Consider the following 71,500-nt stretch of genomic DNA (forward strand, 5'->3'; position numbering starts at 1 on the left):
CAGTTGTAACAACTTCTTTGTAAATGTCTGAAGTGCACTTATTTTGTTCACTTCTGGGGGCCATGAGCACTACTCCAACACAAACATGGACAAGCAGAAGATAAGAATATGACCTAAGTATGAGAGAAATCTGCTTCTCACTGGCCCAACACACCCAATGCTGCCAGCTGGCTTGTGTGTGTCCTATTCAAATGGCTGCTGCATCTAGCACCAGGCTGAGGTTACTAAGCATAGTAACTGAGAAGGAGCCCTCACTGACTGGCATCTATCGTACTCCCTTACCTCATTTCTACATATCCAGTTACTTTCAAAAGCATGTTTTTATTTTCCAAAGCAAAGGATACATGTTTAGACTATGATTCTTATAAGCAGGCTGAAAGACCGCACTTCAGCCTCAAACTATTCCTTCAGCTCTGAAAATTCAGCTTCAGGGATGAACCTCCATGAAGCTTGTGCCTGTATCACACATGTGACCTGACATCTGTGTTCCTGAGAGCCACATATGTCTGTTGGAAACCAAGTGCATTTAAAAGAATTCCAATGTCCTGAAGTCTCCCACAGGGAAACCTGTAACCCTACATAGAAAAGACAGAGGGGTAAGGACACCAGCCATGATCTGATGATTTAATAGTGTTTAGCAATCAGGCTACTACATTGCACCTAATAATATTTCATCAAGAGGGATAGCTTCATGTGAAAAAAAAAAAAAAAGAGCACAACAATGAAAACTGTCATTTATGGTCTCATATATACTTTGGTTCCACTGGGATTAGTGTTCTGCATGAATCATAGTGGGACACTGATGGTTTGGCCAATGCTCAGACAGCACATCAGGGAAGGGAATTGCATATAATAATGTAACATCCTGTTTGGAGGCTTAAGAGGCAAAAATCCACCAGTAATCACTTTCAAGGGTAGTAACTCAGTTCTTATTGCCTTCTTAACGACTCAACAGTTATTCAGTCAATGAAAATGGAGTCTGATATTGAGCATGAAGAAGATAAATTAACAGTAAAATGAGTCTTACACATCCACCACCTACTTCAGCAGAGGTCTGCAAAAACACTGCATGTACTCATAAAGTGTGTTGCCCTCCTCTGGTAGGTGCTGAGATGGCTGACAGGGAGGCTGGAGCAAACCTTTTCTTTACTGAATACTGTGAGAGGAAAGCAAAAGCTGTTAAAATTTAGTAAGCAAATTTTTCATTGGAATTAATGAACAGTTCATATCATAAAGGCCTTTTGGTTGACCCTTCATTTTGGCTGAAAGCAAAAACACAACGAAATTGTTTTATGAGCTTCTGATTTGGCAATAACAATATGCATGAAGCGCCAAATGCCAGGAGGTTGGCCTTATTTATTTTTGTATAAGACCCACTATTCCAGACAAAACAACTATAGTCTAATTAATTAAAAGCAAACAAACAAATAAAACTTCCAAAATTGACATAAACCATACCAGTCAAACCCAGGCAAATTTAATCTTGTTTAATATAAGCTTCCTTCCTGCCTCTCTCCCCAGCTCCAGGCAGTTCTCTTTTGTGTCTTAAGTCATGCTGGAAATAACTTACAAAACAAACTCTTGGCTGAGGACCCCAAATGTCTTATGGTCAATGAATACATCCCCTGAAGGCTTTTCTTACATCCAAAATGGAATACAAAGGATTCTACAACTATAGCAGCTTAAAAAAAAAATCCACCCCTAATAAATCAGGGAGTTATCATCAAGCTGGATATAAGACAATGAACAAAAGCTAATGAACAGAAGACTCACTGTGTCATGTCTAAAATTAGACTGCATTGACAGTTGCACTGTCACAGGTTTGTAGAATATTCAAAGACATATTATTGTTGTAAGCATCATATATATCTTTATCAGTTTGATAATTACAGCCAGTTCAGTATATTGCTAGTTCACTGGGTAAGTGACAGCATAATTTCATACAGGAACAAATGATGAAGTTGGTATTAAGAAGAACAATTAGTGCAAATTGCAACACTGAAAAAAAAAATGCGAAGAGCAAGTTTTCTGAAGTTCCTGAAAGGAACAAACGGAAGGGACAGCATTACCTCTGTCATTGCCTCCCAACACAGGTGCTCAGTCCTGAAGCCAACTCCCTCAGTCACCTGTGCAGCCAAAACCAGCCTTGCTGTCAGTACAAGACACAGAAGAGTGCCAGCAAAGGAAAAGAGAACATGGAGCTGGGAGTGGAAGGAGATGGTGGGAGAAGTGGGTATTTAGATCATCCGACATTGACATAGAATCATGCCTTAAACTGCTTAAAATAATCGGGGTCATTTTGAGAAAAATTAGTCAAAGAATGATCATATGAGTAGCAATCCTGGCAGGCTTGAGAACATTGCATCCTGTTTAAAACAGGGATGAGGAGGCAGGACCAGCTGTGGAAGACAGAAAGCTTCTTCCAAGTTGGGCCTGGCTAGAGTTTCCACCATGCCTGATGTAGCACTGTTCTCACATGCCTTATCACAACACCTGAAATTGCATATAGCAGAGTGATTCTGCTCAGGAGATTTAATAAAGAAACTCCAGGTTACAGTCTGAAGAAATCCAACCAAGTAGAATAGAGAAGGGAGAAAAGTAGTGGAGCAATTGCCCTTGTATCACTGTATGAGATTATATACCGTAAATTAGTGGTAAAATCCAGGGGGGAAAAAAACATACAGGATTGAAAAAAGAAAAAAAAATCACTGAAGTGTCGAGACTTTATGCCACTAAAACACAGACATTTCTTGAACCATCTGGGTAGTTCTGATCTCAATCAACTATGTGTTTGCAAAATGTGTGGTTTGATCCACAAGCAGAAATATTTCACTGAGCTAGGAAGTGGCAAATCAAAACACAGGTCTGGTGCAACTCTTTCAGAAATTCATTTTGGAGCTCCAATGACCATAATAATCCTAATAAACTGGAAATTGCACAGATGAAGAGACATAAAAGTTGGTTGCTGACTTAAATTATGATTTAGAAGATCTCAAAGCCCCTGAAGTGTGCAGGCACTGAGAGAATCATGGAATATATGATGCTGAATTCAAGACTAGTGAAGTGCAGATTAGGAAAGAGCTCATTTATGAAAGTTTTCTGAAAAACAGGGTATTTTAGACTATGGATCACCTCACAGGAAACAAGCAGAACTGCAAAGTGTGGTAACTACCGAGGACAAAGTAACAGCCTGGTGTGAGGGCAGACTCTGAGGTAACAGATCCACGCACAACTGTTCCTGTTCTTGATGAAAGGCAGGTTCACATGAGAGCGGGACAGCTGCTCAACGAACATTAAATGTGACAGGAACAAGCCCCTGCAACAGCAGTTCTCATTTCCTACACGACCTCTAATACTGCAATTGCCTTATCCATTCAGCTTGGTTTCACATACGCCTCCTTGTCCTCATGCCACTTTACTCTTACAACTATAACCTCTTCTATAAAATCAGGAATATATCCGCAGTTTCCCTCAAGTACAATTGACTGTAGCATTCCTTGAAATGCGAGAAAATTGGCTTTCCTTTCAGACCACGCACATTTTTACACAAAAGCATTTCCAGCGCCGGTTTCTGCTGCCATAGCCGTTTCGTAGCCAGAAGAATGGGCACTTATTTAAAGTGTCAATAATAGAAAGTAATAAAAGCGTGACACATCCTGAGGCGCCGGGAGCTGCCCCTGCCGGAGAGCTGCGGAGGGAGCACGACCCTTTCCCGGGCTCTGCCGGTCACTGTCACACCATTATCGGATCAGCCCGGTCAGCTCAGCTCTGCTGCTCGTTTCGTGCTGGGGGGTGGTGGTGAGCAGCGAGGATGCTGAGAGCTTTAGGTGTTCGAAACATTTTTTTTTAATAATAATGCGCTGCAATTTCAGCTTGCAGAGACACCGCTCTGTTTCATTCAACTAACACCTCGCTGTGTGTTTTCAGCCCACCTCCATTGGAATTTTAACACCAAACCAAACCACAACAGAACCAAAACAAGCCAACCAACCAAACCCCCCAGGTGAGCTGGTTCAGCACGGAAAGCCTCTGTAGATACACATGGATGACAATTTTAAAACCAAGCATTAATGGAACACAACACCGCTAAGTCTTATGTCGGTGGCTGCTCCTGCCAATCTAATTGCAGCTCGCAATCAAGGTGACTTAAGGGGAAAAACTTCCCCGCAGACGGACAATCTCTTCATGGGGTAGGTGCCCGCACAGCGACGTTCCCCTCACACGGGCAACCCCTTCACGCTCAGTGCCCTCAGAGGGACAATCCCCTCATACGGATAGTCCCCTCACAGACTCAGTGCCCTCGGAGGGACAATCCCCTCAGAGGCTCGATGCCCGCACAGGGACAGTCCCCCACAGCGCAATGCCTCTCCGGGCACGGTCCCCTCACAGGCAGCGCCCCCGCCCCGCGCGCCCCCTCAGCCTCCGCCCCCCTCCCTCCCCGCCCCCCGGGCGCGCACGTGCTGGAAGCAAACACGGCGCGGCGCATGCGCGGCTCGGCCGCCCCTCCCGTATCCCCCCCGGCTGGGGGCTGGCGGGGCCGGGGGAGGAGCCTCAGTCTCCGAGCGCTTGATTGACTGATGTCATTTCCCCGGCTCCGTGCCGCCCTCGCCCATTGGCTGCTCACGGACCGCTATCTGCACCGCGCAGTCTGGTTGGCTGTTGCCGCGCCGGCCGTCGCCCTATCGCAATTCGGGCCACGCGGATTAGGGCCTCTAAGCCCCGCCTCCTGCTCCAGCCCCGCCTGCCGCCAACACCAGCTCCACCTTCCCGGCCTTTTCCTGCCTCTCATTGGTCCAGCCCCGCCTGGCTCCTCCCTCCCGCCCGTGCGCTGAGCTCTCCGATTGGGTGACGGCCGACCTGGCTCCGGGCCCCGCCCCCCTCCGCGGCAGCGGATAAAGTTTTGTTCGGAGGCGCTCCGGCCCCGCCCTCTCCACCCTGGCCCCGCCCCCCGCGAGCCCGGCCCCGCCCCCGACCTGCCCGGGGGGCGGCCGTTGAGGCGCGCGCGCGCTCGCGCCGGCGGCACCTCCCGTCCCCTCCCGACCCCTCCCTCAGTCCCGCTCGGCGGCCGCGGCGGCAGGACCGGCGGTGTCGGTCTGGGCAGAGGTGCCTCCTTCTCCTCCTCCGCCTCAGCTCCGCTATCCCCCGGGCACGGTGAGCACAGCCGCGCGGAGCCGGGCTCGCCGCCCGCTCCGCGAGGGGGGAGCCGGGGCGGTGCTGGGGCCGGCGGGGAGGCGAGGCGGGATGTTGTGAGGCTGCGGGGCTGCGGGGCTCTGCCCCCGCCCTGGCACCGCGGAGCCGCTGCGGGCGCGGCCGCCGCTCGTCGCGGCTGGCGCTGGTCACGCTTGTCACCCGGGACCAGGCTGTGCTTTCGCATCGTATTTCATGTCTGTCGTATTGCCGGGGAAACTTCCCCAGCCCGATACAACTTCGAGCAAAAAGGCAAAACAAAAAAGCCCGAGCCATTTCGTTTAATGTTACAGCCGCTGGAAAGCGCAGCCCGGCAAGTTCCTCTTAAAATATAATTGCAACATCACTCCTTTAGAGGAAGCGAGACCTGGAACATAGGACCGCAGGGAAAGCACTTAATCTCTCCTTTTGTGTAACGTGGGAAAAGACTGGGCTTTTCTGTGCCGTAGGACCTCTCCGCTGGGAGGTTTAATGTCTTTTAAAGTATTCCGAGGCTTTTCGGAAAGATTTTAAGCGCAAATTGCTCCTGTAGGGCTCTAATCCGGCGAATTGGAAATGAGGTTGGGTACTGGAAGAGTCTGCTGTGCTGTTTTTCTGTCATTTTGGATGGAAAACGCAAATGAAACCGCGCTGGTATTGGACGTGGCTGGTCTGCCATTGGGGTGTATTCACTCGCCAGCCGGTGGCTCTGACACCCCTCTCTGAAACTTGTGTGCGCTTTCTTCTGCCTTCAGCTCGACTGACCTTGCTCAGCAGAATCCTTTGTATTATTGGTACTTCCAAATCTTGTGTAACATCTGCCAGTGTTACAGGGATACATAATGTAGTTAGGGTTTTGGATGTCCGTCTTGCTTCCTGTTTGGGTTTTCTCAGATCTTTGCGAAACTCGGAGACTGAGATTAATGCTTTTCTTTTTTCCCCTCCTTCCAATTCAACAGATGCAGTTTATGTTGCTTTTTAGTCGCCAGGGGAAACTGAGACTCCAGAAGTGGTATGTCCCATTATCTGACAAAGAAAAGAAGAAAATCACAAGGGAACTTGTTCAAACAGTATTAGCCCGCAAACCGAAAATGTGCAGCTTCCTGGAATGGAGAGACCTGAAGATTGTCTACAAAAGGTGGTTCTGTCTCACTAACCTTGTAATTGCCATACATCACAAACGGCGTATTAAGTAGAAAGAAAATAATGAAGGTTGTTTTTGTTTTGTTGGTTTTTTTTTTCTTCCCTCTGGTGGTTACAGAGAAAACTGACTTTTGCCTTGAATCTAATTTGATAACCAAGCAGGAATCATTCATGTGTGGGGAATCACTCATGCATTTAGAAATATACTGAAGAAAAGAAATGAGCGTTCCTCCTACTTTTCATAAGGAGTGGCAGTTGTTATTGGTACTCTCCTTGGGTTTACACAGTGCATACATGCTTCATATTTGTACACATTTCAGATTTAATAAGTGCTAAAAGTTTTATAAATATTTACCTCACGCTGTGGCTTAATAAATCACCTCAAAATGTAACTTTTCTTTAGAGTCTCATAGAAATAAGGAAATAATTTTTCAAACTACCTGGTTTGGTTTTTTGAATTTATTTTTTTGCTATAAGTACAAAAAGGGATTTTTCAAAATTGAAGAAATCATGACTAGCTTTCTTTTGGTGGAAGTACTATGTAATTTCCTTTGTGATAATTTAATTTTTCCATTGTTCCCTAACCTTTCTAGGAGTATTTGGCAATATTTTTTTAGCTTTATGATCATCTTTAGAATGCATCACAATGTAATGGTGTGAACATAATTTTTCTCCAGAAATAGCAGTAATTCTCCTCCCAATGTAGTAGGCTGCATCTCTTCCAGCTAAAGCTGGTGCTACAAAGCCTTGAGTTATCTCTCTTCCCAAGTTAGTTGTAAACTTCAGAAGGTTTATTCATTCTTGTTTTCCCTTGGAGATCGTAGATAATTTGTGCCCTACAGTAAATACTGTTGTATTCCCTGTAGATAGGACAGAAAGAACTGGACCAGAAACGAGGAGTTTGTAACTCTTTTCCAGGATAACAAATGGGTAGTATCAAATATATTCAGATGTTTTAAGTCCTAGTCTCATACCGGTTTGTGTAAATAGTATTGCTGTTCTGTCTAATGCATGTAGTTCTTCAACACGAGGAGGAAAGGGGAGAAACAATGCATGAGGCTGTGCTGAAAGTATACACAGTTTCTTCTTCTGCTTCTGGATTTCCTCACAAAACTTCTTGAACATGTATGTAGACAAACTTGATCAAGTACTTGCTGTGCTTCCTTAAGTGATAATGTCTGCAAGTGCTATTTCAGCTGTGCATTCATGGGACTAAATCAGAAAAATGATGCATGAGTTATCCAGTTTGCTCCCTTCCTTGCCCAGTCTTGAACAGCAGTAGCTGTTCCGGGGGATGATTCCACACAGCTGCTCTCCCTCCCTGTTTATTCCTGTTAACAACTACTTGCCATGTCCTTTTGTGCCTAGGGAGCTGGTGCAGATTTGGGTAGAACTGTTTGAGTTGCTGAACGTTGTGGTGTTCTTGCATCTCAGTAGTGTGTTGTGGGTCCTGTGGTCAAGGAGAATGGGGGAAGTTGCTGGGAGATGTCTATGTCTGGCTAAAAATGGTCTAAATACTGCAGTCTGTCTGCTGGACTGCTGGTGTGCACAGCTGACTGCAGTAGCTTATTTCACTCTCTGCAGACCAGTCTGGCACAGAGAGCCTATGAAACTGCTAAAGATGAGCTTGTATCAAGCTAATGAACATCTCAACTTTTTTTTGTCTAAAACATCACCAGAAGGACCAGGTATAAAAGGTGATAGTTTATATTTCTGTATTTGATAACACTAACAGCTCTTAGATTTGTGGGACTTATTCCCATCATCTCACTGTAGTTAAAGATAAATACCAACTAGTGTGATTTCTTCGTAAAAGGGGACTTTTTGTATCTGAAAAGGTGGTGGCTAAAAGAGAAGCACACCTGAAGGAACTTCATGGTTTGTGAAATTGCAAAAGGTGCTCCCAATTCCTCTTGAGCATCTCTAGAGGATCTCTGCTAAGATTTGTTCTTGTCTGATTTATTACTGGGAACTGTCTGAACCTGCTGGTGCAAATGTTTTTCAATATGTTATAAAAGTATGTGCATATTGCTGTTATGAGTCTTAAAGTACTGAAATTTAAGTGCTGTTTTTGGTTTTAGAGTGTTTTTGTTGTCCACATGCAGGAGAATTGAACCTAGGTGTTGCAGCTCAAAGAATGGTTGGTGTTATTAGAAATACATTCAAGGGTCTCATTATTGTCCCTTTTTGCAAGAACAGAATGAACTCAAATGCAAAGTTGGCAAGACAGTAGCTTTAGCTTCCTTATGATTCTTAACATTTATTAAGACTGCTGGACTATTTTGACTAGCCTCCTTAGCTCTGTAGCACTTCATCTGTATAGGATATCTTCTGAATCTTCAAGGAAATAGATCTTAAAATTCATCTGAATGTGTGTGATGTGACTTTTATTTCCCTCTGGTTTCGTGCATGTAACATTGATAATGGTTGCAACATAGCCTCAGTCATTGCTGCCTTAAATTTCTTTTCCTTCAGCACTACAAAGCAGACAGAAAGGTGCCCAGCTTTTGTCATGGTTTGTGAATTGGCTTATATGTATTCTGTTGCTGGTTGGGAAGATAGTTTTTTCAGGCTGATAGACACCAGAAGATTAAAAAAAGGATGTGAGCTTCTAACTTCAAGAAGCATAGAGATTTGAAGTGACTTGCTGGGAAAATAAAAAATTAAATATGGGAAGCCAGCAATGATTGCATGTTCTGAAAATAGAGGGGGAGTTATCTGCAGAGAGCTGATTAGAAACTTAACAAACACAATTAATGTGTTTGCTCTTCACATTCTGTCATTTGAAAAGTAACATAGTGGTTTTGGAGCATATAGGGTAGAAGTTCATGCAGCTTTCCCCCTGTGCCAAAAAAAAAAGTGTTAATTGTTAAAATTTCTAATTTTACTAGAAAAAGGAACTTAGGATGTGATTTATTTTTTCTTCAAAGACTTTTGTTCACTATTTTAGCTTCTGGCAGTATGAGTTATTTTCATTGTGTGGTGTGTTGCAGTGAACATCAGAACTTGGAGAGTCACTGATTTTATATAAATTTTACTTTGTTAGCATTTGGTTAACTGCATTCATGGGAGTTAGTTATTGCTGATTAGTTATTTGATTAAGGGTTGTGAATTTGCTTTTATGTGTCCATTTGGAACTGTATTTGGAATATGATATTATGAAACTACCACAGCTTTTGCTGTTCTTGATGTGGTAATTGTTACTTACTTTTGCCCAACATAACCATAATCAGAGATTAAATGAGAGATTATGGCTAAAGACTTACAGCAGAATAAGTTTTAAAACTTTCTACCCTCCCTCCACTGAAAGAAGCAATGAAAGAGCCCATTGTGCAAGTATTGTACCTCTTAAAGTATTGTGAACTGAAGTTACAGCGTTGTGGCCAGCAGGATGTGCCCAGCTGTTGGCGTGATCCTTGTTTTTCCTTACCTATAACTTAGCAGCCAGTTGTACCTATTAAAAGTATTACTATGGTGTTGATTAGGTAGCTTTGTATAACTGGCTGAATGCAATAGTTACAGTGAATTAGATACTTGAGCTTGATAATTTTAAATAGATCAGGTCTTTGTACAGGGTTCTAGTTTGTGTGGCACTAGGAAGACCTCAGTATCAAGAAGCAGCAGCTTTTTCTTACAGAGTTAACAATATCAAATTTTTGTTCATTTTGAAACTGCTGGGGGCTGTAGCCCTGCTGAAATAAGAAACTGCTGAAGTGCTTCATTTTGGTAGACTCTGTCCTCGAGTCTCAGAAATTCATGTTTTATTAAAGAAATGTGTAAAGTTTTGGGATGAGAAAAAAAATCTTTTGTCAAGCACAACTTATTAGTGGTCCCAGTTTTTGTTGTCAGCTATCACCAAACCACAACATTATAGGCTTCCTTAAGAACTTGTCTGCCTCCTGGTTGTCATTTACAGTTCAGTTCTATTCGTGCCAAACTTTGTAAGCTTAAAACTTCTGCAGTTAAGATCTACATGCAAAGTGACTTACATGCTGACAGACTTATGGCTTGTTTGCAGGTTTACCTGGTGACAAACTTGCAGGGATCACTTCAAGCAGGTGTTCTCTCATCTAGAAAGAGAACACAACTGAGCTGGTAGGATTTGCAAGTTGTGCTCTGCCCACAGTGACCTGATCTCTCAGCAGAGTTACTGAACCTAGCTGTGAGAGTAGAAGAGGAGAGCTCTGCTGAAGCATTGCCTACCCATTCTAAGGCTTCCCACTACTGAATTACAACAACTCTTGGGGGGGAGAGGCATGGATTTGTTTCCGATCAAAAAAAGTCCTGAGGCCATCTGTTTGAAGGCAGGAATTTGCATAAGTATTTATACCCGCTGTGTTACCTTTTTGTTCTTTAATCCCGTATTACATTTTTAGGTGATTTTGTCCAAACTGTTTTTGGTCTCTCTGATTTTGATCCCCTTTTCTGATAAGTGGAGGATATTTATCATAAAATATTTTCCTAAATGAGGGTAAGCAGTTGAGTTAACTCTGAAGATTTAAATAATATTTAGTGAGATACAAAAAGACCACAATTGCAATAGGAATAAAAAAGGCAAAATGTTTCTTACAGACTGCACTTCTTTTACTTTTGTGTATATATTTTTCTGTCAGGGTTTGCCTTTTCACTGGGTGCATATGAAAGACAGGCTGCTGTCAGGCTCCTTAGGAAGAAACTGTTTCTGCAGAGCAGAAATCTTTCTAAGTCCAAGTAGAGTAATCTAGTCGTTTTTGTGTGGACACTGTCCATGTAAACTTCTACACTTGGCAAAGCTTCCAGTGTCTGCTGTGGATTATAAGTGGACACTTTTTTTTTCTGAAGCCCTGGCCTTCAGGGGAAAAAAAAATTATAATAAACTATTGCCTCTGAGAATTTGGATCTGAAGCATTCCTTTGTAGTATGCTCATCCTCTTTGGTATGACTTGTTCAACCATTTGCTATTTAGGCTTATTAAATCTGCATTTCTTTTCTTTTGTTGAGTAGTGATCCATTAGTCATGCTTGCTACTTAAGAAAGAAATAAAAAAATATTCTCTGCATATAATAATAGATACCCAGGCCTCCATTTTGCATTGATACCCACTAAGTAGTTTTTGTTTCTTGGTCTTATTTCTCCAGAACTGCAGCTGGCAGAGCTTGAATGTGCAGTCTGCTTGCTAGCTGCCAAATACGGTCTTTTGAAAGTATGTTACATTCTCTTTTAAATGAGGACACTAAGAGCAGACCATTTTCTCGGAAAGTGTTTTATGTTGGTCTTTATCTCTCCCATCCCCCCTTCTTTTTCCATAAAATAGTTTTGTACATCAAGGGAGACTCTTAAGTATTAGGGGTGCACAGAGGGACTGTCCCATGTGGATAAACTTAAAATATTTGAGTCAAATTTGATTTGATAAGGTGTGCTGGTATGCAGTTCAACTTGTGTTTAAGCACAGTAAGGAAACAGTTTAACTGCACTTCATCCTAATCAGTGCTGTTCATCTGAAGGTGATGAAAGCTTTTGTTTAGACTGATTTGGCCTCAGCGCCAGTGATTAGTGTAAATGTCAAATAATGTGTCAGTGCTTTATTTTGCATATTTATGTATGAAATACAATAATACGGAGCTTGACTTAAAAATTCCTCAGTAGGTTTGAAAACATGTTTTTTCTTTATAATACTTCTTTCCAATACTTTTAAATAAACTATTTTTAAAGTAGTTTAGGTTTCTCACACAGATTGAATCTTGCAAGCTACTACAATGACTGTAAATGTCCTTGAAAAATTAGTGAGGCATAAACAGAAGAGTGTAAAATCAAAAGAGCTGTGCTCAGATAGGTCTTCTGATGAGCTGATGAATCCCCGTGGTGAAGAGATGAAAGAGTGAGGGAACAAAGGTGTTGTCCTTCAATGGAGGTATCTTCCTCTCTTCCCCCATCATGTTTTGTGGTAGGATAGGCAGTAATATTTTATAGTAGTTTAAAGGTTTCGTATAAAAGCTATTCTGATTAATCATTCATGTTGAAGCTGTAGCAATTTGATTCAGAGCAGAGTGGGAGAAGGGGGAACATTTTCAGATCATAAATGGTACTGGATGAGTGTCTAGGAGACGAATTTGAACATACCTGAAAATACAGTGGGTTTTTTAAAGGACTTCTAGCCAAAACCTCTGGTAAGTCCCAGCTGATATAATTATCTAATGTTTAAAAGCTGCATGGATTTCTCTGTATGGGAAACAAATACGCACCTTAAACTTGGCATTCACATCTAAATGACTTCTTTTTCTGTTGGGCTGGCTACTCAGAGTGCTTAATGTGGCCAGTTGTCCCCTCTAGAGAGGCAAAGAAAACCTGTTTCTGGTTTATGTAAATTAGCAGTTACAACAGGTGGTACTTGAAATCTGGTTTGTGCCATGTGTGACTGAAAAGCATATGGTTTTGGCACGTTAGAAAAGACTAAATGGGGTTTTCATCTTTCATTCGTGCTTTGTTTTTTTATCAGCTTTTTTTAAAGATGACTTGAACAAATGTGTGGTAGAGCACAGTAGAATTGGGCGGTCTTTTTGTTAAAGTGGAACTCAATAATTTCTGAAGTTAAGAATTCCATGTTTTCCAAGATGGAAGTGAATTGCTAGAAACAATTTGATGGCCTCTCATCAGTCTGATGCCAGGACAGTTTGTAGGGATTAAGTTACTGACTTAGTAGTAATAGGGCTATATAATATCAGTGTTGGTTTTGGAGTTTTTTGAATCTTTTTGATTCTCTATAAAGACTAAACTCTAATTGCTAATTCAGTTTATCTTTCTCGAGGCATTTTCTATGGTTTTTAATATTGGTGTGTAGCTTAAATGATAAAAGTTTAATATTGAATCAATTGATTAGCATACTGGTATGTGGATATTACAGAGAGTAGAGAAATTATCTCATCTTAGAACTCTCCCAGGATGCCACAGAATCAAATACATTTAGTTTTCCCACCACCTCTTTGGCTATTTTAGTTCTGTCAGCTAAAGGATGGCAAAGAGTGAAGTCATGCTTGTCTTGGAAACGTATCTCTTCTGTACATGTGTGTGTCTTCTGCTCTTTCAGCCATTCTTTGGTAGGACTTGCTTGACTGTGATTTGGAGTAACAATATGCTGAACTTGAGTATGGAGGAGAGCTGAGAATGTGATACTCCTCAAGTGCATTCATTTTGCTTGTGCTCATGTGCTAACATCAGGATTATTTTGTTATTACAGATATGCAAGCCTTTATTTCTGCTGTGCTATTGAAGATCAGGACAATGAACTAATAACTCTGGAAATAATTCATCGCTATGTAGAACTTCTGGACAAGTATTTTGGCAGTGTGAGTTAGTTTCTTTTTATTTTGTCATTTTGTTTTATGCCCACAGCACTTTTACAAGAACATAACCAACTAGTAATTGAAAAGGTGCATTTAATACATTTTGTGTGGCTTACTTGGCCAAACTAAACCAATAGTTGCCTCTGTAACTGTTAAAATACAAAATTAAATTATTGATTTGGGAGAAGAACTGTTATTAATCTGGTATTAATTGCCTGTATTCATTTCAGTTGGGGTCAGATAAAACCTTACTCTTTTCAGGAAACTTTTCCCTGGCACTGCTCTAATGTGAGCACTTCTTACATCTGTTTCCAAAAGAGGCAGTTGGTTGTGAAGTAGCAGAAACAGTAAGGAGAAAGACAGACATCTGCTTACCCAGACAGCAAACACAAACTGCTGCAGTAGTGTCCATGAGCACTCCTAGAAAAACTGCTGTTTGTTCTGCCTTCCTTTGTAGTCCTTCTGACTATGGAATGCACAGACTGAACAAGAAATTTGAGACTATTCGTTTTCATATCTTTCTGTAAGATTGTGTGAGCTGCTTTTGGATACTGCAGGCAAGAAGAGAACTTTTGTAGGGATATTCTCTTGCCTCATGAAGAGCCATGTCTTACAGACTGCTGTGAATTGAACCCTTTTTAACAATGAAAGCATTTTTCAGAGGTTGCTGTAGTTGCAAGCAAAAAACATGATGGGTTTTTTTTCCTCCAAGGACTGATTTTTATTGTTGCCCTGTTCCTTAGGAGGTTATAGCCTTAGGCTAATGTCTTGATTTGGTTAAGTTTGGTAAAGCTGTGAACTAGTTAACTTTTGTGAGAGGATACACCTCAAGTGAGAGTATCCTCCCACTTTGCAATAATTCTTGATGTTCTTTTTAGGTATGTGAACTTGATATCATCTTCAATTTTGAAAAAGCCTATTTCATTCTGGATGAGTTCCTTTTAGGAGGGGAAGTTCAGGAGACTTCCAAGAAAAACGTTCTTAAAGCCATCGAACAAGCAGATCTTTTACAGGAGGTAAGCAAATCCAACTTCTGTGGCCAAAGTGTCAGCATGGTAGCCTGTGACTCAAAAGCCTCCTGTTCCTCTAAGCTTCTAGAAGGTACTTTTTAGCATGCTTAGCATGTAGTTTCTAGCTAGTTGTCCTAATCTGCTCTTTTTGTCTGGTTTGGCATGTGTATGTTGTAACCTACTGTGACTGTGTGTTCTGCTAGTAAATGCAAGTGGCTGTTTTATGTTTATACCTAGATAATTGTAGTTCATGCCAGTTTAACTTAGTGTTGTTCATGTGTCTTTCATTTCTTCTTTTCATTAATTAACCATTAGTTTTTTTGTCATACCTGATGCATGTTCACTTCTTTACTGTTTCATTGCTGAAATCCAGAAGCTAGACTCTCTTCTTTGAGGCTCATTCAGGTATAGTTCTAATTAGTTCTTAGACCTGCTTTTCTGCTATAGGTTGCTTACTGTGGAACATGTCTAAACTGACAATGCAGTAATAGTAGTGCCATAGAAACACACAGAATAAAGTTTTGTTTTTTCACTTTGAATGTTTTTGTTATTTGTTATTACTGTTGAAGAATGACAGATTGCATGTCTATGATTTTTTTAAAAAACATTTGATGTGAAGAGGTTCCATGGTATAGAAAAACTTAATATGATTTCTCTGCATTTCTCCATCCTGTGCTGGTTATTTTGGGTTTATTTGATTTTGACTATTTTTTTTACTGATCTGTAGATTGTTAAGGTACTTGAATGTCTAAATGGAAATCAAAAAATTTTGATTTGCTGGGAAAGTCATCAGTCTTGTGTGCAAGTCAGTGGAACATGTGGTTTAACAGGGATGGTACACCTTTATTTTATAAAGGGCATTGAGGATTGCTGCCCAGATTCTATATAGATCCAAGTTGCTCTATTTTTTCCCCTATATGAACCTCCAGTTTCTTATTTTGTCCTGTGAATTAATTGCTCAATTCTCTACAAGCCTTTTGCATTCCACTTGGTAGTCTTTTGTTGGATGTAATACTAGGATGGGGAAACACATGGTGTTCTTTACCTTTGTAGCTGTGTTTGTAATCCCTTCAGAGTACAGGCAGATCCGCTGCACGTTCAAGTTCTTGTCATGAACAAGGTCAGCCATTACACAAAGATTTGCTACCCCATTTTTCTGGAAAGAAAATCCATGCACTTATTTACTTCTTGTGTTCTGATTCAATTTTTTTTAAGCACTTCTTTACTCTTTGAAGGAATTATCTTAACAAGAAGTCCTGTTGCAGTTTACAAAGTAGGGAGAAAAATAGTCTGTTTTTTCTCCTAAAATCTTTTGCTTTTTCTATAAAACCAGATATAGCAGATTACTTATATATTCCAGTTTGTCTCCTGCCAATGCAGTTAATTGCACATAAAGTAGAATTACTATATTCTTATTGTTACTGGTTTTGAGTTTTATTTTCACTATTTCTAGGAATTCATTACTGATTTTTCTTTCTAAGCAATGAACATTCTCTTTTTACAGATACTATAATTTCATATTAATGTAATTTCAAGTTAAAAATTACATGCAAAAAGAAATACCACTTTTTCAATGTGAGACTTTTCCCTACCCCTGGTAGCTCTACTCTGATTATTCTTCCTCTCCAGATCTCTAGGAGATTTTCTGTTGTCAAGGTTTATTAAATAATTTCTGATTGAATTGAAATGTAGCAGTTTATCACAGCACCACTGGAGTCCCGTGTTGGACTTCAGTATTTCTCATTCTTAGTTGTATTATATTGACTGATCAAGTATAAAATACTCCCTATATCTGACTTGTAGTTTATAAACCCTGTAAAAGTCTGGGTTCATATTTAAATTGAGCTTCCAATAAATTTGGACTCTTTCTGCAGAAGTTTGTTTTTGTATCAACTGCTGCTATGTAAATACTGAGTTTGATGAAGAGAGTTGTTAAAATAAGTTTCCCACATCTGGAGAATTTTTGGTACTTTGAGTTAATATCTGCTTCCCAGAGTACTTCAAAACCACCAGAACAAAACATGGTGTGATTCCAAACACAAAACATATTTCTGGCAGGGTTGTTGTGTGTTTGTTTTTGGCCATATCAGATTTTAATTATATGTGATAAAGTGACTTTTATTTGGCTCTGAATGCTCATATCGCCGAATATATATATATATGTACATAAACACACACACATATATGTACTTGAATAAACAATATTCTTGACTGAATGCACATCAGTATTAATTAGTTATGCTACATGCATTGGTGTATAGAGTACCTTAAAGATAAAGAGCTGTACAGAATACTTAAAAAAAAAAGATTTCAGGTACATTAAGTGATTACTTGTGTAATGTTAAGAGGAATATGCAGAGCACAAATTGCTGAGTGATCAGTTCTTAATAGCCTTGCTTACTTGTATTTTGTGTGGAGGTTTTCCAGGATGTACCTCTGTCTGAGCACCTGCTTCACTTAGTCATTAAGTTTTTGCTGCTATGAAGTCCCTTTACTAACTGCTACAGTTTGTGTGACTGAAACACATTAACTTTTTAAACCCTTCCCACCTTCACATTCTTGTTAGTTCTTCAAGAGCGTGCTTAGTTCAAATGTTCATTCCCTAACTCCTTGTCCATATTTATTACCATCTGATAACTTATCAACAGTCAGTTGTCAATACTGGCAGTGGTACCCAGAGGAATGGTAGTGAAAGGTAATTAACTCCAGTGCTTCCATACTTCTGCTCACTCTATTCTAGAAATGCTTCTGTTCAAAAGAATGCTGTTATGTGTCGCTGATAATTTTATATCTTGTTTGCTAGAGAGTTTTTAAATATGTAACTAGTGTTTACAAAGGCATGCACTGCTGAAAAGGTGGTTTTTGCTTCTGTGAACAATTCAATTGCACTTTACAGAGAAAGGAATTGACAGATGCAGTGTGCTGTTGCATGAGTTTAGTATATACATAGGACATGTAGAATAGCTGAAAGATAACACTGTGCATGATTTTGTGATACTTGAGTTTTTTAAGGCATAAAGGAACATCAGCAATAGATGTTCTGTACAAAAGAGGGATATGATTTATTTCTCTGAAAAGTCTGATTGCTATGGTTTTATTTGATGGCTTGAGTAATTCAGTTTGGTGCTTGGAAGTTTGTGGTTATTCATTGTGCAAAAATGCTAAAATCAAGGAGTTAGTAATTCTAATATTTAAACCAAGCAGTCAGTGTATATTTTAAACCAAATCTGTACAGACTCTCTCATCTTCATTTGAAGTAAGAAAAATTTCCTAAACATTGGCTATGAATGAAAATGGTTTTTGTTGATTATCCTACATTAATTTCAGAAGAGTTTTTTTGAAATTTCCCCATTTTGTCCACCACTGTTCTTTCGTAGGATGCTCTTGTATTTTTTTTTAGTATTTGATTGCAGAACATCTAAATACATACCTCTTAAAAATACATTTTTTTAATATAAATAAAAAGGCAATGAGTCTGTCCACAAATCACATTTATTTGTTTCTGTCACTAATTCAGTAGTGATAAACTAAAAGCTATGTAAATGTTTCTTTTTTTCTCAGGCTCGTGCAGTTTGGCCTCAGGCAGTATTTACTAGTCCTTCCACAAGAATAAGAGATAAGCTATCAATTAACCTTATTTTCTTTGCTATTTCAAACCCTTGCCTCATCCTATATCGAAAAGGGTACCAAAATTCATGTTGGCTGTTCATGCTGGCTGACTTTTCTTAGATGCTTAGGGTTGCTGTATAGATTTAAGCTGTTGGTTTTAGAATGAGAATCTTTGGAAATGAAAGTCTGGTGAATTTCCTGCATATACCATGAGAATTTTCCTCTTGGAGATGAAATGTGCTTATTGGAAACCATAGGTTGGAGGGTATGCATCACAGTAGCTACTAGGTTTTCCTTGAGCTATGCCAAAATTTCTTCTTTTTGTCATCAGCACGGGCAAAAGAAAATTCTGGTATTTAAGCCTCCAGTGGGTGGGAGCATAAGGGATTTTTTTTTTTCTGCTTTAGGAAACAGCCTTTTTAAGCACCTGTTTCTTACCATTTTCCTGAAAAACTTGCCATAATGAATGCAATTAATTCAGTCTTCACTTAATGCTCTCTCTTAAATATAGACTGTTGAAATAGACTGCCTTCCTAAGTTGGCAGTGACATTATTTGCCTTGGCTGTACCTGTGTTCCTCTGAACATGAAACAAAAATGAATAATGGAATCTTCATTATCATGGAGATCCAACTGCCTCGATTACCATCTGTTCTTCACGTGTAATTTCCATCTCAGTTTCAGGTGGTCAGCTGGGTTGGTCAGTTGATCAGTACAGTTCTTACGGCATGTATCTGCTTGATTTTAGGCACAGATAATGATCTACAGTTACATTTTAGAATATATATATATGTATATATATATATGGGGACCTATGAGAGTTACTGTAATTGAGAAACGGTAGATTTTTAGTTCATTATTTTATGGATTTGGAATCCCTCCCAACTCACAGAAGAACAAATTGTAGTGTTTTGGTAGCTGATGCTTTTCTAAAATGCATTTCAGAGCTCAGTCTCTGAAGATGTTGTATTTATAGAAGAAAGGGGTCATAGTGCTGTTAGTGCTTGCCACTCTCCATGATACTCAAAAAGTCATGGCAGTCAGATGCAGTCCCAGGTGACTGGGAAAAGGGAAGCTTTGTACCCATTTCTAAAAAGGGTAGAAAGCAGGACTCTGTGAACTACCAGCCTGTCAGCCTCACCTGGGAAGATGCTCCTAGAAGCTGTGCTAGGGCACATAAAGGACTGAGAGGTGATTTGGGACAGCCAGCACAGCTCCACCAAAGGCAACCCAGTGGCCTTCTGTATAATGGAGTGACTACATCAGTGGGCAAGGCAAGGGCTACAGATGTCATTTATCTGGACACAGCTCCCCATAGCATTGTTCTCTCTAAATTCAAGAGAGGTGGATTTGATGAGTGGACAGTTACATCCAAAGGATAGTGGTCAATGGCTTGGTGTCCCGTTGAATGTCAATGACAAGTGGTGTTCCTCAGGGGTCAGTAATGGGGCCAGTGCTGTTTAATGTCTTGATTAATGACAAAGAGGGATTGAGTGCACCCTCAATAAATTTGCAGCTGACACCAAGCTGAGTGGTGCAGTTGACAGACATGCAGGATGGGATGCCATCCAGAGGGACCTGGACAAAGCTGTGAAGTGTGCCCATAGGAATCTCACAAAGTTCAACAAGATCAAGTACAAGGTACTGCACCTTGGTCAGGACAGTCCCTGGTACCTGTACAGGCTGGAGGGTGAACAGATCAAGTGTAGCTGAGAAGCACTTGGGGGTGCTGGTGGATGAGAGGCTGGATGTGACTGGCAATGTGTGTTTGCAGCCCAGAAAGCCAATTGTACCCTGGGCTGCATCAATTGCACTGTCCCAGCAGGTGGAGGGAGGGGATTCTGCCCTTCTACCCTGCTCTGGTGAGACCCCACCTGGAGTGCTGCATCCAGCTCCTAGGAACAAACCTCTAAAAAGGCTGTAAATTTAATAGTAGCTGACAGCTCTGTAAACCTTGATATTTTTGTATTTTTAATAGATAATACTAAACTGTCCTTCTTGAACTGTGGAGTAGGTTTTCCTGCAAATACCAAATCATACTCCCATGTTTAAAACAATAGGAAGTATTTAGAAAATGGCTAGTAGAACCTGCATATCTTTTTCCCAAGTAGTAATGGGGGAAGAGGAGGTTAAGACTTCCAGATTTAAATACCTTCTTGAAAAAGTGGCGTTGAATGCTTTGACCTCTTCCCATGCTCAGTCTGGTGGTTTTTTTGTTTGCGTTGTTTTGTTTGTTTGTTTCTTTGTTTAAGTGTGTATACATGTAAGATGTGACTAATCCTATTACATTAAAAAAAATCAAAAGAAATCAAAATGATAAGTTCTTAAGACTCAATAAGTTGAGGAAGGAGTCTTCTCTATAAGCATTAAATATGCATTCATTAAGCTTTGCAAATTGAAACATCAGTAAGTTTCAATTATAAGTAAGATAAATTAGCATATGCAGTTCTTGCTGTCTCATAACTATTCAGTACCCTCTCTGATGTGAATTCCAATACTGATCAGTTTGCAAACTGGGAACTTGTAAAACTGTTGAGGGTATATTAACGATACACTGAACTCTTTGTAGTTTATAATTTTAATAATGGTATATTTATTCTGTACACTGAGCTGGTAGATTCTTCTCCAGAGGCATTCTCCTGTCCTCAGCCGTAGAAGGACTGTGTCAGGGTGATGCAATGAAAATTTTAGCTCTGCTGCATATGCCATAGCTGTTTTCAGGAGTTTAGTCACGTGCTTCTCATCAATAAACAGAGTAAATTCAATGAACAATTGCAGAAGGCTGCTTGACAGTAAGGAGTATCTTATCTTCAGAATCAGGTGCTCTTTCTGAATGCTCACGTTAATCTGCATTTTAATAGAGCAAGTTCATTGGATGTGGCAGAATGTTGAAAAGAGCAATGTTAATGTTTGGGTCTTGAGACTGTAAGGAGAAAATTCCATTTTTGCTCTGTTGTCTGAGATGATGTGTCATGTTGCAGTGCTACTACCCTTTCCTAGAATTTTCTCTACCTGTGAAGATGGTTTTAGAGTGCCAGAGAATATTAGGTGAAGAGAATACGAATGTGCCCAGGAGGCATCCTGTTGTTTGGTTTTAGATTCTTATTTCTTTGTGGTCTTCTCTGTGTGTTGTACAAATGTTGGGCACATTGCTGCTATGTGTTTCAGGGGTTTTATTTATTTTTGAGGGAGAAGCTATATTTTTTGTTGCCAAGCTGTCTAGCAATGGTAGTAGTTCTGGTGATGGGTATCAAGGTATACTAAAAGTGTGTATATTAAATTTTATGCTAAAAATTTGATATTAAAAGGCAAAAAAAAGGTGAGAAGACCTATTGTTCACAATTATTTGAGAATTCTAAGTATGTTTGATTAACAGATGGATTGATTTTGATTAAAGTGAAAATGTTGAACTTTTTGCACTAAGCAATATGACATGAAAGTGACTACTCAGCAAGTAACAATGGTAACTTAATAAATATGATTTTTGAATTAAATTGTTTAAATTACTTCAAAGATTATAGGTTGAATGAAACTTTTCTTCATGGAACAAATCTTAATATCAGTGTTAATAATAATGCTGTGTGACAGTTAATCACTGAACTAAATACATGTAAATTTGGTGGTGACCTATTCTATTACACTCTCAATCTGTTCCAATAACAAACAACTGATCTTAAGTCTCTTTAAAAATAATAAAATCTTTGAATTAAATTTCCTTCAAGCCCAACTGAAGCTTTCTAAAGAACTTTCTACAACTTACTCTTTTCAGGTACTGATATCCTTTACCTGGTTGAGAAATGAAAAATAAACTTGAGAGTTTTTTTTAGTGCATCTACTTGAAGTCTTTGAACAGATGTTTTCTACTGATGCATTTCTATTGCTTTCTTAACAGTGGCCTTTAGGAACACCTATTAAAATTGTATTAACATAAAAAATAATAGCTGAAACAGATTTGCGTGAAATAACTGAAATTCCTTTTGTATCCAGTTTAGAATATTTTAAAGTCTTATTTTACATGTAAATAAGTTGTACATGACTGGGTGGATGTTGGGTTTTTGTTTGCTTTTTGTTTGTTTTTTTTTTTTTTTAATTTAGTAGTTGGTATTACATTTTCACTGCTGCTTGATTTTGTTTGTAGAGCCAGAATGAAGACTGGGGAGGTTTGTCTGAGGAAATCTTATGATTAGGAGCAATCTAAGGCATTAGCCCTTTTGACCCCATCTAAATGATTGGTAACTACCAAGTTTACCATTTTGGTGGCATGGATTAAATGGGTGCTATGCAAAGACTGCTGCACGTGTAATTAAGTCCTTGCAAGGGTAAACAGAAAATGGGTGATGGGCTTAACTTTCTGCAACACTTGCATGATGGTCTTTGAAGAGTGCTTTGAGTGTTTCCTTTTATTTTCCTTTTATGTACTAACCGCATCAACTTGAAATTTCTGACTTCTCCTGGCTTTCTTTGGTGTTGATAATAAAGTGGGATAATGCAAGTCAGAGAAATGGATACCAAAGCTAATAACTAAACAGATGTTTGGCTTTACTTACAATCAGCCCATGTAAACATGTATTTATTGGAAAATGAGCTGTTTACATCTGCTGTGCAAAGAAAATGGGCCCTAAAAAGACTGGGTGCTGCTGCAATTGACTGTATATCAAATGCCGGATGCTGCATGACAGAACAAAGCTTATTTGCATATATAGTGCATTGCAACATATTTTTGTCCAAAGCATAAGTGGAATACATTGTGGCAGTCCTTCTAATAAAGGTAAGATTTTATTTTGCATAAAGCAAGTTTAAAACACATATGAAAGTGATTTGCTGGAGAAAACTTAATTAGTCTGTTGCTTATTTGATATAATGATAAACAAGTAGTTCAGTAAACAAATGGGCTTTTGTAATGTGGAACTGTGGTAATATATCTAATTTCATATGCAGCTTTATAAATATCAGGATTTAGTTTCCAGATAAAAGAAAATAATTGTAGTAGGCAAAAATATTTGTAATGTGTTCAAAAGCAAATTCACAGTTGGTGTATGGATATTTTTACCATTTAAGAGTTTCCTAGTATATGATACAGCCATTGATCTGTGTTGGGAAGAGGGGAGCAGCCGATAACCTGCTTGTGTATTAGACCTGAAGAATTAGGGCAGCCAACAAGTCATTTGTTGAAAACAAAATTTCTTGTATGAGCTTGGACATATTCTAAAGCAACTGTGAGAAAAGCCTACGTGCTCAAGCTTGATACTTTCCACATTTTTTCCCCAATTTTATTGCTTTTTCTCTGCTGTTCATGATAAACAAGTTTATGTATGAAGAGTGTGATTCTCATGGTGAGGTTAGTATTTATACTGTGCCTGTAAAACTCTACTTGTGATTAGAACTTAAAAAAGCTACCTATATTGTCCTAATTTTTTTTTTTTGGTGTCTTAGATGGCTACAAAGACCGAATCTGGCACATACAAGCTCAGGCTTAGAGAATTCTGTGTGATCCCAATTCACTAATATGTCCCTTGGTGAATTCTGTGTATCAGTATAGTTTTAGTTGAAGAAATGTGCTTTGTCCCCATTTAATAAAACCCAGTGGCGTTTTCTGATGTCCACTGAATGCTACTTTTTGGCCTGTACTGTTCCCTGGAAGGAGTGAAGGAATAGTCTCTGGGTTCAGACATTGATTTACAAGGTTGTTGCGGTTCCTCACGATAGGGTGAAATGGAGATGGCATCTGCTGGGATGAGTAGAGAGGGACAGATAGGTGGTTGCATGTAATAAGAGATGGGAGATAGTTTACCTGCAGTAAGGAGCTGCAGCTTGTATATAGGAATGAAGATCATCTGTGTTAAAGAAAGATCTCCTGAGGTGATGGAGGTTGCCTTCGGGCAAGGGGAGGAGTTTGACTCATAGCTTTGGTGCTTGGATTAACCTGATATTTAACTAATAGGTTATACAACTTCAAATCACTTTAATCCTTTTTACTCTGTGAGGTGTAACTAAACCTGGAATGAGTAGAATTTGGGATTATTTTATGTCTGTTTTAGAGAGTTTTGCTTGTAAACTTAGGGTTTCGAGTACTGCATGTTCCATGTGGCAATTGTAATAAACCACATATGCAGAAGTAGTCAGTTCCGTAGAGTATGTGGTGAAATTTTTGGTAAGCCTTGTGCAATGTTGAAAAAACAGGTGAAATCTTCATATTGTACATTCAAGTTCCATGTGTAGAAAATCTGCTTTCTGTTTGAGAGCATTTTACAGTGGTAAAGTCATGGTCTTGAGTCAGGATGGAGTTTCCTCACTACCCAAACCCATGCTGACAGTGACTTGTTGAGAAAGTTAGATCCATTTCTGCTGCCACTTTTGTGTTGTGTTGATCCACTTGCCCTGTGGTTTTGGAGCTCCTAGCTTGTTAACTAAAACTTGAGCTCATGCAGGGGAGCATGAGGGAAGTGCCAGGAGGAAGAAAGCAGTGGCATTGAAAAGGGAAGTAAAAAGCAGCTGCTTTTGTCAAGCCAGGACTTTTGCTAAAGCTAATAGTGCAGCTTAAATTACATCCTATTTTTAAAAAATCACAGTATCTAAGTGTTTTAAAAAGCCAGTGTTCCACACATCTTGTCCTGACTCACTGTCTGCTCTGAACCCCCAAGTCAGATAGCATAGGTAGGTTCTAATTTACTTGTCATATGCTGCACCCCTGCTGCTGGCCTGAGTCATAGGAGTGCAGCAAGGAGCCTCAGCAGCAGTATTGACTTTCGTAATTTTCAGTTGTCCTTTCTCTCCCGCTTTCCTTTGTGCCAGGAAAGCTATTTATATGACCGTTCTAGAACTGGATTTCAGATCCATTTAAACTGATCCAATTCAAATTGCTCATTTCTAAAAACATATAGTCAGCAGCTTTTCTTTTCCATGTTTGCAACTTGTGCCTTTAAACACTTGTCCAAACAATTACAAGAACGCAGAGTGCTGCAGGACCAGGAAAGAAGGGAGATGCTTAAATGCCATTGCCATGGAAGCTGAATGATATTGGACGTGACATGGCTTGTTGCAGCAGTATATTCTGGTCATCCCTTCAAAGGTACAGCCCTGCAGTTTAAGAAATGCTTCCTTAAGCAAAGGAGAATAAGTGATGTAAACCTGTATTTGCAGTGCTGGAAGAAGTCACTAATGAATCCTTATGTGCGTAGCTTGGCAGTTTGCCAAACATGCAGACACTGTCGGATTATCTGCTAAAGAACTCAGTGATTTTCAATAATTTTGGCTCTAACTTCACAATTCAAAGTATTCAGCTGTAATATGTGCTTAAAACATTTGTGTTTTTGTGGTGGCGAGGTGGAGCCTCTGATGGATTCTTAGAACCATCCTTACTGCTAAAGGCTGGGCTGTCGATAGTTCCTGGCTCGCTGCGTAGCAACTGATTGGCACATGTGAAGCAGAGCCTCTCAGGGCGATTATCACCTCTGAGCTGGCAGATCAGAGTAGCAGCTGAGAGCAGGAAGCACCTACTATTATCCGGTTATAGTACACAAAGCTTCAACTGATCTCTCTGCTTGTGCTTTTGGGAGAGGCAGGCAGGCCACTGCTGACCTTCTGTCATGCCCTTCTGCTCTGGGCTGTTGAGGTGATGTTTTAGAGCCCAAGTCTGTGCATATGCTAGGACATTTTGCTGAATAACAATTTATAACAATTGAATAACAATGTCCTGAATTTACAGGACAACTTGCTGGTTGAGAATTGTTTGAACCAGCTTGCATCAATCTTGAAGATTCTTTGTTTTCTCTGTATAGAAGGCTGCAGACAAGATCTTGACTAGGAGCTGGCATTGATGCAGGATGGTTCTTTTTGTTTGTTGGGGGTTTTTTGTTCTTTTTTTGTAAGAGCATCATAGTTAATACTTGTCTTTGAAGATGTTCAGGACCTTCTAAGTGTTTCTAGGTTCTCTGAGAAAACACTTTGCTCTCCTTCGAAAGTAAAAATAGAATTTCCCAGTAAAAATGTCCTAGTGGGAATATTCAAGTCCAGGCTGGATGGGCCCTGAGCAACCTGGTCTATTGGAAGGTGTCTCTGCCCATGGCATGAGGGTTGGAACGAAATGATCTAAAAGATCCCTTCAACTCAAACCCTTCTATCTAATGGAAGTTTCTGAATAGTTATCTAACCAAAGATTAGGAAACAGTTACTCCTGTTTTGAAATCATTGAAAAGGCAAGTGAAAAGCAGCAATTTCCAAAAGCAGCCGTTCATTAGAAATATTTCCTAATAACGCTTCAGAAGCAGAATGTAAAAGCAATTGCTTCTGAAGCATTGCTAAGGAAGTGCTTGTTAAATGTTCATCTCTTCCTACTGCAAAAACTTCATTTTTCTAAACAGAAACCCTCATCCTCCGCTCTTGGTTTCCTCATAGCCTGCTTCTGTAGAATTCTTCCCAAACTTCTGTATACTCTGTGGTCCCACATCTTGTCTGTTGTTCCAGCTAGGGTTTATTAGATGCTGGGTGAGGAAAAAAGCCAAGTCTTTATCAAAAGGTAGCATTTGTAATTTTTGTCTCCAGTTTAATGTGGCTTGCCTTCATAGGCTTTGTGCTGGTTGTGACAGGAAAGAAGTTAAAACAATAACCTAAGCAAACTTTCCCTGAAAAAGAAGTCATACCAAGTATTCATGAAGTCTGTCTCACTGCCATGAGATGTCATCGGTAAAATGGCAGCACTGCAAGCCACTGAACTTAAGACAATTTCATGTAGACATAAATAATTTCTTTTCTCTCTTGCCTGAGGAAATAACACAGTTTTGTTGTCCGCTACAGACATAAAATACCTTAAATTGCAGCAAGAAAATAATTCAAGGTAGATGTTAGGCAAATTTTCCAGTGGTGATGATAATGTAGCATTTAAGTAGATTGCTTGGGGTGCAATAAAAAGGCATCACTGGCTGCCTTTAATAGATGAAATATGTGTCTCAGGGAAGTTTTAGATGTGCTGTTTGGGGGACTGGATTAAATTATGTCCCTTCTAATTTTATTTTGGTTATGATTTTTAATTAGTTTGGGTCATGACAGAGTTGGCTGAGAAAATGTCAGTTGGGTTGGATTGGCTAAATAGTTCTGTTTACTCAAATCAACTCTACCATTTTTCTAATGTAAAAAACCTCCAGTGACTAAGGCTGACAACTTCAGAGAGTATTATTAGCTTTTTAAAATGAGTTGTAAACACAGATGTAATTTTGAAAAATATTAATTCTAGTAACTTTAAAACATTGGAATTCCATAATGTGCAGCTTGTGTTGTATAGCTATTACTTTTCAGGCAATACTAGGATGTAAGACCAATTGTTAAAGTCAGATAAATAGTTTACATCCAAATTTTTAAGTGATGATTTCTTAAGGTGGTATTTCATGTTAGTTTGCCATTATATTGTGCTGTAAGGATACCACTACCTCTTCCTTAGCTGCTAGATCAACTAATTTATAAACTCATTTGATCTAGATTGTTATCTTAGACAACATCTGAGCCTGTGAAGCTTGTCGTTGAAGTCTGCCCATTCCCACTGAAGGAAGGCAAGGTAGTGTAGATACTGATTGTGGAATTTGACAACTGTCCCTTCCCTATATTGTCTTTTCTGGTATTCAAACCAGCAGGCCAACTGCTCTGGAGACAGTGAGTGGGGAACACAAAAAAAAGCCAGTCATAGTTGAAACTTGTGAGATACTATAGTTCCGTGATGGCAGACAATTTGTCAAAATTTCATTTTCCTTTCAGTTGTTTGTCAGGCTGCCCACAGTGCCAGGCGCTCTGTGTGGGACAGTCCTGGATGTCCTTGTTGGGGTACAGAGGCCTGACTGGAACGTCAGTGTTTTCCTTCTTCACAGTGCTGTGTTACCACTTCATATCTCTGTTACTGGTGTCTTCCATTTAATCCTTCAGTTTCACCTCTACAAGGTCAGTTTATTACTAGTCTAGTTGCAGGTGGTGTTTACATGGTCTGTAAACTAAAAAGCCATCAGGAGTGAAATAACCACTTTTTTCTTATTATTGTCTGACTATCTATCATGCTTTCTCTGTAAACAATAGGTTTCTATGAAGATGAGGCTCTAATCCCACAACAGTAATTTGAGTCAATCATCTAATTTCGTGTAACATGATTTAACATCAAAGACAGTGAATTCCTCAAGTTATGAACCATTGAAAATACAAACAGGGTGGGAAATATCCCAGGGCTGTGTGGGGCTGTGCAAGTTTGGAAAGTACTGAAAAGGTAACAAGTGGATAAACATGAAATGAACACTTCCATGGCCTTATTTGTTGATGTTTACAAGTTATGTAAAGACACACATGGTCAGTGTTTCCAGGCTGGAGAGTGTGCTAAAGAATATGTACACATATAATCCTTGAGTACAGCAACAGTGGGTTGTAATCAGCCTCATAAAACTGCCAGAAAATGAGCTGCTCTCATTCTTCTTTCTGTCCAGTGAGCTAATACAAAATTAAGGAGAAATATGTTAAGAGATTTGACAGGCATTTTGGTGAAGACATGAACTTTGATGGCTGCACATTTCTAGTGGTGAATGCTGGAAGACATGAGTTTTTTACAAGGAAGTGGGGAATCATATGTATGCATGTATTTCCCAGATAAAAATTGGGCATTTTAGATTATTATTACAGTACGCCTGTTCTTCAGTTGTCTTCATGAACAGTCACCTTTACTTACAGTGTAAGTAAAGCAGGAGCTTTCCATAAGGACCCCTCTGGGAATATTTGTCTGTGGAGGCTCCTGGAATTCTGAAGTTAGTACTTTCTTCTTTTTGGTCAAAACTCCTACTCCCTAATAACATACATTATCATCACGCAATGCCTTTTCCAGTTAGTAATATGCCTCAGAGTTTTGTTTTTAATGTAGACTGATGCTTTTTAGTTATGCCATATGAGAGGTGTTAAGTGTTAAATTCACATTTGTAATTCTATATTATATACCAGGTTCTTCTGAATCCAAAAATCATAGCATCTGTCATAAAACTTATTTGAAACTGTCACAGAGTTATATAGGTGCTAGTATTTTGTGAACTACTAGATTTGTAGGTAGCTTGGTCGGAATAAGTCAGACTGCTGTGACATGATCTTCAGATTAGTGATACTGAAGAACAGTATAAAAACTCTAAAGCTTCTAGGATATTTTGTTGTGCTTTTTTGTAATTTGAGAATGGAATTTAAAAACACAGAAGCTTGGATATGCAAATAAACGGGGATGGCACAGATGAGACAGGTTTAGAAGTCCATGGGAACTCTCTCAACTCTGTTTTAAAACTTCTGTCATTCTGGGAAGTGGGATACTAAAACAGATTGAAGATTGTAATTGGTAAAGCATGAGAGCTAGAAACTGACATGCAGAGAGTTGAGTTTTGTGTGTTTTCATCCCAGAAGTTTAATGGGCATATATGGGGCTGATGCTCCTAAATTGCTGTTACTCCAATAAAAAAATGTCATCTGTCTTCAGGGCACTGGTTTTAATACAGAAAATTAGATGTTGCTTTCTTTCTAGCTCATCTTTCAACAAATTGAATATTAACATTCATGCTAATAATACGGGAGTGTATTGAGTTTAGCAGCATAATTCAAAAGCAAAGAAATTTTGCCTGCTTCGAGAGGTGTATCCCTTTTCTAAACAGACCCTCTTTCTACAAAATGTAATTTTTGTCACCAGTAATGCCAATGCTGTTCTACCCTGGCACGGTGCTGCTCACAGATGTGTTCTGGAGGCCTGGTACCTCTAAATGTGTATTTTATCAGAGCAGATGTGGTGCGTGATGTCAGATGCCACTTAGCCCAGTGCCTCTCGCTGACAGTTAATGCCTGATGCAGAGACAGGAATGGTGCAAGTAATAGGATGGTCCATCTCTGGAGCAGTATCTCTGCTTCAAATATGTTTTGGCTGAGAAGAAACTCTGAGCTTCTGTAATAAAGTGTTTATGATGTGAAGTTGTTCTGTATGTTGATGGACACAGCATGCAAGTATGGGGGGGTAAAATGATGATTCTCCTCACCAGCCTCCCACCCCCCCAGGAAATCTAGAGTAGTCAAAAATACAATATTGTATTTCTGTATCAAATATCCTTTTAATATCAGAGATACAATAGTGGGATAATATTTTTGTTTTCTTGCATATCTGTCCACCTTTCTGTTGTGTATAAGAATATGTACACTTCTTTTGTAGCCACGTCATGAATACTTTAATGTACCAGTGTACTAAATGGCTTCATTCATCATGCATGCAGAATTTCAGAGGAGATAGACCTGTGACTTACTCATGACAGAACATTACCATCAGCTTGCTGAATCCAGTCATCTTGAATCTAATAGAATGCCACAATCATTCTCTGCTGTTGTACTTTCCTCTTCCCCCTCTGTTTTACAGTGTTGTCTCTTCACATGTCTCATTTCAACAAAACTTGTGCTTGTTGGCATATGGTTTAACTTTTTTATTGTGTGTAAGCTTGAAGTCTTATGCTTAAAAGTTCTGTAGCATATTCTGAGCTAAACATCTATATACTGCAACATCTACCTATGCTGTAACATTACTCAACCCATGTTTATCTTTCAAATAGGTTGTGGTGGTATTTAAACATACACTTAAAGTCTGTAGGTGAACTTAAGACTTACAGAGAAAGTAGTGAAGGAGTAGTATCATGTGAAATGTGTATCACACAAGTATTAAATGATGTTGAAGGAAATTCTATGTAGACCATGCATCTTAATTAAAGGTGCAAATACCATTATCTCTTTCTGAAGACTGGCACAATAGTGTGACTGGCCTTACAAAAAGGAGGGAGGCAGAATTGATTAGGTCAAAGAGAATGACAGGTAAATCTGAAATAAACACGTTTGTATTTAAATGTTCAGAACACTCCTGTGAGTAGTTTAACAGCTGCTCCAACTGAAAAAGAGTAATATAATTGTTTTACAAATGAGTAATAGAATCATAGAATCATTAAGGTTGGAGAAGACCTCTAAGCTTATTGAGTCCAGCCATTAATGGTTAGGGTTGGAAAGATCCAAGTCCATTAACAGTATACTTTGCAATATGCCTTCTTAAATTGGCATTTCCAGTTTTAACTGTGGGCTACCTTGTGTATTGGAGAACTGCCACAAGGGTGAATATAAGTGCATTCAGTTGGAAAGTGGGCAGAGTGAGAGGGCATGTAATGTATCCTGTTTGTAACCTAAAACCAATGCTGATTCTGAAAATTGTTTCCATGTAATTATCAAGGAGGCAGTTACTGAGATGAGCCACAAACAAGATAGTTCTGTATGTGGTAATGCACTACCTTCCAATTGTTAAACTGATGTAAAACTGGTAGATTTGGAGGATTAGACAAAAGATTTGGATTGGATTTGCAGCATTCTGAAATCTTAGAAAACAAGATCATAGGAGTGGTTTTCCATTTCCAAGTTTGCCTTTTTTTCTGTAAGCCATTAACAATGTGTTTGGATGTCTGGTTAATGCTGCTTTAGCCTGCATTATTTCATGCCTGTTGGCTTAAAATGCTGTGCATTGAGCTGTAATGAGATGCTGTTTTTCTTGTTATCTGTATACAGCTGCTTGCTTCTAAATGACTAGGTAATGAATTAGCTTTTCTGGCATGTTTGAAATAAAGTATTGCATGCACTTTTGTCTCACGTGAATGACTTTTTTCCTCATCTGTGTTCTGATATTTCAATTTTGTGTTGTTTGCCTTGGGTGATTCTGAGCTGCAGGTAGTATATAACACTGCAGAATATTTTACATAAGAATTGGATAAAATGTTTGACACTTACTAAAACAAATAATATGAACAAAACATAATACAATTCATTCTATTTGTTTCTTAAAAGTAATAATTGATGAAGTTATTCCTCTAGCAAAAGACATTAGCCTTTAGGTGTTCCTTGAGATTATATTGTTGATGAGCACATAAGAAGGCATAGCTGCCTCAAGGTCACTGATGTAGTAATAAAAAAACCAAAATATGACTGAGTTCTGTGAGTGATGTGTCTGTGGACAAGTAGTTTATGTCCTTGAAACAGGTTGCTTTTAATGGTTAGCCAATGACCTCGATTTACATGAAGAAATTTAGTGTTTAAGTATATGCCTGCTGAAAATCACCTCAGACTTTGAATTGGCAGTGAATACAACAATATTAAACTGCTCTAAAAGCAGTGGCAGCACTGCTGTGTATTTCTTCATAGCTATGAAGAACTCTGTTTTCAGGTAACTTTGTAAATATGCTGTTTCACCCCTGAGTAACTCTTAAATGTCCACTGCTGTCTAATCAATTTAAAATTGAAAAGTGGATTTATTACAAATACATTGAAGGCCATGAAATGCTTGAGGAGTTGTATTCTTTTAGAATGCTCTTGAGTTCTGGTGCCACAGTTAGTTAACAGTGTAGGATTTCTTGAGTAAAATACCTTAGGTTGGTGGATAGTGGAGGTGTGTGTCTTCTAGAATGAATGCAACAAAGTAATCCGGGAATATAATACAAAATGTTATATTAAAAATGCTACATAGCCATTTCTTCAGTCAGTGCCCCCTTTTGGGGATTTGGTAGAATACACATGTAAATCTTTAATCCTGCCATCCTGTATGGCTTTGTCAAGGTCACTGCAGCTTTAAGAATATTTAAATATTGCATCAGTGAGGGCAAAAAACCCACAAGTCACCACTACATCTTCAATACACCAAGTATCTTGTTTTCAAAATTAACTTGCCTTTTTATTGCAATTTCTTATTTGCTGCTGGAATTTAGAAGCCATTTTGAAATGCTCAGAGGTGGCCTGATCCATTCTCTGACTTTTAAATGAAGTTGCCTTTAAAGTATCATAGCTTGTTCCTTCACTGCTCAATCACCTTATACATGAGCTGAATGAGGATAGTAAACCTGGTAATTTTGTGCCACATAGTTAAGGTTGATAGAGACAATATCCTGATGTTATTTGTGAGATTTGAGGTGTTTAATTTTGTATTCTACCAACATTATTTTTCTAATAAATATTTGAAAAGTGGTTGAAAAATAATTTGTTAGCTGCCTTAACTGTTATCTGCCTTTTTTTTCTGCTGCATGACATGTCTTGTTTTAGGATGCTAAAGTAAGTTTATTCATACTCTTGATATTAAAGCTGTCTGTTTTCATACAGATACAGTATCCCTTTTTATTTACTATGACATTGTTAATAGTTATGGAAAAGGTCAGCCTAAAGTTTCCAGTTTATTTCTTTTCAGATGCTATGGAAATAATGAATACAAAACTGATGATAATTCTTTGGAATTTGGTATTAAACAACATGCTCTGAGTCTAAGGAAAGCTTCCTAAGCATAAAATTAACCTAAAAACTTTATGCCTGGTGTGGAATAATAAAATTCTTGTCCTAGAAATTCCTCCCTCTCTGAAGGGGATCAACTTGACACCAGGCATGCCAAGGTTCCTTGACCTGGATTTATGAATTGAGCATAGGATCACTGAGGAGAAGAAAAAAAAAAAAAAAAGAAAAAGACTTCTTTATAAAGACCTTAAGGGATACTGTATCTTATTAGCATCAGCAGTTTCATTCATCCATTTATTTGTTCTTCCCTAACAGATTTTTGAGACCCTTGAAACAATTCACCACAAAAATCACTGACTCCATTGCAAGATCTTTCCCTATCCCTCCCCAGTTCCCATCTCTGTTACTTGGTTGTGATTTGTTCCCTGCTGGTAAATCTGAATTGTTTTATTTTTGTTACGCTTAAGGGCACTAAAATCTACCATCTATTCCTGTGAACCATGACAATCTAATTAACAGCTCTGTGAAGAGTGCAGCTAATACCATGTTTGCAAACTGCAGTAGTTCCATGTTTTCATGTTTTTTCAGCTTGCTTTTTCAATTCAGCATCTTCCATACTAACTCATGTAGAGTGCCACTCAATAGAATCACAGTGTTCATTTACTACTGTCTCAAATTTTCCCTCCATAGGAAGCAGAGACCCCACGTAGTGTACTTGAAGAAATTGGATTGACATAAATCTTCTCTTCAGCTGATGCCATCTCAGTGTTCCATACTGTAAATGTTCACTGCCTTCATTGTAATGTTTAGCTAATGGTGTAAGATGCTGTTTGTCAGTATTACTGTTTTGCTAAGCTGCTTCATTCAGGCCTACAAGAAAAATATTTTTTTTTTAAAGGGAACAAGAAGCCTAAGTTCAGAATTTATAAATGAAAGGGAATTAGATTTAAATTGATTCAGTGTTTCCCTTCACTGCATTTATAGGAAAATTGCATTTGACTTCGATAAGTGTACTGTTTTTTATAAGCAAACTTGACTTCAGGAAATAATGTATTATTATGACATAAGCATAGCCTATCTAAATGAAAAGAAACTACACAGACAACTCAAAATATGAAATGTTATGGTGTAGAAATTGTGTTTATGCAACCAAAGAATTTGTTCATCTACATTTTAGTCACCACTCGTGATTATTCTGCGTATTTCAGTTGTTGCATAAAGATTGGAAATATCTGTTTACTACTGAATTCGTCATTATACCAAAGAATCCTGCCAGGATCTGCATATCAAACTGGTAAAAACTGTTAAGGTGTTAACTGCTTTTTGCAAGAAAACTGGTCAACTCAATAGACATGAAGGTGTATTTTAGTGTAGCTATCTTGAGCAAAACTGTGCAAGTTACTATACTCAAGAGGGAATGCGTGTAGGAAAAAAGGAAAAACAACCCAGACCAAATAAGGAAACTGTTTTTAGGTCTGATACTAGCTTGCTTTGACCATGAATACAAGAAAGGAGGTCAGCTTTCTAACTGAAGAGAGATGCATAATGAAAATTGGATGCTTTGAAAGATGGGAAAGAAGAAGCTTTACAAAAGGAACCTTTTATTATTTTCTTTCCAAGTCTACCAATTAATTTGTATTTATTGGTGTTTTATAGTTATGCTTTATTGGGTGTATAGGTACCTTTAGGACACACTAAGAGTCAATGTAACTGCTTTTCTTGATCAACACCTTACACGTGCCACATCCCTTACATAACTCCTGTGTGATGTACAGTTGAACCAACTAATTTGCAGTGAGAGTTCCTAAACATCAGATTTGTACAGTATATTCAGTACAGATCATGTAAACTGATATCCAGTAATATTCTGACACTTTGAGCAGACTTTGAGTAATTAAAAACTAAGCCTGTTTCACTTCAGGAAATGTGATCCATGTGTGGTTGTGAGGAGATAGTGGAAGTCTATTGTTGCCTGTCCCCATGGAGGGGGGATTGTCCCCTCCCTCCCCACCCAGACACCTCCCCGTAGGAGTTTTGGCTTGTTCACATGAGTAGTGCCATATTTTCACAAAGCTTAGCTCTGGCAGTGCTGCTGGCAGCAGCACTTTGGTGGCCAGCTGGAGAGCAGGTTGAGTAGCACCCAGCCAGAGGAAAAGTGCAGCACTGCCACTTCCAAGGCCCCTGATCCAGACCCGAGCATGACTACCCAGCCAGAGCTGGGCTGTGTGTGCCACTCCTGTGAACCCAAGCCATGAGAATTTTCTAGGATTTACACACAGAGATTCCAGATTGCCAGAGACTGTTTTTTGTCCCAGGGCATTTCCCCAGTGTGCAGCAGGCAGGGATGGGTGAGGGTAGAGTGGTAGTGAAAGGACCCTGTGTGTGAGATTGAGGTGGTAAAATTAATTTAAGTCAAACCAGAAGCAATTTTGTATGTATTAAACATGTTTTTAAAGTTTACACTGTCACTTGTATGTGCTTGGCTGGATTTAGCTTTGTTGTGATTGTGACAAACTGTTTGACCTCTGTCTGTCACATTGGTTTAGTTGTAATAAATGTCCATTTTTACACCATTGCTGTGTTTATATGTAATTAGTGCCCACATTTGCAGAGGAAAGAAGAGGCCACTCAGTGCTGGCTTAAAAAAAAAGGAAATTTTATTACAGTGCTTAACCTGTTCTTGAGCACTTCATTAAAAAATGTTGAGTATACTGTGTCCAAGTTTAGTTATTTACATCCATTTAAATTGTAGAGAAAGCAATAAATTAGCAAGTTTTTGGAAAGCTTGCCACATTAAACATGAAATTTATTTAAGTGGATGTTAAATTGATGGGGTAGTACCACTTCATTTGAAAATTAAACCACATGTTGAAAGAGATTTCTGGATAATACAGACTGAATATTCAGTTCTTTTCATGAAATTTTGAGCAAGTCAGTGCAACGTTTACAATCCTGGTCTCACCCAAAAATATCTCAGATAAATCTGTTCTCCACCTTTCCAGAAGAACTGAACTGCTTGATGTTATCAGCAAAAGCATGGGGAAAACTTACCATCTTCGGGCATTTCTGAAATTAATTTGAAATAAAATTCTGGTTTTTTTAATTTCCTGTTTTGTGGGGAAGGTTGGTGGGGAGCTAGAGAATAAGTTAGAATTTCTGGATTGTTCAGGCAAGTTGATTGTTGTCTTGAGTGTCTTCAACTTCACTGACTTAAGTCTTTAACTCGAAGAGGCCTTCTTAAACCTCTGCTGTTCCTGTTGGGGTAAGGCCACAATGATGTCACCCTGTGGCTGCCTCTGTCAAGTTACCACGTACCATGGGTTACCCTTGTCCAGCTTGCTTTGCAGTCTGTCCCACAGCTTGACAAAGTGTTACCTGTCCATGTCACGTTGGTTTTGGTTTTCAGCCATAGATACTGAATTCACCTGATCCATCAGCGCTGAGCAGGAGTATATGTGGAATAAGTGGGGTTTAATTACAAGCTTACAGTGAAAGCAAAATGAGCTGCACTCTTTGGATGATGTAAGAAAGTAAATTAAGCTTTTAGGTTATTACTTAGCATAGACTTCCATCTTTCATGTTTTGTAAGAAGTGCTGATCCAGGACAGGAAGCAATAGCATCTTTTAGCAGGCTCTTGCATGTCTTTAGAAAAAAAACCAAGTTATTTAGTGCACAGGAATGTCACTGTTAAACTTGAGGGCAGTTTCTGATACACTGAATGTACTAATGCAAAACTGGATGCAAAACAGCCATGGTGCCATCACAGCGCAAAAAACTGTGAGAAGAAGAATCACTTGGGATGCATTTTGGACAATGTGCCATATACACAAGGGCTGGGGCCAGAGCAGGAAGGCCTTAGGGGTGTCATAAGAAACGCCTTGCATTCAACACACAGACATGTGCCACCCCTCCTCACCCTGTGATGGGGGTTTGCTGCTCTGGACAGGCAGACATGGAATGAAATCCCACAGAAGTGGCCACCAGCTGCACTTGGAGGGAAGGCAGCCTGCTGTGAGGGGCAAGCCCAGTTCCCCAGTGCCTTAATTCTGCTTGCAGCCCCAGTGCCTGTGCCTACACTATGCTGCCTCTATTCCCCTTGTGCTGCTGAACAAGACAGTGTTGCTGCCTGGCTGGGCTGTTCCTGCTCCACTGAAGGGCAGGAGCAGCACCTGCTCCCCATCCTGACTGAAATGGGGTGTCTGGCAGGCCCTGGCACTGCCACCCTGAACCTCCATGTAAATGCCAGAATTACTCCAAAGCACCCCTGGGATCCCTGCAGAATTCACAACTGAAAAAAAGTATTTTTAAAACTACTGCTTTTATGTAGTTGTTAAAACAAAACTTGGCCCATATTAATTCACTTTATAAGGTCCTTTTCTGTGGAATATGCAGAAAAACACACAATGGGAACAGGTTATCCCTTACAAATTTAAATCCTGTGTTCTTCTGGGGCTCTTCCCCTTTGGGAAAGAAAAAAATTAAGGTTAACATTAAAAAACTTCTAGTCTGTTTGTCTCTCCAGAATAAAATAGCTCACTCAGATAATAATAAGGAAACACAAAACCATGCACATAACACTACTTAAGGTTATGAAGTAGAGAAACAATACTGAAAAATACGAACTCTGAAGTTAGAAAACTGGTGGAATCCCAGGTTTCATGCTAACAAATGCAAGCTAAATGTCAGATCTACAGCACTCAAATTCTGTGTAATAGACAGTGTGTGAAAGTGAAGGGCAATCACAGCTACCAGTCATACACTGCACAGGTACACCAGTGCGTTTGGGTCCAGACCTCAAGAAAAACAAGCTGAGGCTTCAGCCATTGTAGTAGCAGAAATAAAGTATATCTAAATTTTTACATGCAGTTCTGAGCAGGTTTTTAGTTTATTTTTTAAATACAACCAGTTTCCCAGATCCAGTTACAAAACTGTGGGGACAAGGAGCCTAATTACCCATGGAATTCTCACGTGGGTGTTAGTGGGCACTTAGTTTCTAATCCCATGGAGGCCTGGTTTGCTTATTTCCCCTGACTGGTCACAGGTTCCCACCACCCAGTCCACCACTTTTACCAGTTGCTTTTGCTGGAATAATGCTCCCTGATATCCAGGCATGTGACCAAGATGCACAGCATCTGTACAGGCACAAGTCAGATCTGCTAGCAGAGAGCTGTGGGGAGCAGCGCAGCCCCAGGGAAAGGAAGGTGTTACCAGCCTGCTGGTGGCAAACTGAACCAGAGTTTGCCACATGCTGTGCAAGTGACGCAGAGACAACTGAGCATCTATGAAAAAACAGAGACCTCAGGGAAAATTTGTCTCTAAGGTGTAGTGAGAAAAAGGTCCATTATAAGAAAATGGCAGTAACAAATTTCTCAAATGGAATTAAAAACTTAGTGCTGTCTGCCCTTTGAAATATGCCTTTCAAAAAAGTTATTTCAAAAGTTATGCTATTAAATTACAATTCCTATGTCTGTTAATAACTAAAACATTTAATCAAATTAACTAAGCTACAGCTCTGCCTACAGTTATGACAATATATAGTGAAAGTTGGGTTTGAACTGAACATCACTTTTTTTGTATTACTCCATATTGGACAAGTTACACATGAAGAAAGAAGGAAAAATGTATAATCAGCATGCTAAGTGCAGTATGCATTTCAAAAAGCAAAAATTTATATATATATAATATCCAGAAGCAATGTTCACTCAATCTTAACTACCCTGGGGAACAACGTTCTTGCTGTGAGGAATGCTATTGGTAAAGTTCAGATATCCAGATTTTCTAAGGGAGTTTATGTCACGTTGTTTGGAGTTAGTTGTAATGAATTCCTATTTGGGAACAATTCATGCCTGGTTTAGGCTTCTAACTCACAGGGTCTGATCTATTCTCTAAAGGCAGGAGCCCAGTTCTCTGGAGAGGCTAAAGACAGGGAGGTATCTACAGACGGTTCAGAACACCTGCACCTTCAGTGCCACAAGCTCTCTCCAAGCGTCTGAGGACACTGAGGTGCCCAGCTTAAAAACCTGAAGATAATCCATGTGAAATACAGTACATCTAACAGCACAAATCTTTTATTTAGAAGTGAAAAAATATTGGTAAGTAGGTACTTTGCTAATATAGCTGTCATTTCAAAAAGCTTTTGTCCTGATAACTTCATTTTTATGTACCCTACTCTTCACCTTGGCTGTAAAAAAGCAAGGCAGTAAGGTGCCTTGAACTGTTAGTAAAATAAACCTAAAAAGGCTCTAAGTCCTCTTCTCCCAAAACCATAAAGTATTGTTTCATGTATAAACCCTTCTGTTTCTTCAGCCACTCTGCAGCTGTCTTGATTGAGCCTTCACAATCACATCTTTGGTTCCCAGATGGACACTTTCCACCCCTCCAGCACAGGTTCGGCTGGTTGTTTTCACCTACAAACGGTGGGCAACCAAGAGGTATGCAAAGTATTTCTAACCTCACTCGAGGATTACAGTTGCATGGTCTCCACTCTTACTTGGGGATTAAGGTACTGAATAAACTGATTGTTTCTCTGTGTACTTGCTATTTGGTTTTAGTCTACTGCAGTTCCTACAAGCAATCAGCTCAGCAGCTCAGTCAGGGCAGAGAAAAATCCAACACTCGTGACCAGAAAGCTCCTACTGAGCAAGTATTGTACAATCAGACAGTGATGTCTTTGAGATCCCTTTTCTTCAGCTCATAAAACGATTATATATTCTTTGTCTAGAAAGAGATTTCCCATAAACAGATGAAAAATACAAATGGCAGTCATCTACAGAGACCTGAATCTGCAGTGTGCTGGGGTGTGAATTTACTGCACACTGGCTGTTCTGCACTAACTCCTTACAGGGACAGTAAACACTTTACACACACATAACAGAAATAAGCATATACCAAAGAGGCTTCACTTCTCTATTTGTACTCAGTGTGCATTCAGGTGTTGTGGCAGTTGAGAGGGACAGAGTAGGTAGAGTACTTGACATTCACACCTTCTACAGGACTTAAAACTTCAAATTTTCTCAAGCTTTGCAAACAGTAAACTAGGTTCCTTTATTAGGAAGAAACATTTTAATGTGCAAGAACACTTTATTTGAAATTCAAATATATCTGGTGCCCTATTGGAAAGATTTCTTTGCCAGCTCTATTGTGGATCAATTAGTGATTTCTGAAAGTAACTCTCACTTTGTTTTGGGAGTTTCACTATTCTTTCCTCTGCTGCTTGATCTCTTTTTACCCCTGCTCCTGGATCGAGAGGAACTCCTGCTTCTGCTCCTGCTGCGTGTCCGACTGTGGCTTCTGCTGCGACTGCGGCCTCTCCTCTTCCTGCCCCTGCTGTGAGACCTCCTCCTCTCCCGACTTCTCGACCTCTCCGACCGGCGCCGCCTCTTGTTTTTGCGGCGATTCTTTTTTCTCTCGGATTCTCCGTTTCTCCGGTAGGAATGGTCTGGGCTCGGGCTGCCCCTTCTCCTGGACCGGCTGTAATAGTCGTCACGATGGCTCGATCTGTTTCTCCTCTCAGAGTTTTTAGACAACTGATGAGTCCGTTCAGGAGAAATGCGAATGTCTCTATTAGCCTCCCAAAACTCATTGTTTGGATTTTTGAATACATGAAGAAAGTTGCAGTGTTTCCCCCTTGGACACTTCTGCCTTTCAAATAAGCCTGCAACAGATTAGGGTTTGCTTTTTTATGAACCAGACCTGTAAAATCTCTTCCTTCATTATGTACCTACTGGAAGAAACCTAATAAACTGAATTCTGCTTCTTCAAACAGAAAAACATGCATCTGACCACCTATCAAATCAATTCACACAAGGTTAATTTTCACTGTGTACTTTTCTTGGAATTAGCTTTTTAACAGCTGTGAAGATTTTGTTTTAGCTTAGAACAAATTTCATTTTTCATTTAATTTCATTAAATTTCATTTACCTTAATCTAAGAATGTAAATCTAGATAAGTCAAATGTGATAGCTACTGCTAAGAGCTGTTGATAATCTAGAAACTGCTATTGCTTCTCAAGAGATAAATTAGTACTTCCTGTAGTGTCCCTTTAAGATTATTATTTCCAACACTAGAATCCAAACCTTTTTTTCTAGACCATGGTAAATCCACTAGAACAATTCAGACACTTACGTGACATGCTGAAATACTCCCTTTCTCTACTACATCTACACAAACAAGTTAGCACATTTGTCTTCCAAGTGGAAATGAATACAACATCAGGCAGATCTGAAAGCTATGGACTAATCCCTCTTTTTCACTTCCATGAGTACTCTCTCAATAACACACATTCTCTTTTCCAAGACTCACCACATATAGCAGTTTTCCACCTCGTCACAGGACAGAATTCACAGTGAAGCTGTCTGCCTGCATACCATCGTCCACTGAACAGAGCCAGAGCTGCCTGACAGTCCTTCTCCCTTTAAAAAGTAAAACCAGACAGCATTACCATCACACAATCATTTCAGACACCCCTTACCAGTTCTGGGCTCCCATTACAAACACTTCTCATTCATTACTCAGCTCTGGAGTTTAGTTCTAACAGTAAGACTGCGAGTACTTACGACTGGTACTGGACGTACACATTTCCTCGCAGGTGAGGCTCATAGTTGCAGCTGACCTGAGGGGATGGAAACATGAAGTTAGGGCAGTGGAAGGTTTATGCTGGACAGTAGCTCACACATTCTGAGATGGGCCATTCCCATTTATGACAGTTCATTCATATCAACTTAGAGATTATTTTCTTCTGAACACTTAGCGTTAACCAAAGAAAGAAAACAAGCCTTTCTGGTTTATGTTTGACTGTTTCCAGCATTATGCTTTGATTAACTCTGGAACCTTGGCTTCACTTAGTCCACAAGACAGCTTGTACTCCATTGTCTTGCACTTGTCTGGGCCAGCCCTACTGTGCAACAGCCAAATCCTGCTCTGACAACAATTAGTAGCACCCTCAAGTAGAAATGAGGGATTCATTACAGTAAGAAACTCTAGAGCAATAAATCTTCTCAGCATCCCTGTGAAATGGGTTCGAAAAGCTAAAACTTTTTTTCTAATGATTTAGCATTCAAAGTATATCTAAAGCTCTTGAAAGTACACAAATTACCTTTCAAAAACCTTGCTCCTAGTTACAGAAGACTCTGAGACTGGCAGGCCCACGCAGGTAGAACCCAGTTCTCCAGGGAAGAACTGTGGTTCCAGCCTCTGTTGCCTGCAGACTTCTTCCAATATCCACAGCAAACAAGGTTAGTGGCTCCTTTCATCTCTGAACCCTGACTGACCCTCAAGGAGTACCTCTTTGTATGCTGGATCAGGGAAGGGCTTCAGCCACAATAACAAGCAGTTGTATAATTACATATTACAAGATAAGGAGTCAAACTATTTGAGATAAACAATGTCGCCACAAGAACAAGTGAGAATGATTTTGCCATAGACATTTTTGGGTAGGAAAATAAGAATATTTTACCAGCATCTTCCAGATTCTGAAGCAGCTTCCCAGAAAGAATAGTCAGAATAAAACCTTGGGCTATGCTGAAAAAGGAAGTCAGCTGAAAAAGGGGTGTGTATAATCTGATTCTAAACGGTCACAGAGTCTCAGTTCACTCCCAGTTAAGATGCCTGCAGCCAACATGTCATTCCAAAGCATCTCTACTGTAGCGAAAATGTCCACAAGAATCACCTTGCCGTTGTACAACTGCCTTGGAAGCCAAGGAATGGCACATTAAGTCATGAGGACCCAAGCAAGTGCAGCTTAGCACAGCTGCACAGAATGATAGTACAAAGCCAAGGATCTGACTTTGCTGGTAAGGCTTTTCAAGCTATGCTCCATAGGGAACCTGCATACGTCTTCTAGTGCAGAGGGCAGCCTGCTAACACCCCTTAAGTCAAAATATGGAGGAGATGCTCCTCCAAACAAGTGAAGGTTTCCTACCTATAAAGCTCATTATACAACTATTAAAAACTCAACTCCTTCTATTTTCCTCTTGTTTGAAATGCTAATGCCATCTCAGTCCTGAGGCAGCTGTCAGTAGATGAACACAAAAGAAGAGGCACCACGTGCCTCCTGGTGACTGCAGGAAAACACTCAGGAATGGCAAGCAGAAAGACATGCTGCAATAGATTCTCATGCAAGGACATTTCACCATCCAAGCTGCATATTTTGGGGCAACATGGGACTGTTAAGACATATTATTCATCTCTGAGGTCTCGTTTTACAGATCCCTCTTTTTCACCGTAAGAAAGAACAATATAAATGGGAAAAATCAGTACAAAACATTCAGCAAATCAAATGCACAAATTAGGGATGGATGACAAATTTCAAGACCATTTACATAACTTACCTTTTATATAATTCTTCCTACTGAAATATCTGCTATCTTTTCAGTTCATTGTAATCTGATTTTATTTTATTCAGCCAGTCCTAAAATGACATTGGGCGTACACTCCAAATACATTTCATACCCCCACTATTTAATTTCTTAGGCCCAAATACAGTAGCTCAGATGCATAACAGTCTTAATGGACCCTCTGGGGCTTAGCACAGGATAAGGAAAGAAAGGACCATGAGATAAGCAGACTGTTGAAAAGAGTGGATAACTTGCAAAATAGAAGCACAAGCTTTTATAACAGCTCAGGGGAATGGGAGAGAAGATTCACCCAGAGTAAGATGATACTCTGTAATAGCAGCGACAAGTTTACAGATGACATGAGAAGATGCACTGTTTGATTAAGGACACTGCCTGGTTCCCTAATGTACACAGGATTTAGCTGGAGCATGCTGGACAGAATTGCTCTTAAGGCTGATAAACTGCACTTAGATGCATACCTTGAATTGAACCACCTTCCCCACATTCTGAAATTCAGGGAGCACATCCTCATAGAACTCCAGGAACTGCTGGTAGGTCTCCTCGTCACTGTACTCAAGACTGGCATCTGTGTCATAGTCGTCTCTCCGGCACTGCTCCATGCCAAAGGTGATGAACATCCCTCGCACGAGCAGTGTCTTGCTAGATGTGGGGTAGTTATGCTTGCGAGAACACCTGGACAGGGTAGTGAAGAAAGAAAAATGGGAAGATTGGCACTTTTAGCAGAAAATGCACTTGTTGAAGCTTTAAACACTTGCCATTTTCAGTTACAGTTATTATACAAGAAAATCCATTAGTAGAAGATCAAGGTATTTCCATTACTAAAGCAAATCTTAGAGTGAGTTTGTACATAATCCTAATGCTTCCTTAATGCCATTTACAAACACATTGTTGCTTAAGAAAGCATAACTACAAAAGCTGTAGATATCAGTCTCACAATGAAAGCTGAAGCAATTTCTTTTAGGCTACTAGGGTTAATGGGTTCCCATTTTCTGAAGGGCTTAAAAGATTGTCAGGAGTCTTTCTATAAAGAGATTTTAAAGCAAGTCCCTGCTCTTCTTTTTGCAAACTGAACAACTTTTACAGAAGTTGTTCTCATCATATGGGGGTGGAGAGAGGGAGTGAGGGAAGAACAGCACATTTAGACCTGCACCTGGATGAGTACAAAACTCGTATTTTTCCACTTCTAACAACAACAAAAAACACAGCAAAAAATAAAAACCAAACAAAATAACGCCCAATTCTTTTAAGTCAGTCTTACCTTAATCTGCATCTTCTTGGCAGCCATAAAAGTATTAGGTCTCCCTCACCATATTCATGCTACCTCGCTAACATGCTGAAATACAGTTCTCCCCTAGACACTTTTAGATCCAGTAAGAACACAGATGTTCTCCATGTTTATGGCACTGTGCTTTATGATTCCCATTCAATACTTCCCCAAGCAACTGGGTCATGCACTCTCCAGCACATTTCTCATTTTCATGACATGATCAGAAAAACATCCAGACTAGTCTAGTCTCTTTAACTAGCACTGGCACAGCACAGACAAACTGCAGGGAGGTCAGGTCTCAAAATGGGCAATTATAACCTAGACTTCAGCTAGGAAGTTTTTTCTGCACCCAGTCAGTCAGCAATTGACTCTAAACTTCTGGTTGATACCTTAGACTTCAAAAAGCAAACAACAAAAACAAATCCAATCTGTAAACCCCAAACTAAACCAGGAGACAATTAATTTGATGATTATTATTTTTTTACATTCTAGAAGCTGCGTCCTTTTGCTGTTCAATTTCAATAACAGAATTCAAAATATTAAACCCAACCAACATTGTTTGTACACATGACAGAACAAAAGGAACCCCAAGGAAAATGAATGATCCAAGAATCCAATATTACTGCAAAACGTTAGGGTTTGAATCACTGAGGAAATTGATAGTAGCAAACTCAGTCAGTTTTAGCTTCTTCAAGACACAGCTTTGACAAGATTCAGCAGTTATTTGTTGATAACACTGGCTCTTAGTTTTTCACAATTTCCTCCAACCCATCCTTCCAGTCCTACCCCAGGTATACCAGTCCTTCAACTTACAGCCAGCACCAGAGGTTAAAATGACCAGAATATGAAGGAAGCATGTATGTGAGGAAAAAGAAGGAAGATGAAAGAGAGGTAGCTGAGATCAACAATGGGTGAAAGAAGAAGAGCAGAATATCATGTTTCTCAGTATTTTTTTCCAAAGGGTTATTCCCAGTTCGAATGCAAAGTTCAAAGCAAAACTGATTGTTATGCTATCCATGGATGTTAACTCCATTAAAGACCACTGAAACAAAAATACCACAAAGATTACAAAGAACTAGACATTTGAAAAAATGTTGTCTGCAGTGACATAGCTGGTGATATTTTCATTATGGAATTCAACACATACTTCAGAATAAAAAAAAAAGACATGAACTTGAAGTTTCCCTATAGTTGAATTATCTTGTAATTATCCACAATATACATCACACTGAAACAAATTACTTCAAGGATAAAGAAAACTACAAACAGATGGAAAAGACACGTTTCAGTGGCACAAGTTAGATACTTACTAGCTTTTGCTGAAGATTCATGTAATAAATATCAGAGTCCTTCCCTGATAAGCTGTTGTTTCTCCTTAGCAACAAAAAAATCAGGGATATTCTAGCCAGAAGCTGCATTTGGGTCATCATTGTTCCCGGTTACTGATGAACATGTACTCCATAAACTCATTTATACTCCTGGCTTCCTCTATGTCCTCTGGCAACAAGTTTGCCATTTGTTTCATATGAGAAAGTCCTTTCTTTTTCAAAGCTGATAAACACTCAGAGACACCTGACTAAACTGCAAATAATCATTCCCACCCTACTCCTGAGTTTGCTGTTCATTCACCACAGTCCTCTTCCATCCCCTCTTTGAAAGCAGAGTTTGGACCTGTCAGCCACTTCTACAGAGGTGTTGCTCATCTCTCATCATCTTGATGAGCTTCTCTCTTCTTGCCTTTTACTACACTTTCCTCCTGAGACAGGGCACCCTGTCAGTGTACCAGAATCATGAATGAATGTATCACACATTTAAATAGTGGGAGCTCTGGAAGCTCCCACTTCTCAGCTGTGCAGATTTACCATCACTTGCTTTAGTCCGTTTGGGATTTGATTTTATCTTTTAGACAATACAGCATATGCAAATTAGAAAATATAAAAAACTAACATCTGACATATCAGACCTGTACTAATAACAGACCATACACATTCTGTCAGATTGTGTCTGTGTCAAAACTACTGGGATAAAACTCAGTCTTGACCAATGTAATCAGAATGCACCACCAGTAATATGCCATAACCATAAATAGCTCAATTCCAGACAGGCAACGCTCCGCTCTCAATCCACATTCAAATACACTAAAGTATTTTATACAGCATTTTTTCCTTAGTTTGCTTATGACCCAATGAAGTTGCCCCTCTTTCATCTCCCCAACACACTTCTATCCCAGTAAATATTCAATGGATTACCTGTCTCCAAATCGGCAGGAACCCGTTTTAATATAGAATGGGCAATTTGCTCTATCCTTCTCTGTTCCCAGATTCTCTGGGGGCTCTGGGTTATGCCAACTCACACCATTCTCCAGCTGTGGAAGAAACATTAAAATAGACAGAAGTTAGAAAATAGTAAAGAAATGGAGTGTCAAAAATTAACAACTGAATTCACATGCAATTAGGAGGACTGTGTTTCTACAGTGCAAGCTGAACCTATTTGAAGCATTGTTTTACAAAGCTGCCCAGTGCCTTGGGTCTCACTTTTTACATCTGTGTTGTGGTTTAGCCCCAGCCAGCAGCCAAGCCCCACACAGCTGCTCGCTCATGGCTCCATCAGGGGGATCAGGGAGAGAATGGGAGGAGTAAAAGCTAGAAAACTCGTGTGTTGGGATAAAGACAGTTTAATAGGGAAAGAAAAAGCTAGGCACACAAGCAAAGCAAAACCAGGAACTGATTCAGTGCTTCCCACACACAGGCAGGTGTGTTCAGCCATCTCCAGGAGAGCAGGGTCCCACCATGTGTAACAGTGACTTGGGAAGACAAACTCCATCTCTCCAAATGTTCCCCCCTTCTTCTCCCCATTTTATATATTTAGCATGATGTCAGATGGTCTGGAATGTCCCTTTGGTCAATTGGGGTCTCCTCCCAACCTACCATGCACCCTCTGCCTCTTCACCAGTGTGGCAGTATGAGAAGGAGAAAAGGCCTTGGCTCTAAGCCCTGCTGAACAGTAAAAAAAACATCTTCCCATTCTCAACCCTCTTTTAAATGTAAATCCAAAAAACTGCAAAATTAAGCCACACCATTAAAAGAATTAACTCTACCCCAGACAAAACCACCACAACCTGGCAGAGAGAAAGCTAGGACTATTTACTTATTTTTCTCTGCAAAAGCCCAAAGCTCAGCAAGCTCAGCATTATCACTGTTATCTGCATCTAGAAAAGGCTAAAATAAAAGTAACCTGCCAAAGGCCACAATTTAAAAAAATTAAATTCCTTAGCACTGAAAGTAAAAGTGTCCATACTGATCATCTTGGGTCATTAAGATTACTATAATTCAAAATGGCCTTACCAAGTCGCAAGCCTTGAATGACTACAACCAAGACACATATTTAAAAAAGGGAATTTTCATTCTAACCAAACAATCTGTAAAGCTGACTGGCCTAACTTCTCATTTTAAATCAACTGAAAACTCTCTTTATTCACAAGCAGCATTTGACCCAGCTACCAGTTCTGCTCATGACTTGCAGCCATAATTTTCTATCATCAGAACAGCACTGTTATGTCAGCAGTAAGTGAACCCTGAACTGATTCTATAATGCAGTCTCTAACATACTAGATTTCTGCCTATTCCTTCACAGACATGACTGCTAATACATCTTGAGCTCTGGGCAGGTAGCAGTTCAGAGCGGTTTTTTACCCAAATTGTGAAATAAAGTTAGATTCCCTACCTAAAGAACTGTTTAAACATGATTTGGAACCAAATGTAACTCCAATGTCGCTATGGCAATCAATAAACAATGGATAACTAGGTTAAAACTTATTTTTCAGATCCATGCAGTGGTTTAAACAGAGCAAGAACCTTCACAAGTTTAATCATGTGACAGAGATAAAAAGCCAAATTATTCTTTAAGGCAATCTCAAATGCAAACTGAAGTTTTCTTTGCTATACACTGCCAGCTTGAGATCCATGCTCTTCCAGGCATCCAAGCAGTCAGCTTCTCCCTCCCCCACCGTTTTTTCTTTTCCTTAAGGATCTGTGCCCTCCTCTACCACTGAATCCTCTTATTTAGAGCCTGACATCTGCTTAAAAAGACAAGTTTATCTTGCCACCCAGGACTGACAGATTTATTTAGAATTACAATTCACAAATAAACCATCATGCTCAGTGGTTTTTAACAGCACACAGCAGTATTTCCAGGTTCATTTTGACTCAGACCTCCTGAACAGTCATCAGCATGCACAACTGCACTGCCACCAACCAGCCAGAAATATGTTTAATTATGTTCCACCCAGTAAATAATTGTTTACAGCTCATGCAAGCCACTATATATTAAATTTATTCAGGCCATTAGGTTCTCGAGAGCAGATGGACAGCATGCTAGAAGGCAAACACCGGATGAAAATTAAATTACTTTTCAGTTTTTTTTCAAAGTGTCTCTGAGCATACCTGGCTTTCAGCTTGATCCAGCATCCTCTGCACAGCTGCCTATAAATGGTGCAAACACAGGACTAGTGAAAACCCTGAGGACACGCAAAACATCTGGTTTCTTTAGTTAAGAACCTAATTTACAATGCTCAGTGATTATGCATAATGAAAGTGTGATGGGGTTTGTTTTAAAAACAGATTTACTTTGGCTCTCCAGCAATTAATGTACAACAAAGCTGTTAAAGGATACATCAGACAAGACTCTCAAGTAGATGATTTTCTAAACTATAGAAACATAAAAGTTTAATTTTCTTTTTTAAAATTATCATTGAACTATTGAATGCTTAAATCTATCTCCTGCTGTAGTACACAGCCTGGTTACAGTTTAGTCCATAAAAGATCTTTTAACTTACACATTCTATGAAACACACAGAAAACCACAATTCTTAGTGAGCCTTTGTAAAAGCAAGAGATATAACTGTTAAGACACAAACATCATAGATTATCTGTATCTAGCCTTCCAAATACAGGAAAGCAAAGAGGATATTCTTTCCCTTCCTTTTCCTAAGTGGGCTGAGCAAAACAATACCACTCTCCAAAACTGGCTGGATGCTACTTCTAACAAATTATTCTATGAAGTTCCAAGAAAAAAGACATTTAAACATAATCAATACAAGAAAATATGCTAGGAGTGTTCTAAATTGGAAGAAAATTAATTAAATTTACAAAAGAGCAAATAAAAAATAAAAAATGCAATTCAAGATAAGGACCCAGACAGCATCTGGTACTGATCACCAAGTATGTCAGATATTATCCACCCTAATAAAGAAAAACGAAACAGAACAAAGAAATAAAAGAGCCCTGAACTACACAAACAAAAAACAGCCAAAACCACCCCTCCACCCTCCCCAGAAAAGCCTCAAACTGCCACCACCCATAAAACCAGAAAATCCATTTCTGTATTTTAGGGAGGGAAATTAGTTTTTTTTTTCTTAAATCACTGTTAGAATTTGAATAAACTGCTGTTTCAAGACACAGGCAAAACCAATTAAACAACCTTCTGCTGCTGAAATGGGTGGCTCCACTCCTAGATGGGTAATTAGTTTCCCTCTGGGTGTCTGTCAATGCCCTCTATGAGCCAGTTTAACTCACTATCCCAGTAAATAATAACCCAGAAAAACACAAAGCAAAGAATCCAACAACCAAGCAAAAAAGAAAGCTGCTTCCATCTAGTTTGAGGACACAAGTTAGCCCACTGAGGGCTTGGGCAAACCCAGACACAAGGAGAGACAGGAGGAACAAAATCCTGCAGTTATCATGGTTCAACTCTCTTCAGACTGTATCTCAACCTTAAAGAAAGGACACAAGAATAATTTTCTCTCCCTACTCTGCAAAAAGAGAAATGGACACAACACCTGAGGAAGCAAGACAGGAAATACAACCACTGCTGTTCTTTGGCATTCCTCATTCATGTGTTACATAATCAGTGACACAACCAACTATTAACTGCAGAGAGACAGAACTGTCTGCTCATGGACCTTCTGCTGTGGCTACCAGACACAGCTGCAAGACACCTCCCAGTGAAATGACTGGAGACTTTTGTGATTGTGGAGAATCTAAAATGACCAGATCCTAGAAAGCTGCAATCACTCTTCCGTGGCAACATGAGGCCAGTCCTCACACTGGATTACTGTACAGGACATCTTACATCCTGGTCACTGAACTTCTAAAACTTAAGAATGTATCATTAAGAGAAATGTTATCAATTACTCATATCTTCAATATCATTTTTTATTCCACCCAAGGAACTCTGAAAAAAAGATACGTCCTGTTGGATGAGTCAGGTAAAGAAGAGCTGTAACACATCTTTTGATTAAGAACTGTGTTAAGGAATAGCAGCAATGTACTTCCATATTCCATATCCTCTTTGGGCATTTTCTTCAGCACTGACTGTGTTCAACTGGGACATTAAGGAAGGATTATCTTTAACACATGATGCAGAAAGTGCACATATCAGACCCTGCATTAGCAGCGTGCCTTCATATTTACCCGATGTAAACAATTACATACTGTGAACAATGACATGTGTTAAAAAGAGTTATATTTCAGGGTATATGGATGCCCTGGGTGCTCTTTAACACTGAATAATAGTTTAATAACTTAGATAGAATGGGTTAATTAACATATTTGCTAATTGTAACAAAATCCCTCTTCTACATGTATAACCATTGAATCTGATCATGTCACAGGATATATAACATGTATATCCTCCCACCACCAGGAATCACCTCTCTCTCTTTCTTCTCCTGTTGCTTCTGCTGTGCCACTTCTCTCTCTTTTCTTTGTTGCTCTTCCCATTCTTCTTTGATCTTCCTCTTTATAATAAAGAAAAATTTAAGGAACAATGCTTTATAATCAGTCAAAGTCAAAACTGTCATGGTTGCATTACATCTCCTTGACCATTAACTTTACATCCAGTCACAAGCAACTAAATCTCTGGCAAAAACCCTTTCAAAGAGCTGTTGTTTTTGTCTCTTTTCAATTTTGCTTTTCTAAATGAAAAGAGAGCCTCTGCTTTCAAACACACCAGCATCAAGAAAAATGGGCCCATCACAAAATAATAAAAGGTATTCCACTAAGTCTACCTTGTTGCCAAGCACAACTGTAAGTTTTTACATCTTTATACCTCTTCTTCTTCTTGACGTTTTCTCGCAGCCTCTTCTTTTTCTTTCTTTAGCTTGAACTCTTCTTGGGCCTTTTCTTCTCTGAGCAACCACTGCTCATGTAGTTTTTGCCTACCAAAGAAACCAGACGCCACTTAGACCACCCACTTAATGATGACCATAACTTCTGCAACTGTCATGCATACAATTCAAATTTATTACTCCAGTAATAACTTCAGCTTATCTAATCTTCTTTAAAAGAGAAAATTCCATAGGAATTGTTCAGGCTTTAAAGGAAAGGAGTGTGTATCCTGACACATTCAATAAAGATTGTGTTTCACAGAATATATTCAAACTTTTCATAGTACCAAAATGGAAGTGATTACCAAAGTGTTTATTGCATATATGTAATTTTCTAGATTTCTCACCTTTCTGCCTCAAGTTTTTTTTCTTCCTCTTCTTCCTCCTCTTCTTCTACTTCCTCCTCTTCCTCCTCAGACACAGATTCATCTTTTTCTGCAGCTTCTGAGGAAAAAAACCTCCATTCAGTCCATTTACATAACTGGATGCTACAGCCAACAAAGATACGCAAAAGGGTATCTTCAAACAAAAAAAAAGAGGGAAAAAAAAAACCCAATCACTTCTAGTTCCACTGCCAGTACCAAATAGTTCAATTACCTGAGTCCCTTAGTTTGGCAAGTGCCTGCCGCTTTTTTTTCCTCTTCTCTTTCTTCAGAATAGCTCTGTACTTTTGATGGCTGAAGATGAGAGAACATTATTTATGTTAATAGACCCAAACAAATAATTTTTACCCTTCTACAAGCACTTAATTTCCTTCAGCAATACAAAATCCCAGAAACTACAAAATTAACAGGCCTTTATATGAAACAGTAACTCCACAGCAGCTGGAGTTGAATGAAATCTGTAAATCTCTGACTGTGCTGCTAAGACTTGCACATGGGCAGCAGCAACGAGACACCACACACAGGGTCTCATCCTTTTTGAGCTCTGCAGTATTTGACAATATCACCAACTCCATGAAATCTCCCTCAGCTCCTGAAATTTGGTCACTAGATAAGATCAGGGAGAAAAACTTGGGGATCTCCTACCCTACAATTCTGGCAAACCTTTCAGCACATTCTAGTCTTTTACAAGCTACAATATTTCAAGCCTTTTCTCCTTTGATATTCTCCACAGGCAGCAGACTCAATGCACAGCTAGCAAAAACATACTTCACAACCCCCACAGACAATACTCAGCTCTGCTCTTCTGCTACAGAAGCTTGGCCAGACTCTCCCTTGCTTGTCTGACAGCTTTGAACAGCTGCCTACAAACAGCACCATGTTTTCACTATGGTTAACATGCCTCCACATGTCTAAAAACTTTTTCACATCAACCTCTTTTCTGTCAAGTTTCGTTCTAGCTTTCCTCTTCCCAGCCAGTTCATAATGGAGAAATGGGAAGGAGGAGCAATATTCAACTCTTGTCATTGTGCCACACCAAATGCTGACGGGAGATCAAAACCTTCCCTTTCTGGAGTGTGTAATTTTAAAAGATTCCACAAGTGTAACTCAGACAGTCGGAACTTCTCCACATCTCCAATCCTTTTCAGGATTACTCACATCCTCACCACCTGCACACCGGTGCGTGCCAAGGTGACACCACAGTGGCTGTCCGGCAGCCGCGCCTGCCCGCACAGAGCAATGTCCCCAGCTGGCCCTCTGCCTCGGACCCTGCCAGCCTGGCCGCTTCGCACCTCGCGTCCCTTGCCTGAAATGGATCGCATCCCGCAGCAGGTGCTGAGGCTGACAGTCAAGAACTTCCTTCCCAGTTCCCTGGGTTTCTTGAAGCCCAAGTAGGAAACGAGAGCACTCCCCTTACTCCCAGGGCAGCGCAGTACATGAGGCGGGCACACGGCTGACAGCACGGAGCAGCGGCGCTCCAGTCGCTCCAGGGCTGCCGTTCGCCTCCCCCTCCAGCCGCACGACACCGGAGCGAGGCCTTGGCAAACACCCGGAGACCCGGACCGGCAATCCCGTTCCGTGCGGCGGGGCCGGACGGGCTCAGCCCGGGCACGCACATCCCTCCGCCGCGCCTCACGCCGCCCGCGGCCGCCGCTTCCCCGGGCGCAGGACAACACCCTGCCCCGCCGCGGCTCGGGCGGGCGGCACGGCGGCTCCGCTCCCACCGGCTCCGGCCGGGGCCGGGACAGCCAGCGCCCCCCGCCCGCGGCCCCGCCGCCGCCAGGCCCGCTCACCGCCCCCAGCGCGGCCGCGCTCCCGCCCCGCGAAGCCCCGAGCCCGGTTCCCCGCCCCGCCGGGCCGCGGCCGTGCAAAGCTGCGCCACCGCCGGCCCCGGGGCGGCCTCAGCCGCGGCCGCCGTGCGCTCGGGCGGCCCTAGCCAGGACGGGGCCGCGAGTCTTCGCGGGGACCCGCGGGCCCTTCCCCTTTCCCCGGGGGGTCCCGACCCCGGCCCGGCCGCGGCCTCACCTCGGCTTCCCCAGGGGGGGCTCGGGCACCAACATGGGCGCCGCCATCTTGCAGTACCGACGGGACGTCACGTGACCCCGCGGCGGAAGGGCTGGCAATCGGTTCCGGCAGGCGCGGGGCTGGGCGCGCGCCGGGTGCTGTCCCTGAGGGGCGGCGGTGCGGGGCGGTGCGGTGCGGGGCGTCGCGTCTGTCGGCACTGGGGCGCGGAGGGGCAGCGCCCTGCGGACCAATTCACCCAGCTCTCCCAAAGACCAGACGCGAGGGAGTGCACTGAACGCTCTGTTGTCGCAGAATCCCTGGATGGGTCCACATGTTGGAAGGCAGGGCCAGCGCAGGGCACAGGGTTGTGTCCAGACGGTTCCTGAATATCTCCAGTGAGGGAGACCCCAGATTGACCTCTGGGCAGTCTGTTCCAATGCTTGGTCACTGCACAGGAAAGAAGTTCTTCCTCATGTGCAGGTGGAACTCGCTGTGCATCAGTTTCTGCCTGTTGCCGCTTGCCCTGTTGTTCTGCACAACCGAGAAGAGCCATCCTCTGGTCCATCCTCGGAAACCCCCTTTTGGTACTTATATGCGTTGATGAGGTCTTCTTTCAGTCGTGTCTTCATAAGGCTGACCAAGCTCCATTCCCTCAGTGTTACTACTGATCCCCAGTTTCCCCAATCGGGAATCCCCAATTCCTGATCCTGTATAATTTCCTCAGCCCTGCTGGGTGACTGGGTGCCTGTGCAGTGCTGCCTGAGCCCACCTGGGGTGTCGCTGCCCATGGCAGTACCTGGGTGACACTGGGCAGTGACACTGCTGGCAGCCTGTGCTCTGTGAGCTGGCGTGGCCGTGCTGGGAGCTGTGTGGGAACGGGCTGTTTGGTGCTTGCCATGAACTTTTAGTGTGTCCCTTGGCTGCTGTGAGCGTGGCTGCTCGGCCCACAGCCTCTCACGGTTGAGGAAAGCCACAGTTCCAATGCAGCAGCAGCAGCAGCACACCGGGGTGGTACATTGATCAATTTAGCTCACACTGCTGATGTATTCCCATCATCGTCTCTGAGGCGTAGTACCTGACCTGATTATAAACGCATTTCATGGCAGGAAACTACTCCACACAGACCCTCATGGGTATGATAGGTGGAAATATGCAAGTTGTCAGTAATCAATTCCCCCATGACAGGAGTGATAGATTGCAGCCTTCAGAGGCAGTGTATTTGTAGCTTTCATTTGGGCATGTTTTGCATAGCTATTAATAATGTACATTGTTGATTAAGGTGTAAATTACTCTCCTAAACCACAATGTAGGAGCTTATTTCCTGTATCCTAGAGGTACTACACTGCATAAGCAGCCTGAGCCGCTGGTGGTGAAGCATACCACAGCAGGCTCTGTCAAAATCTGACTAATTGACTGTGCTGTTCATTAACAGCATAATGAGTATCCTCTTACTTAGTCTGAATCTCAGGGAAGTTATTCAGAGCAAGCATGTGACTGCTATAGTCAGCAGTTACATTTGCAACTTGACCAATGAATATTCAGACCATGAGCTCTCTGCTGATACTTAACCATGTGCCAGACTCTCTTTTAAAATGAAGGGGTTGTCATCACTAGTACTTTCAGTGTTTCTTGTGCAGAGCATACATGTAAAATCACATATAATTTGCTGTTTCTTGGATACAGAAGATGGCAGTATTGTGCATTTAACAACTGATGAACCATTGACACCCATGAAAGTTTTGAAAAAAAACAGCCAAATGTGTTTCATAATCTTATTTCATTAGGAAATTACAAGTATAACTTTCATCCTGCTTTCAACAGAGGAAGTGCCATAATATCAACCTTCCTTTAAACTATTTATAAGTCTAAATTGAGAAATTCAATCATTTCTTTCTTTGGTATGCTGCATTTCATCATGGCATTTTTCCAATGTTCTTGGGGAAGGCACCATCTTAAGCTTATATATTTCAGCAATGAAAAGCAGGATATCATTTTAAGAAAACACAAAACATAACAACTATTACAGATACCCATTATGATTCTGGGAAAAGCTGTCATTCTCTTCAAAACAGGAATACAATAGTTGCGTTTTTCTCCATTTTTTAAAATTCTTATTAATTTATACACATACAGCAGTGTGATCTTCAAGTCCAGGCACAGACTTCCATACAATGTAATTGATACAGTGTCAGAAAGAAAATATATGGCCATTCCAGGCAAGAGCCATTCACATATCCAAAGTAATGTTGCATTCCAGTTAGTAGCTGTTAGTCCTTACACTAGAATTATAGACCACAGGCCTTCACAAGCATCGCTTATTTTTGTGGCAACCTTCAGGCTGAGGAATTCGCTCTTCAGTATTTTCTAAAGGAAAACACTCCTGCATGGTCTGGTGCCACGTGGACCCATCATGAGAAGCAAGTTGACTGGATGCACTGATTACACTTCACAGAATAGCCCAGAACAGAGAAAGTTTTATCTTACAACTTGTAGTTACGTACCATGTAGTTATGTATCATGTTGCATTATAAATCTCTGTGTGTCTTTCTAGATGTATGCACAGAACTCTGCATGCAGTAGAGCAGCTCTGAGTTAAAGTGCAGTGACTCTGTCTGGCACACATTTGAACTTCCTTTCCCTATGGATCTTCTGACTTCCATTTCTAGTATTTTCTGCCATTGTAGACTGACATAAGCAGATAAGAAGTGTTTGCTCTCTTTGTTGTATACCCAAGCTCTCTGTGGAAATAAGAAAGATACATTTTCTAAGCATACAGGTTCTGTAAAAGTTGCCCTCACCACAATATTTGCCGTATGCTCCAGTAGAAAAGTGGCAGCTTTCCTCAAGGAATTGTACATATCCTTTTTTCAGGGATGATGAAAATGGACATAAGAGAACATGAGGGAAATGGCAGTCCATCACTTGCCTGGATTTGTTGGACCCAGAAAATACATGCTAATTAGGAGACCTACAGGAAATGTGGGTTTGGGATTGGTCAGTTTTCATTGACACTTCAGGGTGTGTTGTTTGTATTATAAATGTGAGGATGAAGTGGTGGCAGCGGCACCATCCTCCCACCCCCACCATGCTGGAAGTGTCTGTTTGCTCACTCTCAGTTCCAGCCCTGCTGTGGGCTGTCCTTGGTGCTTTCCACTGCAAGGTGCCCTTGCAAGGTGATATATGGGAATACTGGAGGGTGCATCCTTCCCCCACCTGCACAACTGTCTCAAAAAGTAAATGATTTCTCACACTCTGTATGCTTTTGTGAGCACTGATAAAAACTCTATGACAACCAGGCCACTTCTGCACTGTTATAGTGATGACGCTGGTGGCAGTCCTCATACAATACCCTGTTCCCCCAAAACCTGGAAAACACATGCAGTGTTTGTCATTTCCACTGCACCCAGGGAACTGCGCAGTGCTGTGCACAATTGGGTCTGCAGTTCTCCAGGTACATTTCCATGAGTGACTAATGCTGACAGTCACACTGACTTTTTCCTCGTAAGAGTTGGACACAACTGTTTAAGACTAAAGATTAACTTCCTCAGAGTTTAAAACTGTTAATTTGTCAAATTTGAAAACTGAGGTTAAGTTTAGCCATAGCTGTTAATTAACTTATACGATAGCTATCAATATTTTACTTCCCTGGGATTTTCCATTTCAAAGACATTGAAAGGAGCAGAAAAAGTTCATTGCTAATCACATGGAGAAGATGGAAGGGGTTGGTTTGTTTGTTTTACCAAGTCATATGCTTTCTTGAAGTTTCAGTCCTTTTCTGATTTGTTTAGTAGTCCAAATTATGATGTATTTTTAGGTATTTACATACAGATAATACATGAAGCTCTGTAGACCAAAAGCACTGATAAAAATTATAGAGATACTCTTATTTTCAACCAGGCAGGCAAATTCATTTAGTGCAATAAGAGAAATAATTCTTTGCACTAGTTCAGTGATATTTCTGGAACACAGATTGTGCATGAAATTCTGCATGGCAATGACCTGTAGTTCCACACTAGTTAGGAAAAACAAAGGTACTAAAAAGGAGGAACTACTTAAAAATCTAACACTTTGCAAAGTAGTCAGTTAAAAACATACCTTGCATGTGTGCATGAAGATTGTAATTTGTTCAAGCAAACTGGTGCCTGACTGATTAATCAATTGCAAACAAATGTACACACGCTTAAATAGTGCTATGTATCTGGCCAAAATGGGAGCAGAGAGGCTGGGCAGTAGGTTATCCATGTAGATTTATTACAGACGTATGAAGTGGGAGAATGTCTGTGTGTCTTTTTAGATTACGGAGATTACGCAGACTGGAGTTACGCAGATTACTCCATTTGCAAACTGACAAGTTGCAGTGCTTTTTAAGACAGTATTTAAAACTACCATTAATTTGAAGCAAAGTTATCTTCCTAGTAACACCTGGTGTACTCTTTGTCCACCTGGCTTATTTAAAAAATGTACTGGCTTTGGGAAAAGATTTATAGATGTGTAGCAAGTGGTTGCTTATGTGCAGCACTCTGTGCATGTACAACTGGATAAGCACATGGCCCTTCAGCTGATGAATTTGGCACATATCCATGGTGCTGTGCATGTAAATATCAACTGCAGGATGCTCTCCCTGTGAGCTCTGAGCTGGGGTGTTTATCACACTGCTGCTCATCCTGGCCTCCTCCCCTCTCTGCTGGGAAAAATAATTTGTCTTACTTCTTGCCAGCAAGACAAATTAGGGGGAATCAGCCATCCCGGCTGGAATTCAGTAGCTCTGATCAGGGAATTCAGTCATGCCCTCTGAGGTTGTTCCTGCTGGGTGCTGTGTGCCTTCAGTGTACTTTGACACTGGATCCGTGCAATTCTGAGGGGAAGAACTGATTTGTGGTGTTTTACAGCAGGGAGATGTGATCCTGTGTATCACACTCAGTTCCATTTGCCTTCTGGCAGCAGGGAAAGAGTGCTTGGCTTTTCTCCTGTCTTCTCAAGTTCTTCAATGTTTCCCTCAAAGGTACAAAAAAGTTCACATGTTCCCTATTGAAGCAATGCATGTGAATTTACCATGAAATTGATTGCATTCACATTCTTTTAATTTATTTTTTTAAGTTACAGATGTTACAGAAACCTGATAGTCCTTCATACGTCTGTACATTTTTCAGTGTGCTCCTTTTGATGTGCATAAGTACAGCATGTTAATTTAAGCTGTCATTAGAAATGAATGTATCACTTTTTTGTTTTCATAGGCATAGATTGAATGTCTAAGCAGATAATAAATCCAATAGTTTTGTACCCAGTCAGGGTTACCTAGTGAGGGTAAAGAGGTGCCTGGGAATCAGCTTGGTGAATGACTTTTAAAGATGGGATATCAAGTCCTTTTACAATGGCTTCTAAAAATAATTTAAATTACTGAAACAGCAAGTTCTCTATTACCTGAAAGTCCAAGTATCTAAAGTAGTAAATACTGGTTACTGTTTTTCATAAATTCAGTCCCACAGTTAAGTCAGATTTTCTCATTGTTTGTCATTTGCATGAAGCTCTTTGGATTTGCAGTCTCAAGACACACTTCTTAGTGCTAAAGGACCAACTGAAAGTAATTCTGAAGTGATCTTCAATGTAGGAACTAACCATTAATCAGAATGGCTACAGGGGGAGTACAAAGCAGAATGAAATAAAGTAATCCTGTCTCGCTGCCTAGATTGCAGAAACTGTTCAAATACCTACAGTACCTTTCATTTTCTAAATTTTTTTTCTTCGATACTTATTTATTTGTCTTGGTAAACATTTGATTAATAGTGTAGAGTGCATTAAAATATTTCCACACGTGTGTACACGTATCCACAAAACAAGAATATATTCTTATTCAACATGCTTCCTACCAAGTCCTTTTACTGCACCTCTTCTTATTCTAGTTGCTACTGTAATGAGCCTCTGACAGGAAAAAAGTATTTCTCCATACATATAACAGTTCTTTTCATGTGAAGCATTGCCTCAGATGTGGGGTGTTGTTGTGTACAACAAGGCATTTGCTCTGCTGGGCTCAGACCAGCTCCTGAGCCAGGACACAGGAGTGGCACTGGGGCGGGAATGGGGGGACATGGCACTGTGCCCATCAGGCTGGCCCTTCACAAGTGCTGTGAGTTCAAGGGCAAGTGAGGGGCAATTCCTGAGCCTGGTTTTTTGGGTCCAGCGATCCTGTGTTTGTCACACATTTCTTTTGGCTGTGTGAAAAGGGATAAAGTCTTCCTTTATCGTCAAGGACCCTCAGTGGGGCCAGACAGTTTCCCATGGAAGACAGGTGGCAGCTTCTTTTGGGATCTAGTGCCAGCCAAGCTTCAGATTCACCTGCTGTGGGTAACAGTTGCCAGCTGCTCCGGTATGACATCCCACAGACACCTCGTGTGTCTGTCTGACACTATGCCTGTGAGAAAATAGGTTGGCCTGGAGCACTCTGTAAAATTTTGTATTTTTCTAAAAAGGAAGAAGGAAAATTAAATACTTGTTGCAGCTTTTTCTTTTTTTTTTTTTTTTTTTTACTACAGAGAAATGTAGTAAATAACTAACAGAAGACAGTTGTTTCTAGTGCCTGTTTTTAGCTAAAATAACGGGGGTTAATCATTAAACCTTTCACTTGGTCGCTCACTTGTGCTCCTGATGCTTTAATCCTGGGTCACAGAAAGTTTAAGAGTGCTTTACAGGGGAGACTCACTTCTTTTTGCCTCAACCTTTCCATGCTGACGGGATGTTACGGGCTTTGCTGCTTACACTCTCTGTAGTTGCCATTGCTCATGCTGAGCTCTGCAAGCCAGGTAAGATTTGGAGCTGATTCCCATCCTTCTTTAGGTAAAGTAGCTATCAGTGTAGACTACAAAGCTGCCAACTTCTCGGATTTTTATTTTAACTGTTTGTCTTCAGTGTGAAGATTGAAATGCTGAGCATTCAGTTCTTTTATGAGTTTACAAATTAAGTATGGGAGTTGATCTCATTTAAAGAGGTCATCGTAAAACTCACTGAGACTCTGTAGGGCTTTTTTCATGCAAGTAACTTCTCCTAAGCGTGTGATCTCTTAAGACACATTTAGAAACTGACATTTGTGAAATAATCAGGGAAGTAAATGATTTAAAACCTATTTTGACAGACTATCAATGTATGTTTCCTTTTTTCTCTTTGTGTCAGATGCACAGAATGCTTTCAAAGTACGGATTAGTATCAAAACAGCTTTGGGAGATAATGCAGTAAGTAAAGTATCTTCACATATTCTTCCTAATTCAATATCTGCCAAAATAGAAGTAATATATACTGTAAAATTTCTGAAGGCAAAACAAGCATTTTGTTCTGTAGGGTTAATTGTAATAGTTTGCTCAAGTCATGATCCAGGCATCCATTTCTTGACATTGACCAGCCCACTCCTTAAAATGGCATTCTTTAGAAGACATATAAAGCTTGCTTATTCATAAAGATAATTTTCTGTCAAAGATTTTTTTCCTCTGGAAAAGCAGTAAGGGTGTTACACTTTATGCATGAGAAGTGCTGCATAAATGCAAGTCTGTATTTTGGGAAAAGCACTTCTGCACAAGAGTGCTAATCGTAAGGTCAAGCATGCCTAGGAAGAGAAGCAGGAAAAGATTTTTAGATCTTTATGAAATGGGACTTTATATCAGGCTCTCAAACAAACATTAACTGTAGAGATCGTTCAAGCATGTTTCATCAGTTCCCTGCTAATGGAGAGCTTCAGATAGTGGCCTTTCTTCCTTGCCTGTGGTGCACAGGCTTATCTCATGGGGACCAAAATGGTTTGGCTTAATTCAGTTCTTTGGGCTTAATGTAGAAGTACCAGTGTGAGCAATGAGAGATACATAAGAGATTGGGACATTAGCTGACTGAGTGGTCCTTCCTGATGTAAGGCACTATTTAATATGTCAGAGCCCAGTACTTTGTTAGTAGTTTTGAATACTTAGAGCAAATCAACAGCATGTTAACAGAGCTCAGCAGAAAATTAGGTATGAAACATCATGGACGATCATGTCCCCTTGTAAGTCTGGTGTCCGATTATGTTATGAGCCCTGGGAAACAAAAAGCAGTAGGTTACATGTTATAAAAGACTGGTTATATCAGAAACTCCCTATGACTGTAGAAGCTGTTCTAAAATTACCCTGAATAATCAGGTAATTTAAAATAACATTAGCAGGGACCTAAATTTCACTGATAACTTCATAAACCATACAAATTACAAAGAAATATTCAAGATACCTGCTAAAGTAAATGTCTGGAAATTCATGCTGAAGTCAATTCGCTTGGGTGGGAGACTTTAATTAAACAGTAGTGCAAGCCTATTTTTTTTTTTTTTTAGTTATTAAAAATAGTGTAATACTATGGCTGAAAAGATAAAAAATAATTATTAAAACTCCTCTTGATGCTAACTGCTAATATTTTTATTTAATCTTGGCTCAGCATAATAGCAAAGAACAAAAATTGCAGTTGACAGTAATGCCCTTGTTAATGCCTTTTCCTTCTCCAGCTATAGTAAAATAAGGGGAGGTTGTTTGATAATTTTTTTTTGTTGTTGTTTTTCATTCAAAAAGGGCATGAGACAAATCATTACCCTTGAAGGCACTTTATATTGCAAGAAAAAAGCAATAACTGAGGAATCTATTTTTTTTTTTTGTAGTTGTTTATTTCATATAACAAAGTGTGTGAAAATGCTAAGAATGGGACAATTGAGAACAGCATTTTAGAACAATAACTTGCTGAAAGTGGTATGATGCCATACAAAATCACCCACAAACAATAAACAATTTATTAAGTACACAGGTAGTAGTAGTTCCTTTTCATAGCCATTGCCATCTTCTCTATGAATGACTGAAATTGAAAACTGAAGCTACTATGAAACTGAAATTCCTTTTGGTTAAAGAATTTGGGACACTACTTTTTTGTGTTATGTATTTTAGCAAAGAAAAGTGTAATACTGTCATTGTGTCACAGTAGGACACAGTCAACTTCATTCATTTCCAAGTAATTTCAAGCTCCATGATAACAGAAAGCCCTGATACCATGGGAAGTTTTCTCTAGGAGTGGCGAGATAACTCTGGTGTACATTCAGGGGTGTAGGAACTAGGTTGGTGTAGCTTTTCACATGGTTTAGTGCATGCCATCCACTGTGTGTGAGGCTGATGAAAACAGGACACCATTTTTTAATTTGTTCACCAGGTAAGCTGTACTCTGAGACAGGGAGCTCCATTTACTGTATTTATTTAGTTCTTATCACAATGGAGCTGGAAAGAGCAGCTCAGATGCATTAGGTATTCAGCCGTTATCATTTTATTTGCAAATAATGAGTGTACTTGACAGAGATGTTGTTTGCTGATCCATAGGAGGAAACCCGGTGCCTGTAGGCCTAAATGGAAGGGGATTTATGAGTCTCACTGAGGATGGTTTTGACTTTGTGATTGGCCTCTGGAATAGCTGATAATCACTAGATGCCTTCTGTTCATGGAGTCAGCAGAGGGGTAGAGAGTTAATTCAAAAGGGACAGAGGCAACTAGGGAGTGAGACATGATAGGCACTGACAAATCTATGGAACTTGGTGTTACCACTCATTTTAACCATGAGTCAGAGTTGGCACCTTGGGGGTTGCAGCCAGGTGAAGCAGAAAGTGCACTTCCCTTCTGGCTCATGTATTCAGGCTGCTTGCAGGGTAGAGGATGAAAAGGAGAAAGGCTGACATACACCTTGTGTCTTGCCACCAGATGGGATCCAGAAGCATGTTTGTTATCTGTAACCGCTCTGCAGTCTGAGTGGCTGTATGGTTAAACACAGAACCATTCAAGAGGGAAGAAATCTTGGATAATCCGTAGTCCTCTGCTGCTCAAAGCCAGGTCAACACTGAAATCAGGTCAGGTTGCTTGGAGCAGTCTTGTAATGTTATATTCTCATTCTACTATCTTAAATTTTGTATTTTTAGAGCACAGTTATAGCATTTCACCCCATCAGCAACCTACACTCATCATCTTTCATGCATTATATCATCATCATCTTCATTCAGTAAGAGGCATTTAAGACTGCCTTTCACAGTTAGCTGTGTCCAGTTCTGCTCCTCCTTAACATATACAGGATGGGAAGAGCAACTGAGCCAACATCTCTGTGTTGGTTCCTTTGCAGAGCAATGAACATGGTAAACATTAACAGTCCTGATACTATCATGTAATGTTTCATTGATAACAGTTATGTTTATAGCGTGTGGTTGCAATTGATATTTAATGTTTCCTCTTTAGCAGCAGAAAGTTTGCATCAATAGCTGCACTGCATAGGAACTTCATCAGTCTTCAGCTGCACTCCAGGCCTTTGCATTTGGACGGTAAAGATCAAGCTGATAAGGCCCCATAGTAGAATGAATCAGGTCTAGTGGAAGGTGTCTCTGCCCATGTCAGGGAAGTTGGAACTAGATGATCTTTAGAGTCCCTTCCAATCAAAATCATTCAAAGTTTCTTTGCACCTATCCCTCTGATTGGAGAAAGCTTCTAATTAGAAATTGTTTTCTGGAAATTCATGCCCACCTGTCCTGAGTTCATACAGTTGGTTAGTTAAAAGTTGTTCATGCCTTACTTTTCTTCTCCATAATGTTGCTTCCCCCTTGCATATTCCTGTATGCAGTCATGTACCGAAGTTCTTGTTCACCTGGAGCCCACAGCCATCTCCATCTCCTCTACTTCCTGTTTAATCTCCATTTTCTTGGGGCTTCTTGCCCTTCTTCCCAGAAGGTTGTGTGCAATATCTTCTCCTGACTCAGGCAGACCCCTGATTTCTGCTGAGCTTTCTCTGCCAGTCTCGTCCCCCACTTTCTTGCAGTTTTCTGTTTATTCTGTCACTTTTCAAATACTTACTCTTTCAGCGGGATCTGGAATTCTTCACTACAAATTATTTTCCCTGTTTTGAGATACCCTTTTTGTTACTCTGACTTAAAGAAGTCCTAAGCTACTGCATTATTTATAAAAACTGTGACAAATTGTGCATGTATATATACATTGCACTAAACATAAACATACCGAGGACATGCACTTGGTAGTGCTGCATTTTATTTGTGTCCATGTAAGCATGAAATGGAGTGTGTTTCATCACTATCCATTTTCAAGACAACTGATTAAATTATCGCTACAGCTGGTTTAATCCACTGCCTAACAAATGATTTTTTTTCTGTCCTTTTGAACCTGTTCTCAAAGACTGCAGGTGGCATGTAGGGATTCAGTCAATAGTGCCACACACAGAAAAAAGACATCTTCCCTTTTAGTACTGCAAATTGTGCTTCATGGTTTAAATATAGATATGTTTAAAATGATGATGATAAATAGTTTTATGGCTCCTATCTGTATTAATTCTTTTAATACATGATCTCTTTTTCTTTTAGTACTAGTTGCTCTCATTACTGTCATGTTTTCATCAGTGCAGTGGGGTCAAAACACAGGCATTTATAATTTTTTTCCAAAGAGTTTCTCCCTGGGGTTTTTCGTCAATTTAAGTTCCCAGGCTGGCAAGCAATATTGAAGTACACTCACAACTCCCTTTATTCACGAGGCAGGACTGGTGAGTCAGAACCCAGGTTCTCAGCACTGCAGCTACACTTTAATGCTGCTCAAGTTGTCTGCTGCCTCAGCTTTGTTGTCCCTGTCCCATCTCATCTCAGCCCATTTCACTCAACATTCATCTAGAGAAGATAAACAAGATCACTTTCTGCCCTTTGAATGACTGCTTCCTTCCCTGTTTAGTTTCCAAGTCCACAGGATGCCAGGACACGAGGGCTGCAGATATATGAAAGTTGGATTCCTTTTTTTTTTGTGGAGAAGTTGCATCTCCATGCACCCAAAATCAGAATTCAAAAACCAGAATTAAGATTTGGAATTTTCAATGCTATGTACTGATTTTTGATGTACATTGCTGTTTTTTGAAAGTGTTATAAAGGACCATGAAAAAATAGGTCCAAGCTGACAACAGAGTTAAATATCCACACCACTGGGTTTCTGGTTTGGATGATTACAGAGCAGATTTTTTTAATGCTGAAAGTTAAAGATTAGATTTGTGTTCTGATTGACTGAAGAAAGCTGCTTCTAACCTCCCTTAATATAATTCCAAGAAACTAATAATCTTTATAATCTGCTGAAAGGGGAAATTCAATCAGCATGCCTCAGTCATGGCTCCTGTTATAAAAATGTAATAGATGCAGTTCTTACAGGTCATTAGAATTGCATATGTGAATGAAAGCCCAGGGGAACCCAGTGAAGCTGAAGTCTCAGAAAACTTAAATTATGGAAGCATGATTTTTCACCAAGACAACAGAGAATAGATTTTGGAGCCTACATTCTGCTTCTTATTGAAGTAGTAAGGATGCTATTTTCTTTCTTTCATCCACGTGCAATATAATAATTTGTAATATAGTTGCATCTTCTTTTAATCAGGACAGTGTGCAGCAATAAGGCTGCAATGTCATTTTATTACCTGGAGTCCTAATGTTCAATTCCCAGAGACCACCTTCAACATTAGGTTTTTTTAATTATTATTTTTGGGCAGAGCCAAATGATCTTTGAGGGTGAATTTAAACCTTCTATTTTAACTGAGTTTGTCCAGCAAAAGAGGTAAGGCCATGAATGCAGCTGTGTGGGGAGAATGCTAGTAATATGCCTAGTCTTTGGTATAAGAAACTTTAGATCTCCAGTTTAGTCAGCTTTCAGAAATATTCAGTTAATTTGGGTTTTGGAAACATTCTTTGCAGTTTATATTATTTATATTACAGTTTATATTGCCCTTTTTTCCCATTAGAAAAGGTCCTGTGTCCATACTAAATAATGGGCATTATTTTCTTAGCACAACCAGAGAATTTATTAGTTTTCTTGATCAATACAGCATTTCAAGTTCAGCAACTCTTTTCCCTCTTTGTACTGCCAGCACTGATGCTGAAACTAATTATTTTCTGTCTTCCTTTACAGTATGCTTGGGATGCTAATGAAGAGTACCTCTTCAAAGCAATGGTAGCTTTTGCAATGAGAAGATATTCCAGCAAGAGCACAACTCAGTAAGCATCTGCGTGGATTTGCCTTATACATATTAACAATGCTGCATGTAGTGACCTGTCCTTTGCTGTACTGAACTGTAGAAATCATTATGTAGAGATTCCAAAAGGAGGCTGTTCCACTATACTTCTCTGACATCCAGATACATATTCAACATCACACTGTCCCTGTCTTAAGCAATGTTCAATCTTTGAAGCTGTATCCCTGTTGATGTGAAGTGACACAGCTGTGCATCTCAGTGGGATGGTGCCAGTTCACTTCAAGCAGAATGCTGCAGTAAGATTTGACACCTTATGGAGACCATACTGGGAGGAGGTGCAGAGACACACTAGGAGGTCAAAAAAGGCAGCACAGATCTTTGAGTAAGCAGCTCTGGTGCTTGCTTTCTTAGAGCCCAGCTTCAGCAGTGTGCTGCAGATGAGCTGACTCAGAGCCATGGGAGGTGGATAGCTATGCCAGTGCTGTGCTCTGCTGGGCTTTCCTATCCCTGATATCACAGTGGTTGAGTTACCTACCGTCAAGAAGTTTCAGACGTTGCAGTGCAGATAGAAATCAGCCTTTAATTGGTTTTGGGATTAAATCTACCCTGAGGTATTGAATATTCTTTTCAGGCTTCTGATCCTTGCTACTCTATGAAATTAGATACCAGATTAGACAGACCATTTAGCAAGCTGTATTTTCAGGATGCTCTTACCATTCTTAAATGAAAAACCTTGTAAGTGCATTTCCATAGGCCTGTTATTTTTTTCATTGTTTTTCAATCTGAAATGAAAGATTGATGGTTCTGGTAAGCTAACAAGGATAAGCTTTTCAATTTACTTGGAAATAAAACTGCTTCAGGCTGTCGTTGTATCAGGTGAAGCATATTCAACATTTGCAAAGATGTTAGTTAACTTTAGTTACATGGTGGTTATTGTGGCTGCTACACTTCTCCTAAATAAAAGGGGATTTCCCCCTCCATGTGACAGGAGTGTTTGATTCCTGCTGTTTCATTTTTATTCCTCAGAAGTGGTCTCCTTTGAGCAAGAGAGCCATTACATCAAGCCTAACAAAAACAGCCAAGTGTGCTACTCAACGCAATTAAATGACACTTAAACAATTAGTTCAAGATACAAGCTAATTACAGATGATTATGTAGGACTTTTTCTCAGGTTTTCAAAGCAGCAGAGTTTTCATTCAGCATCTGATCCATAAAGATTCACTTTTGTATACTTATTTTAGTCTTGGGTCCTTTTTTAAAACTGTTCTCTTCCTTAAAAGTCATGGTCCTTTCACACAGCAAAAAACCTATGTCAGAAGCCAATGATCTTTTTCCTCTTCAAATACTGTGGTTTTCTGCAGACTAAAATAAGGTTGGTGCAGGAATGGGAAAAAATTAAGCCAGTATGGAAGGAGCAGAAGTTTTAATGGCAGTTATCTGTATCCACCCTGGGCAATCATAGAATTTATACTCACATAATTCTGTTTCCTACTAAGAGAGTTTTCGCTATGGACAAATATGATGTTGCCAGTATTACTCCAGTTTAGAGGTGGTGTTGCACACGTCAGTAATTCCCTGTTCCTAAGTTGATCAGAAAAGTCAGTATAATATTTGGAATCAGCCAGCTATGGGCATCTTTTCCTCTTTTTAAGATGGTATGAGACTTTCTTATGGGACATAACTTGGGTACACCCCTCACGGGGTGTATGACTGATAACTCATCCAGGACTTAAAGACACCTTTGGGGTCATTATAGACAGCATGTCGCCTGAAGGACAGCTGTGCAGCTCTGAGATCTGGCACAACTTCCTAGGCAACAGGCTGAGGAATTTCCTATGCACAGATCTCTCCCATATCCCAAGGGACCTCAGAGTCCCCATTTTGTCATGGAGAGGCTAGATGAGCCTCCCAATAGACCTCAAATAATCAGCCTGTTACATGGGAGCAGGAAGGCTGTGAAAGCCTCCGTCCTGTTAGATGTGCTGGAGATAACACACTCCTTTCTCCATCTTTGTGACTGGCAGCTGCAAGGCAGAAGTGCAGACCTGCTCCATCCCCCTCTGCAGTGGGCATGGAGGTGTGGGAGCACCCAGCATCCCAGAGGGTACAGCAGCATGCTGCACACTGGAACAGCACCCTGCCAGAGCTGGTGAGGAGACTTCACTGTGGTGAACAGGGAGGCACAAGCAGGAGCTTGTAGCAAATAAATTACATTGCATTGCTGGCAAATAAATTGCATTTCACTACAGGAGCCTTTGCAGGAAAATGCCAACAGATTTACTTTCAGGAGATGTAAAAGACCAGTGACCAATTATTCTGTCATATAACAACAAACAAATGGCCTGTGACGGCATTCTGGAAGCATCTAAACTTATGGAAATTTTGCATCTGGTTAATTGAAGTTTTTTGTCAAAATAAAACTTATGAAAAAATCACTATTATTTTACATAACTGAATAGTGGTTCTGCTGGGGTATAAATTACACACATAGCCATAGCCAGGATGTGACAAACCTCCCCTTTAACATCCCATTGATTTCTAACACACCCACAGCCCTGAAGTATCTCACAGCCACAGCCAACTTCCACAGGAGACACAAATGCTATTAACTTCAGCAAGCTGTATCAGGCCCCAGAATAATTTGTCTGGTGGGTCAGGATAACCATTGTTGCAGTGTGCCTCATCATTTTTGATATTCAAAGTCACCTCTTGTTAGGCTTCTGAAGCTGGATAAAAGCCAGCCTGTGATGACAAGCATTTCAATGTGCTCCTGCAAACAGCAGTTGATACTGTTGTTGCCCTTGTGTAAGCACTGAGTGACCCAACACAGAATGGGGAGGATTTCGCGTTACATCTCGAGTTCTCTGAAGTTAATATCTAAACTGAAATTTAATAAATCATGGTGCAGTGTTTAATGATTTCAAGCAGTGTCTCAAAAGGCTTGTCAAATTCAAATTTGTGCGAAACAGAAGAAAGACACAATCAATCAAATTACTCAGTAACTGTTAATAGAGATACAAATCAATACTTCTTTTTCAGTGGAGAATTAACACCCCTTTATTTCCTGCTTTATATGTGGCCTTTCAATTGATTCACAATACATATGGTCATGAGCCATGTAAGCTAACCTTTGATCTCTCAGTGTTAAAAAATTATTGTTGTAGCCTGTGTTAGTAACCCTGGTGTCTCTAATCTGTGACTCATTTGAAGTAATATTAATCTCTTTTGGGCCTGAGATGAGTTAATCTTTAGGGCAGAAAGAATGTCAACACATTTGTTTTCATTCAAATAACAGAATCTACTTTTCGTACATCTTCTCCCCATTTATAGAAAAAAAACCCTGAAGTTTTCGTTACGAAGTGACCAGAAGAAAGTTCATCAATATTATCCATCTTCCTAAGACAGACAGGCTTTTTTGATACTAAAGATATTGTGACCATTCAGAACAACAAAATAGGATTCTGGAGTAAAGCTGTTACATCAAGGTGATCCCATGGCTGCTGGAAAGAAAAAAACATTCCTTTGCAGGAGCAGCTGCAGAGCCCTGGGTTGTAAGAGGAATGATGCTTTTGGGAGAGCTGGAGATTGGCACCTGAGACTTGGGGATTGGGGTTCTTTCATGAGCTAACTGAGGCACTGAGCTCCCTTTCACTCTCGGACAGCTCTTTTTTACCCCTAAACAATCCTTTAAATCTCCATAAGGAACAATTACAGTGTTTCAGGCCAAGGAGTTGCCAGGGTTTCCTGCACTCTACTCACTGGTGTTTGTATATA

General features: G+C 40.1%; 3 protein-coding genes across 8 annotated transcripts in view; 2 read left to right on the plus strand and 1 right to left on the minus strand.

Annotated features, from left to right (window-relative positions):
* The first annotated feature begins 4,723 nt into the window (after positions 1-4,723).
* On the plus strand, positions 4,724-41,300 carry AP1S2 (adaptor related protein complex 1 subunit sigma 2). Of its 5 annotated transcripts, none has more exons than XM_085051552.1 (6): positions 4,728-5,151; positions 6,126-6,304; positions 13,523-13,631; positions 14,507-14,644; positions 22,385-22,478; positions 30,440-31,891. In XM_085051552.1, the coding sequence occupies exons 2-5, from the start codon at positions 6,126-6,128 to the stop codon at positions 22,427-22,429; spliced, it is 471 nt and encodes a 156-aa protein (XP_084907678.1). In that variant the 5' UTR covers positions 4,728-5,151; the 3' UTR covers positions 22,430-22,478; positions 30,440-31,891. The 5 variants fall into 5 exon arrangements, with proteins under 5 accessions (XP_084907651.1, XP_084907678.1, XP_084907669.1 ...); XM_085051543.1 differs by lacking the exon at positions 30,440-31,891 and adding an exon at positions 34,216-36,098 and having other exon boundaries at positions 4,729-5,151; XM_085051525.1 differs by lacking the exons at positions 22,385-22,478; positions 30,440-31,891 and adding an exon at positions 39,418-41,300 and having other exon boundaries at positions 4,724-5,151.
* Positions 36,161-54,823, minus strand: ZRSR2 (zinc finger CCCH-type, RNA binding motif and serine/arginine rich 2). The gene is made up of 11 exons (XM_085051512.1): positions 54,722-54,823; positions 52,911-52,990; positions 52,661-52,757; positions 52,256-52,364; positions 51,858-51,944; positions 49,591-49,629; positions 47,398-47,513; positions 44,340-44,553; positions 42,082-42,137; positions 41,828-41,937; positions 36,161-41,180 (listed from the first exon to the last, which is right to left on the minus strand). The coding sequence occupies exons 1-11, from the start codon at positions 54,766-54,768 to the stop codon at positions 40,699-40,701; spliced, it is 1,437 nt and encodes a 478-aa protein (XP_084907638.1). The 5' UTR covers positions 54,769-54,823; the 3' UTR covers positions 36,161-40,698.
* Positions 54,824-61,338: 6,515 nt separating this feature from the next.
* Positions 61,339-71,500, plus strand: part of CLTRN (collectrin, amino acid transport regulator) — a 24,604-nt gene continuing 14,442 nt past the window's right edge. The window contains exons 1-3 of one of the 2 annotated variants that reach the window (XM_085051569.1): positions 61,339-61,497; positions 61,865-61,923; positions 67,663-67,748. In XM_085051569.1, coding sequence (XP_084907695.1) covers positions 61,431-61,497; positions 61,865-61,923; positions 67,663-67,748 — 212 coding nt within the window. In that variant the 5' untranslated portion in view covers positions 61,339-61,430. The remainder of the gene's footprint in view (positions 61,498-61,864; positions 61,924-67,662; positions 67,749-71,500) is intronic. The other variant, XM_085051577.1, reaches the window with a different exon arrangement.

The sequence above is a fragment of the Lichenostomus cassidix genome, chromosome 1 (genome assembly GCF_008360975.1).
Source record: "Lichenostomus cassidix isolate B80296 chromosome 1, HeHo_3.0, whole genome shotgun sequence".
Classification (NCBI taxonomy): Eukaryota; Metazoa; Chordata; class Aves; order Passeriformes; family Meliphagidae; genus Lichenostomus; species Lichenostomus cassidix.

Excerpts from the sequence above, each read along its gene's own strand:
- AP1S2 (XM_085051525.1), top strand. The coding sequence starts at position 6,126 with ATGCAGTTTATGTTGCTTTTTAGTCGCCAGGGGAAACTGAGACTCCAG. Across the intron at positions 13,632-14,506 it reads TGGACAAGTATTTTGGCAGT|GTATGTGAACTTGATATCAT; the intron begins GTGAGTTAGTTT and ends TGTTCTTTTTAG. Across the intron at positions 14,645-39,417 it reads AAGCAGATCTTTTACAGGAG|GCAGGAGCCCAGTTCTCTGG; the intron begins GTAAGCAAATCC and ends TATTCTCTAAAG.
- ZRSR2 (XM_085051512.1), bottom strand. The coding sequence starts at position 54,768 with ATGGCGGCGCCCATGTTGGTGCCCGAGCCCCCCCTGGGGAAGCCGAG. Across the intron at positions 52,365-52,660 it reads AAAAAACTTGAGGCAGAAAG|GCAAAAACTACATGAGCAGT; the intron begins GTGAGAAATCTA and ends TTTCTTTGGTAG. Across the intron at positions 51,945-52,255 it reads AACGTCAAGAAGAAGAAGAG|AGGAAGATCAAAGAAGAATG; the intron begins GTATAAAGATGT and ends TTTATTATAAAG.